Genomic DNA, 72,089 nt, shown 5'->3' with positions numbered 1-72,089 from the left:
ATAGCTCTACTACCTCCAGGAACCAGTGGCTGTTGGGCCAATTCAGCGCAACTAGTCTCACTGTCAAACTTCGACAGTTCATGGACCAGCTCTTTCGGTTCTTTTTGAGTCGGAAACGACCAAAGAGCTGTAAGAAAGTTTGGTTGTATAAATGTGCATGGTACGGATTAATGTGCCCACGTACCTCCACCATTAATGTAAGGAATTTTATAATGGAGTTAGCCATGTTCGACAACCATTTTAAGAAGATAAATGACAAATAATTTGATTATTTGTCTGAATAAAATTCTCCACCATTAAAATCTTAATACAACATCTCGTTGTAGCCGCTCACAATTTCTATTGTAAGGAAAGAGCTTTAATAAGGGAATTATGATTAATTCACTTATTGGAGTAATATTATTCTCATGGCTTATTGAAAATAATATCACAAATATTTTAGGTATAGCTTTAGGGCCGGATCTTTGAAAGAAATCAAGTGATGAGATTATTTATCAAAATATACCACAGTCAAATTATCTTTGAATACAAACAAAGCTTTATTGCTAATCTAAACATAAAACTAATCTAACACATACAAACATGAAACAGGTTGGATAGTAAAGTGAACAGAGTAGCTTGACTGGAAATGATCTATACAGAGAAAATGACCTCTACAGAGTCTGTAGACAATGCCTTGAAAACCATTGATACTTAATTCAATCTAACTCGATTTGCAATCGTGTAACTTGAGTTATATTAAAGAGACACCAGCACATTCAGCAAAGTCTGGAGATGTACTTGCGTTTCCTTGCGTTTCCTTGCATTTGGACCTCTGTTAAGATCGTGGAAAGTTTGTTGCTGGGATTATGAGGTGGGGTTTTGAAACGAGGCCTTCCACAAGGGAGACTCACAACTCCAATCACGTGTGTGTTATAGCACAGAGAAGAGAAGGGCTTCCTCTGAGATTTACTCTGAGCCTTCCTGGACTTCTACATTGCACAGAACTTGAGGGATGCTGGGGCGAGGCTGCAAGCCACAAGGGCTAGAGCACGGAGGATGCAGAGCTGCAGAGCAAGTGAAGAAGCGTGGAGCAAGAGAAGAACTCAAGGGGGTTGTCCGGGCTGGTCTTTTAACCCATTCAGTTTGTTCGAACCCCAAAGAGGCTCTAAGCCAATTAGAGGTGGCTTTTCAGGGGGCTCATGTTCAAAAGTATCCTCCCCTCAAGATAATTCATTTATGGCCTTTGTTCCTAAACATTTTAATCATGAATTTCCTAAGAAAACTATAACTGTAAATAACCTGAAAATACATCACACCATCATTCTGAAATTTAAGAGACAATCAATTACATACCAAACACTTGTACATTCTTATTAAATTGCTGTTATAATTCAGTTATAATGCATGATAAAACTTCCGACTAATTAGTTTTTTAGTTTTTTCATGGATAATACATTACACTTTATGAGAAACATGATTGTCAGGGTATATTATCAGGCTTAATCTTGAACTAGAGTTCTAGGCACTTTAATTCTAGGCAGATTATGTGCATGATAAAATTACAGTAAAGTACGTTTTGCGATTGTGTCAAAGTTCCTAAATTAAGATGAGATGTCCTGAGATACACTTGTATACACTTGAAAAGTTCATTTGTATATTTGAAGTTATGAGCATTAGTTTATCCTGCTAAAGAGAAGTTCAACAGTTCAGAGCCAGTCTGTTCAATTTCTGTGTCTTGAACAATGACGATAGTTATGTGATACAGGAAATGCCTAATTTTTAAGTTTTCATGTGTTGCTAAATTAATGAAACAAAGGGACTTCTTTTTTAGCTGCTGTTTGCAGAATAATGATCAGATGTCTTGGGATCTCCTGATAAGTTTAGTTTAAGTGTAGCAAATTGGTTTATATTGAAGGACAAAAGCTTTTCCTGGGGTTTCCAGGGAGTGTGTTCTCTGGACAAGTCTCTTTTGTTCGTTTTATTTGCCAGATGTGGTTCATCTCATTTAGCTGGGCCATGCCAGACTTAAGGGTGCCATTTTGTCAGTCTCTTAGTTTTATGGCTTTGAGGAATTCCAGTGTTAAAAGGTTGGGTTTTCCTGGATACAAATCATTTTGCATAGCAATTGTTCATTCTTCTGCACGTAATATATTACAGAGCTGACTTTCGATTCTGCCTGTAGGTTTGATTCCTTCATTTCGGATGGGTTCTTTGATTCAATAACAGGTCTAGAAACTCATAAGAGCCACCTGCCTGTATGAGTCCAACTCATTCATTTCGAACTCGGTATCTGGCTACACATCAGCATTTAGGTAATGAAATTCATTTTCTTGAAAATGTCCATCACAGTTAGCTACACAATTCATTAAGTCTAATTAAAAAATAAAAATACAACTAGAAAACTAATATGTTATTAATAATTTGTATTGGTAACATATTGAGTAAAAATGCCTACTTAATTCTCGAGACCTTCATTTGCAAATATGTTTTAAATGATTCAAAAGTAACACATTTATAAATGTTTTATTCAGACACTATTAACGTCTCAACGCATTGCAAGTCCTTGGTAATCCTCGGCAAACTTCGACAGTTCATGGGACCGGCTCATTCAGTTATTTTTGCAAGGAACAGAATGTCTTCTACAGTTGCTAATTTTCTTTAATTCCTTTATCGCATCTTTGGTGAGGAGGCATTGTACCTCTGAACATAAAATCGGCATGTCCTGCACTGAACAGTGGTGGAGTGCAAATACATAAAGGGCTTAAAAGTCTGGACCTTCAAAGACTTATGATATCAACAACAAGAATAATGTGACTTGATACATGGCCTTATACTTGGAAAATCATGAACAAAACTGTGCAAGATAAAATAAGATGCAACCTAGGCTACATTAAATACAGGTTACATTTTTTACTATGTTGGATCGCCACTTGATGTCCAATGTAAAATCTAGGACCTGAAGCAAAGCCATTTGAGAGCCACTGATATGCAGGATAGGGAGTGATTTTAGACACAGGCTGCACTAGAATAATGTTTTGTGCATCCATTGGCACAGCATTGTAAAACTTCAGTTAAATTCAATCCTTGAAATTGTATGTTTTTGATTGTGATTGTTGGATAGTGAAGCCACTGGATGGAATTAACTAAATAACTAGAGAACAATGCAAAGAAAATAGTTTACCATTTGGAGTGGCTATGAGGTTGACCATACATATTAAAGGTGATGCTATCGCACTAGTTCAAATTCTTATTCTATTGTTTGAGCATGAGGTTTTATAGGGGTGGTTGTATATACACTGGTCCACACATGCATAATAATAACACAAATGTATAGATGAGTGATTGTTGGCATAGCAAGTTTGTGTCAAGGGACATTTTTCAGTAAACAATGAAGTTTGGTAATAAATAAACATCTAACCAGTGCCAGAACACTGTGCACAGATTGGGAATGTCTTTTTATCTTACCCTTTCTTCTTTCATGATAATTTCTATAGTTTTCCAATATGGATTTGATTGAGCATGTTTAAACTCTCTCCCCCTCTCTCTGTCTCATAATCTCCACATCAAAATATTCTTCTCTTGCACAAATATGTATATTACTATAATTAGTGGTGCTTCCTAAATACAGGCAAGCACCATTGACATTTTCTTTCTATTTTTTTGGCAAACAGATTCTAAGATTGTTTAAATCCACCCTCTGACATGAGGAGTGCTATTTATGTGGTGTACAGAGTTGCTGCCTACTGAATAGTTTGTATGCAGCCATAGAAGGCAGCTGCCTATGTAGGCAGGAGGCAGTGAGACAGTTCACTAGGTTTTGGAACAGACCCGTAGAGTTGCTGTAGAGCCACGGGGAGTGCGTGTGTTTGTGTATGTATCTTTTGTCCCTGCCCACAAACTGGTGGTCTGTTTTACCTGAAGCTATCCAGCTGTTCAGTACTACTGGAATAGCAGTAGAGAGCCCCGAACACTGTAGCTTTGTCCTGATCTGGCTTTGGCCAGCAGACATGTGAAAAGAGGGAGGGATAAGAGAGGGAAGGTGCAGCCAGATGTATTAGTCCAGCCAAAGGCACATTTTACTTATGTTAACACACATCTAAAAACCACTGTCCAGGCATTTATCAAATATTTGATGACAAGTGCAAAACTGTTTAATTAAAAACTAACAAAATTGGTTACATCCCTTTTGCTCCTTAATGCAGTAACAAACATTTGCATCCAGTCATGTAAGAAAAACTACATTTTTACATTGTCTGAAAAACATAGTATAAAATACATGAGTATAAAATCAGTGGTGCTTGCCTGGGTAAAACTCGCCACCACATGCACAACGTGTTTTTTAGCATCTAGAATTAATGGACTGTTACTAACAAGAGTTACTAGGGCATTGCTAAGTGGTTGCTAGTGTGGTGCTAGGGTGTTCTAAGTAATTGTTTGCCAAAATCCTCAAATGGTCCCTAGATATGACTCGGATCCCTCCTTCAATATAAAGATACTTTCCACCATCGGGCTGCACAATCCTCGTTGGCACAGTTACGGTTCCTTTTTCCACTGTGGTGCTACAAAACCAGAATTAGAATGGACTGACTGAGCAAATGACCTCAAGTCCCTACGTCAATATAAGCAGGATTTTTAAATTGCGCGTAAGAAATCCTGAATGGAAATGCTTGATATGCGAATAAACTCTCAAAATTCACTTAATTTAATGTGCTAAGAGGAGGTGGAGTTTTGCATTAGTTAAAATGGCAACTGGTCTGCGATGAGAAGTCTCGAATCTCAGGACAAACGGTCTGGTGTGTGCACTCCTGCGACAGGCTGAGACTGACCCTTCTCTTGCGCTCTCTCTATATTTCATTGGCTGTGGCTCATTTTGGGTCTCTTGAAAGCTGAAAATAATTAGAAAATAAAATGAAACTTCACCCACATCTCCCTACCTGTGTCTTTATTATTTTCAGCTGCTTTTCTTAACTGTTTCCTTTTGCAAATAGCAAAATGGGCGTGAGCCGTTCTTTCATGCTTGTTGAAAAAGGAGCGCAAGGTATTAGGTAGCAGGAGACAAAAATAATAATAAAATAAAACCTCACCCACATCTCCCTACTCGCTGTTTTTATTATTATCATCTGTTTTTTTTTTTGTTTTTTTTGAAAATTGTGCCAATAAGCATGAAAACGGTCAAGAGCTCTTCTTTCATGTTTGTTGAAATGTATCCAGAATAAACTGCGTGAGTTTGTGAATGAATTTCGTTATCTTAATTTTAAGATGCATCTTGGGCGATCCTTTTGAAATGGGTCAATGCTAAAGGCAGCTGTAATGGCAGTTATTTTGCCAGTTACGTGTGGATTTAAAGGGAAATCAGCATACAATCGTAAATTTTAAAAAAGCGAATGCATAAACGTGCACAATAAGAACACAGATATGAGAAGCACGCACATCAGAAGCTCAGTTACTGCAATTAAATAACTCAGAATTCTGATCTAAACATCATCTTTGTGAATAATTATGAGAAACTGTGCACCGGTTTTTAGCATTTTCTTTCTTATCTTTTACTTTTTTGCACTTTATTATCATTCAGTAAAACACAGACGTAATGACTGATATATGTCCCTTGTGATCAAATTACCCAAAATGCATCTTAGTAAGAGTGTACACATGGCTTCAGTAAGAGACGAATGGTCGTGTAGTTGATAAACTACAGTCCTGTAGTGTTCACACCAGTGCGACGAAAAACAGGGCTGTGAGTCGCAGGGTACCGACTGAAAGTCATGGTAGTGTTCGCTTGGCTTAAGTTATCTCTAGGTGGGGAAAGATTTTAAAATCAAACCATACCGAACCTTGCTCAAGAAGAAATGCTACTGGAACCGTTACTCACCGTGCCCACAATGGTGGAAAAGCGCTTTAACTCTATGGGATTTTCTCACCCATTTTATCATCCACCAGGTGAAAGTCCAGTTGCTTAAAAAAGTAAAAATACACCTTTCCTCAAAAAGCTGCACAATTTGAGGTATCTCATCATTGATTGTGGTGAGGTCATTTGTCTGTGTGTGTGTGTGTGTGCGTGTGTGTGTGTGTGTGTGTGTGTGTGCATGTGTGTGCGTGTGTGTGTGTCACTATCATGTGTTCTCAAAAGGACTCATGGAGCGAGATGGAGTGAGAGGTTGCTATGGTGATGCCTTGTGGTGTCAGAGAGGGCTGAGAACAAACTGGTGTTTCAGATGGAAGAGAGTTCACAAAGACACCAACTGATGTATTAACTTCCACTGTCTGTGATAACAGAGACACTTTAGAACAGTTTGGAATAACCTTTAAAATCTCGCTTGGGAGTGATGCAGTAAAGAGGCAATGAGTCAATACAGCCATAGCGAGGCACTTTGACGGTTTGGTAGGACTCATGAGTAGTGAGACAATGCAGATTATAGTGAGGCAGAGAAGCAATACTTGCAGTCTGTTCACTGTGGCATTATTAAAGCTGTGTTATTAGCTTAGTTGTACAAAAAAAAAAAAAAGAAGATGCATGTGTTTTGATGTCAGTCTGCCTATGAGTCAGTGACAGTTTGTTGCTTTCATTTTCTGAATGGACAGTGCATATACTGAGGAACAATGCAGATAAGAATCAGCATGGTTGTGAAGCTCTAGACTACTGTAGATCCCCTGCTGAAAGACCAGATTATACCAGCATGACATTTTGTGATGGTCAAGACCAACATAGTTTTGTGACAATGAGTGCGTTTACATGCATGTTCTTACAATGATTATGTTTAATAAACCGACAATGTGTGTGGTCATGTAAATGCAATACACGGCATTCCTTTATTGGTGTAAGGTCAAAAATAGCTTAAGAATAAACCGGTCGACACGGGTAGATTTTTGCCCATTACACGATTTTGCGTGGCATGTAGACACCTTTACCAGTGTTCTCACTGGCTTATCCAATGTGCGCACGTATTGAGTGCATATCTCTTCACGGTGTGACGTCAAAAGCAGAGAATAATGTGATTATTTCAAATCTCATGTGAACACGGTTTTCTTGCTTTATCAGATTTTTTAAATAAGCTGAATTTGGGAATAATCAGCATATTGGTGTGCATGTAAACGTGCTCAATTATAATTTGTACAAGATGGCATTATTGTACAATATCGTACGACTTGCCTCATAAAAAAGGTAGACTCTTATTGCCATAAGGACCAACCAATCAACAACGAATTTCAAATCTAAACATTCATGCATAACCAGAGGGGAACTGGCTCCCCAGCTAAGCATGGTTTTCTCCATTAACTAACATCTTATGGTGTTTTTGCTACAGTCGTCTTTGGTTTGCTCACTGGAGGCCTAAAGACAAATAATTTTTGAAGCATGATTTTCAACCACGTTTTCATTTGAACTGCTCAACAGGACTTTGAGATATTAAAGACATTACAGCATCATTTTCTGTAAAGCTGAGTTAAAACGTGAGTTGTGAAAGTGCTATACAAATAAAAATGACTTGACTTGACTTCACCAGCAAAACTAGATGGTCGACCAGCATGGTGTTCCTGGTAAATTTGGTTAACTTGCTAGTTAAGCTACTTAATAAACCTGTTGGGGACACCAGGATCCAAAACACAACATACAGTGGCTCCAAAAAGTATTAGGACAGTTTTGGACATTTTAAGTCAAAGTTAAAAATGTATGAATTTCATTGCATTAGATACAAAATATCAAACCAAGTGGCATCTGCAAATAAATGATGGCAGACATTTTCTCAGAACTAAGTTCACTTTTCTTAGTCATGATTTCAATTACTTTTAACCAACTGGTCTCAATGTAATTTTTAAGTGGCTGTATGAAGTCAGTTCTCCTCACATAGTTAATCACAGGTGTAGTTCATCATCACATAAAGTATGGATATATTCCACAAAGTTTGACAACCATACATTTTCCAAACACTTTTCATCTTAATTTTGAACAAAATGTTTATTATTGGCCGGCATGGTGGCTCAGTGGGTAGCACTGTTGCCTCACAGAAAGAAGATCTCTTGTTTGAAATCTGGCTCACCCAGGGCCTTTCTGTGTGGACTTTGCATGTTCTCCCTGTGTTTGTGTGGATTTCCTCTGGGTGCTCTGGCTGCCTGTCCAGGGTGTTTCCCTGCCTTCTGCCTGAGGCAGCTGGGATAGGCTTCAGTACTATCTGCAATCCTATATAGAACAAGTGGCTTTAGAGGATGGATGGATGGATATTTATTGTTTTATAATTTAAAACATAACAAATTTCTTTTTGTGAAATGTTTTGTTTTAAAAGTGTGCCTGTGCTACAGTCTATAGTGTGTTTGGTAAGGCTGAGGTTGGATTGAGAGGGTTAGCAAGGATGAGAGTGTTTGTTGTAAGATAGGGAGAGAGGGGAACAGAGAATCTGGTCCAGGAGAAAGATTGTGTGTTGGAATGCTGAGGTTGGAGCCTGCGCTCATGTTTCCCTCTGGCTTTGAAAATCAGGGCGCCCTGAGCCCATTAAGAGACAGACTCACAGCTAAGCCAGGGCCTCTAGGCCTTGCCAAGCCCCCTCCACTCTCTTCTCTCTCTCTCTCTCTCTCTCTTTTGTCTTCCAAGCAATGCAGTTACTTCAAAATAACCTCTTATTTATGCTCTCTCCCTCACTCATCCCTTACTTCTTAGCAGCCACTCTATCATTTTAATTCTTTTGTCACATTATTGGCTTCTCTCTTCTTTCTTGTCTCTTTCCCCCTCCTGTCCTCTATCCTCCCCTCCATTCCCTCTTTACTCGTCTCATCCTTTGTCGTAACCCCCTCCACAACTTGACCCGTCATCCAACTCTAGAAAACACTGCGCTATGAATTTTATCAGGGCTGCTTCTAAGGTTATCAGACGACACTTCCCGTAAAGTTATTTCCTGTGATGCAAGGTAACAGGCATCATAGCTCAATGCCATATGGGTCTGGTTTACATGTACCCATAGTAAATGAGTCAGAGAAATATTTTCATTTGTTAAGCTATTCAGATTGCCCAACAATTTTATGATGTCCAACAAACAGAAAGAACATGAAATTGATACCTAGTTTCATCTAACAAGGACGTATCTATATGAAAGACCCTTTAAATGTGAACACGGTTGTAAAAGAAACTGTTTTTCCTCTGAATCATGTCATGTTTCCCCCCTCTATCCTTTCCCTTCTATTTCTTTTTCCACAGGCCAGTCAGCAGCTTCCTCCTCCCCCTCCCCCCCCCCCCCCCCCCATTGACTTCTCTCCACTACATGTTCTCATCGTCCGAGCATTCCCTCCACCACGCCGAAAAGCTGTCTCTCATTTTCCCACTGTGCTCTGGTCTGCACTGGGGGCTTAAGGGGGGCTAGGGAGTGGACCCCAAACGACGTGGCAGAGAGTGTGCTTGTGTGTGTGTGTGTGTGTGTGTGTACACATATTTAGACGACCAGCAAAACCACACACCCTATGGGTATCGCAAATGAATATGATGTGATTCGCTCAAATACATATCCTATAAATGCTGTCTGTCCAATATGGTCTCTGGAATGAATAAGCATTGAGTGTTGGCAATAATTTATCAACAGCTACATCAGTTTAGAGAGGAATTTCAGTGATATCAACCATGCTGTTTCAGTAACCATTGGTTGGGTTACAGAGGGATAAACTAACAGAGAGACATGGAAAATGAGACAGGGAAGCAAGGGAAGAACTGCAGTTCCATATACAAAGAAGAAAGTCAATTGATTGTGATGGAGGCTGTTTGCTTGTGTATATTTGTGTTTGTGTCAGAGACGTTGAGCACAACAGGAATATTGAGGCTGTGGGAATATTGGCCAGGAGGAAGCATTTCCCTCAAACACACACACATTTACCCACATGCGCACACACACACTCCAGCACACACACACACACACACACACACACACACACACACACTGTTGGTGCGGCTATCCTTATGAGGACTCTCCACAGACATAATGATTTTTATACTGTACAAACTATAGATTCTATCCCCTAATCCTAACCCTACCCCTAAACCTAACTCTCACAAAAACTATCTGCATTTTTACATTTTCAAAAAAACATTGTTTAGTATGTTTTTGAAACGATTTGAATTATGGGGACACTAGAAATGTCCTCATAAACCACATTTATAGCACAATACCCTTGTAATTACCAGTTTGTAACCTAAAAAAATGTCCTCGTAAACCACCCACCCACACACACACACACACACACACACACACACACACACACACACTTCCTTCACACATGTAAACTCCCTGGCCTCCTGCAGACTGTGCAGGGGGTGGTCAGTAATGCTGATTTTGGCAGTGAAAGGCTATAGGATTCTTACAACACTGAGAAATATATTATCTAAGGTTCCAGACACTGACAAAAGGGGAAAAAAAATATTGGAAAGCAAAACCACAGACAATGAGACCCTAAAGTGAATGTAAGTCTAAAAGGAACAAGACTTCGAAGGTTATGCTTCTCCATTTTACAGCAAACTGAGGAGCGGTCTCAGTTGGGGTACCAAGCAATCTCTCTTTTTTCTGTATAGCACACGGGAGAGTATCGATCTGTTCTGGGAGAGTTGCTCATTGATTCAGGAGTGGGTATTAAGGCAATTCACATAATTGTTGTTGTGGAATTGAATAAAGAGCTGGTACTTTGTTCAAATCAGAATCACTATTCATTAGATTTCAAAATGTCTTCTCTGTCACGACATGTTACATAATGCACATTCTGCCCTGTGCAATCAATTATCTTTTATACCGCACTGTGAGTACATGCTGTTTGTATTTGTATGTGTTGGTGGTTAAACAGATAAGTGTCAACCTGGGGGTATCATACTTCAAAACCAAACACAAACATCCCTCCTAAATTACAAAAGTAACCCTTGCCGTGAATGTTGTGGACACAGCTAAATTCCAACAAACCACAACTCATCCTATTCAGTGCGAGAATGTTGTTTTCAACATAACTCACAAAAGATGGAAAGATTTAATGATTGTCACTCTGGGGGACCTGGGTAGCTCAGCAAGTATTGACGTTGACTACCACCCCTGGAGTCACGAGTTCGAATCCAGGGCATGCTGAGTGACTCCAGCCAGGTCTCCTAAGCAACCAAATTGGCCCGGTTGCCAGGGAGGGTAGAGTCACATGGGGTAACCTCCTCGTGGTCGCGATTAGTGGTTCTCACTCTCAATGGGGCACGTGGTAAGTTGTGCGTGGATCACAGAAAGTAGCATGAGCCTCCGCATGCTGTGAGTCTCTGCGGTGTCATGCACAGAGAGCCACGTGATAAGATGCACAGATTGACTGTCTCAGAAGTGGAGGCAACTGAGACTCGTCCTCCGCCACCCAGATTGAGGTGATTAACTGCGCCACCATGAGGACCTACTAAGTAGTGGGAATTGGGCATTCCAAATTTGGGAGAAAAAGGGGATTTGGAATCCAGAAGGGTTTTAAAGGGAAGGGCAAAATCTAAAAGAATCCTTTGTGTGGGTGGAGTTTAGTTGTTTGGCTTTGTTTTCTGGGTTAGTTCCTAAGCTTTGACGTCCTGTCATCTATTTGTTGCAATGTGCTGCATTCTTTTAAAGTGTTTTTTCTTTCTTTCTTTTTTCTTTTCTTTTTCTGATAATAGTGAGAATTTACAATCTGTCTAACACTTGCTACATCCTGAATGTCTAGGTAACATGACCTACCATTCTCTTGCACTCACACAGTCTGGTTCAGTGTACTTTAGTGAAGATATTTAGGGCCCTTCAGCTGAGACAATATGAAAGTTTGTTTATGTTAGTGTTGCTTGCATGCATTTGTGTGTGTGTGTGTGTGTGTGTGTGTGTGTGTGTGTGTTAGGAGATGGTTCATTTCATGCCAGCTGCTCAGTCATCCTTTATAGCAAGGTCCAACTGGAAGTCAAACACAAATCTACAGTACACATGCTCAATAATACTGTATCTATATACAGTGTGTGTGGAAGCATAAAGATACTGACTGAGAAAGATGAGAACCTTGTTCAATGTCTACTTTCTCCATTTTAATGATCAATTCTTGATCAATTGATCAAAGTCAACACGAAATCGAAATTGACCCTATTTACTTTATAAATGCATGTTCCTGGTCTAATTGTCAGTGGTACAGTGCATGTTCCAAATAATAAAAAAGTCTGTGTTATCCTTTATTAAAATATAATAACTTGCTCTTTCTCTAAATTGACTACTGTTTCGCTGATGTCAGTTAAGCTGTGTGGTCTACTGGATAATGTTAACAAATAGCCAATTATCTATTATGGGATTGTTTTCGGAAACCCACATTCAGCTCTCACTCCATTCTGCCATAAAACGCCCACTTGTCAGAATCCAATTAATTCCCACCCTACATTTTGTCTCGGTTAAAGGAATAGATCACCCAAAAATGAAAATTCTCTCATCATTTACTCAACCTCATTGTCATTCCAATCCCATTTGACTTTCTTTCTTCTGTGGATTACAAAAGTAGATATTTTCTGATTCTCATGCAAAAGCAGTTGAAAGTGACTAAATTTAAAGCCTAATAAAGCTCCCAAAAGAGTCCTAAAAGTAGTCCAAGTGTAACGGGAGCCAGCTGATAGATAGCTGTGCAATGTGTATAAACCTCACTCTCCTGACCTCAAGAGGTGCACTAGCGACTGACACTAGAGGCTGTATCCTTTAGCCTCCTTGTTAGCAAACCCACCTCCCATGCCGGAGATGCCGGTTCGAGTCCTGTACAGAGCGGGTAGAACAGGAGCGTGACACATGCTGCTTGTGCATCATGTTCCAAGATTTTGCCTAGTTTGGAACTGCATGAGTGTGAGTAAATATTGACAGAAGGTTCATTTTTGGGTGTACTTTAATGTCCTGTTCCACTCTAAAACATCACATTACAGAAGTTAAAAGAGTGGAGAATGGGGGTTCACGTTGACTTCAAATTTGCATGGTATCCTCCCCTATACCTGTATATACTCACCTTAGTTGGGCTGTTGTGGTATTTTCCTCTTTGTTAGAGCTGTGTTTAAGGGTTAAGGGCAGGTGTTTGAGCAGTCAGGCATACATTTGCCCTGGGCTCCACATTTGCTTCATGCTCCACTGGCTCTTGGCTAATACTTCACATACACAGTAACTGCCAACCTCTTCAAATCTCATTTAGTTTATTTCTCATTCTTGAGAGCTATGTAATTATGTTTCATAAAATATTTTCTCTCAATGTGACTTGATTGACATTCCTTCACTGCTATTTGCTTGCAATAACATGAACACAAGCAGGCAAATTTATTTTTACAAGTCACCATCCTTGATTCTGAAGAAGCTCAGTAATCCAAGACAATAATGAAGTATTACTGATACTTTCATCACTATTCTTTTTTTTTTTTTACTCTTGATATTGTAGAGCTTAGTGAAAACAAAGCCCTTGGAAATCCATTTTAAGCGCTGGCGGAGACTGAGCCAAAGTCAACAGTCCAATCATCTCTTTTGATGCAGTTTGATTGATGTAAAATTAACACTGTCTCAATGCCTGAACGGAAACCAGATAATGTCTTGTCAGTCTTGACTCCTTTCGCTTACCCTTCAGAAATATCAGGAAAAAAATCCTGCCAGATTGTGTGATGAATGACCATTCCAGTGAATCTTCAGTTGAAACCACTAACTAAACTTCCATTTAAATGAGCACACATTTTTTTCCTCATTAAAAAGTTTTACCCCTAAAGAAACTAATAGTTCTTCATAAAATCAGGTTTAAAATCATGTTTACTCAAATAATATGACACTCCAGTCATCAATACCCTAATAAAAGCTGTTTTATTTACATGGAGCTGGGCTGCATCATGGCCATCTGAATACTACTTATTTTATCTCGGTAACTCCCCCATTATAGGACACTTTCTCCCACAGAATAAATTAGTCAACTTTAAAACTTCAATTACTGTGTTTTCTTTTCAAAACTGCAACAGCACTAAAGGTGCTAAACAGATGCCACAAACAATTTGACCATTTCTGCTGCCTTTATTCTTAGTTTTGTCCTCACAGTTAATAGTGTGAGAGGTGATATAATTCTTTACCTGTAAACAACACATTTCTTATTACTGTCAATTTCCTGTACAGCTTAACTAAGACAACCAAATAGTTGGATGGGAGAGGAAGCTTTTAACAGCTTGGAGAGACATGTCTCAAAGAGAGGGGGTGGAAAGAGAAAGACAGACAGAGAGAGAGAGTCCTCTGCCTCCTCTCACACCTCCACAAAAGCACAGGACCGACACAAGGTGGGAGAGAAGGTCGCTATGGCAACTGACGAGTGGCCTCCAAGGAGTCACACACATCCCCCAGACTTCCTCAATTAGCCATACACACATATGGTGGGGAAGGCTACAGTGCTTGCTCTGGATGGACATGTTGGTTGCTCATTAACAAAGGGTGGAAGTGATTTATTTCCATATTATTTTTTCATTTATTCTCCAATTTGATCTAAGATCATATATATATATATATATATATATATATATATATATATATATATATATATATATATACACACACACACACACACACACACACACACACCTTTAGATTTTCATTAAGACATTATTTAGTATGCTTCCTAAGTCGTTTTCCACATAGGAACTCTTGGCTGGTACCCACAATGTAGGCAAAACCTAACCTACACACACACACACACACACCTGTGTGCAATGAGTGCATCAGTAATGGGTGACCAGGACACATACTGTTGCAATGGGCATGCCATTGACATGCTGCAGCTCTGTTGATTGGCCCAGTATTGGCCCAGTGGCAGTTTACTGAGGCGGACAATTTTTGCCATATAAGCAGCACAGCTTATGAACCACAAGGTAATGCTCCTAGCTAGCAGTATCTCGACAATATGGTGTGCTCACTGACAACCCTCCAGCCTTTTCGCCATCATTTAAATGCTTCTCCATCTCTTTCAGGTTCTGTTTTTTTATAGTGTTTCAAGGCTTCTCTCATCAACCCACTATTTAGTTTTCTACTTAGTCTGCCACTCTCTCCAACAGAGAAGTTAAAATAAAACAACTCTACTGACACAGATAAACACATAGTTAAACACCCACAACATTTTCGTAGTCTGGCACATTCTCTCTCACACATGATCATACAGTAACCCCCCCCCCCCACACACACACACTCCTTTTCCTTTCGCCTGGCAGCCTGAGAGTCCACCCCCTCTCTTCCTTCAGCCTGGTCATGTGACACGAGCTCTGTGAGTAGAACAGCACCGTGTGAGCCATCCATTCATTTCCTCCTGAGAAACACACAGAGGAGGAGGGAAGAAAGATAGAAGGGGGTAACATCAGAAAGTGCGACAGAGGAAAACAAGGTAGAAAAGCAAGAGAAAGAGGGAGATGCTCTAAGGATAGTGATTCTCACTCTCTATTACTGAGGTTAACAAACAAGGTCAGTACTGTCCAGTACGCTTTTTCTTTCAGTTTAGGACTCTTGTGTGTTAGTTTGTTAGTTTGTTAGACTGTGGACCTGTAAGCTGTCATTGTGCTGCTAATTAGACCTGAAACCTGCTTTTTGACAGCTTTACTTATAAATAAAGTGAACATATACTAGATATTATCACAAATGTTAAATATAAGTTGAACATTTAGACCTGTCTGAGGAAGCATACCTGTAAGGGTAAACAGTAAAACCTCTTTTGAAAATCAGTCTCTGTCATAAACAGTGATAAGTAATAAATGAAAGAGGTAGCGCTCAAATGTAATAGTGTTATGGTTATTGCTATGGTGGCAAAAGTATTGTTTGGAGGCTCTTTTTAACTTTTGTTGATATGATTGGTGAAATATTTGCATAATTTTACAATATGTGGCTACTCACTTTATGATCTGGATAGTTTGGGCTGTATTCTCAGTACATCCCACCTAAAACCCCACTTAAAATTCATCATATTATTGAAATGCATTATTTATAAGTTTATATAATTGTTTACAGTATTGCTGTCTTGGGTTTAGTTTTTATTATATGTTTTTATTTCCTGTTTGTGTGATATTCAGGTCATATTAAGGTCTGCTCTAGCAGTCCCAGGTATATAATGCTTCTCATAGCCAATTAAAACAGTTCTCTGAACACTTGTATTAGTATAAAATACCTATATACCTAATGTATTTGATGGTTTTAATTTTCTTGTGGGTACAATAAGCTCTTACAAAATACTCTACTCCTCTCTCTCTCTCTCTCTCTCTCTCTCTCTCTCTCTCTCTCTCTCTCTCTCTCTCTCTCTGAAACAACAATACATGAGAAATGCAGTATGGCGTACACTGGGTAAAAAATTATCAGGCTCAAAAACAGTAGATTTGTCTTAAAACAGAACTAAAGTTCTACTGGGGCTGTTGCATCTGTTGGCTTGATTTGGCATGGATGATTTTGCCTCTCCCCATCTGCCAGAGGTTTTCCCTCTCAAGGTATTCCCAGCCAAGTCAATCAAACCTACAAAGCTCTGAAAAAGAATTAGAAATCATTCACAAAAACCGCAGCACTATTCAAGTTAATTACATTTTTTTTAAGCAGTTAAAAATATACAGCATCCTCTGCACCACAGAACAGAAACCGCACCTGAGAGTTCCCCCAGAGTGTCTATTGGTGTCTGGTGTCTGTCGTGTCTACACCGGATGAGGAAGTTTGGGGGTCACTGGGTCTCATGTTTTTGGAAGCATTTTATCATCAATAAAATAAGCAAACTTTCCCTTCACTTTGGCTTTTGGATGACCTGGTGAGCCAGCTAGCTCTGAGGGTGTAAATCAGGTGTGGACAGAGTTTTGCATTGCAAGTTTTACAATTGATACTGTACACAGCGTCTATGTAAATGCAATTTTGAAGACATTTATTCAGATATGGTGCACCATGTCCATTTATAAATATGCAGTCAATATGTATTCAAGACTAAATTGGTCTAGTCTTTGCTGCTGAAAAAAATGCTTAAACCAGGCTAAGATGGTTGTGCTGGTCTTAGCTGATTTAAGATGGCCATAAAAATCAGAATAAGAATATCAGAATAAATCTGTAAAAATGTTACCTTTAGTGGTACAAAAGCATGTGGCAGTACCCTCAAAGGAACACCCACTGTATCCTTTACATGTCATTTGGCATGTATTTGAACCTTATCTGTTTCTAAAGGGTACATATCAGTACCTTAAGTGTCTTCTCTGTCCCTAAAGGGTGCATATTAGTACCTTAAGGTGTAAAAAATGCACAGCGGGTGTTCCTCTGAGGGTACTGTCCCAGTTGCATGCTGTTGTACCTCTAAAGGTATCGTTTTTGCACATTTCTTTTTTTCTGACAGTGTAGGTGGTCTCCCAGCCTCACCAACTGATAAGTGCCAAAAAACCCTTTAAAACCAGGTCACCTTTTTAGGGAGACCAGGTAAGGCCAGTAAACCAGTTTAGGTTGATTTAATCTTTTTTTTTTCTTTTTTTTTTTTTTTTTTTTTTTTACAGGGTTGGAACCTAAACCAGCTTAATTGAAATTTAACGCCAATCAGGCACCACAAAGATCGTCAAAGATTAGTTTAACCTTTCATAATCAAACTGAAATTCAGTGAAATGCAGCTCCTTTTGGTATAGAAACCCAGATGCTTGCACGTAGACATGCACTTACATACGCACACACAGCTTCACACACATGTGCACACAGAGGTTAGAAATCAGAGGAACCAAATCTCCTTTGTGAGTCACCAGCCTACAAAGAATGAAATGGCAGGGTGGTTCATATACAGTACGGGAAACAGCAGCTCTCCCTAGTGACTGCCTAGGCCATTAACTAGAGCTCTGCATAGGGCTAGAACCAGGGCCCGTAGCGGATGCACTTCCTGTGAACACTTTTACTGAACTTTGACCCCTGACCCCATGGCCACTCCTGGTGGGGCCTGACCTCCAAAAGTGAAGGAAGCGAGAGAGCTTCATGTGGGATCTGTTACTGGTTAGAGATCTGTCATAGACAGGCAGCTGTGTTCAGCCCCATTGCTGCTGAGCAATAGCTAAAAGTTGTGATAGTGTACATCTTTACCTCTCTACTTATTGTCTCTTACTCTTACTCTCTCGAAGTGCCTTATTCTTGACTTTTCCCAAGACTTGCATTGCAGCTGTGAGTTTCCTAGAAAAGGAAAAACAGTTCTTACCCAGCCCTGTGTGAGCATGCACTGCTGGAGAACAAACACAGCTGCCTTGCTCATTACGAGCAGGGGCATCATAACAATCAGAGAAGAGGGGTAATATCGATCAGGTGCAAAAACTTGTGGGTTTTGCTCCAGATTATGTGAGAAAAACAAGTGTTGATGTGTCAGAATCTACATTGTGTTTAGTTGTCATTATCTGTTTTGGAAGTTTTGGAAGAGCTGAGTAATCTTTATTCATCACATTGTTTCCTGTTCTCCTTTCTCCTCTCCCCAGTTCTCTCTCTGCTATCCTCTGCTCCCCTTCTCTCTTCACTTTTAGGTTACTCTTTGTACGATGTTCAGTCTCTGGGTGGTTAGCGGTCACGCTTGTTAGCATGCTTGGTTACTGGCACTCACACTGTGCTTTAGGGGTGGAATCTTTTCTGGCACTGCTGTGGAAGAGGCTCCAGCTTTCCCACAATGCTAAGGACAGCTGGGGAGGGCTATACTGTTTGTACTGTTTGAAATTATGCTTCCTAAGTAAATAACTAAAAACTCAAGAGTGAATATCATCAAAAGGATGAAAAAGTATCAAGATACTGTATATTATGTCCACATTAATCCAGATACATTTGAAAAATGCATTTTCGTTTTCTAAATGCTCTCTGTTCACACTGCCGTTTTCAATCACTTTCCAAAAGTTGCTTGTCCACACTGAAAATAATGAAAATACTTAAATACCCTTACATGCAATTGCCCTAGTGTTCCGTTGCAGGACAGCAATTCCAAGTAAACTTCCCGTCGCCTTTGAAGGAATGCAATGTGAAGGTTGTACAAAGTAACATTTATCTTTAACAACGCTATCGAAGTGGATAGCAGGCACAAAAACGCTACTACAACATGGACTGCCATCTTTATGTTTTTGTGTTGAATGGATCATATGACTGCATCACATGATAACAAATACTTCATCGTTTTCAGATATCTCCATTTCCCCTGTTCACACTACAACGCGAAGGCGGCATTTTCAAATGTATCCAGTTAGGAGAGCGTTTTCGAAAAGCAATTTTCAGTGTGGACGGAAGGCCAAAACGTAGAGAAAAAGATGCATTTTCAAACGAAAATGTATTATTGTGGTTGTGGCCTTAATCTCCCATTCCTAGTGGTCATAGCTTTGTACACAGACAATGTCTGTCCTCTCCAATACAGTTGAGAATGTCTTTTATTCACTTCTGTACATATACTGTACCATTTTAGAGCAATCAGTGGTGTGAATACTGCAACACGAAACACCCTATAAAGTGCACAGTGAACTGTTTAGTTGAGCACAATGAACTCTAGGCTTCAGAGAAGATCGTTATTTATGATTTAGGCCAGGCCCACTCTGAGAGGCTGCCCCTTAATGGCAAACAGGAAGCAACTCAACACACAGTCACTGTGTATAAAGAAATTGTTTGTTTTGTCAGTGTATGATTGTGTATGTCTTGCACATTTGGGAATGTTAAAATGCTTTGATGGTTCATACACATTTTCCTGTGCCCCTGTTTATTTCGTTCTCATAGTCGTTCTCAAGTAACACGTTTTTCACAAACTCCTCATGGTCGACGCCGCAGCATTGTGCAATACTGCCTAATAACATGACCTTCAGCTATTGCGCAACCTGGTGTGTGCCAGACCTCTGATAATAAACAGTTTGACGGCATGTGGTTCAATAGTTCAAGTCAAATTACACACATCTGTCTCACCCTGTCCAGAGGAATACCAGAGAGAGAGCTTCAGATGTTTCTGGCCCGCTGACTTCATGGAAGACAGCACAGCAAACCAGTCCAAGCTGTGACCAGGAGGCCATTTGTCATACATTTAGCCTGATCTGAGACCAGACTTGGTTACAAGGTCTTGATATTCACCATTGTAAAAGGAGCACTAAAACTGGTATCAGACCAGCAATAATGGAGTTGTAACAAATGCTGCAGCACTCTGGATAGTCTTACAATATTCAGTGTCTGAAAAGAGCAGATGAAGAAGAAATTAAACACAGGAAGATGAGAACAGAAAAATGTATACTGCGTCTCAAGGTTTTGTTGAGTCGTTTGCATGACAGGATAAACATCTTGTGACACTTTCACTCTTCAGAGAGCACTTGTATTTGTCAGTCTGAAGTAAAAAAAAATCATCTAAAATTCATCTTCTGTGAGACAGAAAAGATGCTCGTTGGATTATGTACCGGTTTTCACAGTTTTTTGTTTTTGTTTTTGTTTTTTGTTTACTATATGTGATGGATAGCCATAGACATTTGACAGACTTTCCACTCATAGTCAAAAAGTCTTGACCTGCTGTCACCTGAATGGCAAGAGGCAAGAAGGTCCCACATGAGGTCAATAAATACTAACCTATGCTCTGCTTGCACTGACAGATTTAAATGGTAGGGTTTCACGTCCCCCTCAAATCAATAACAGATGTTTGTGTGTTTAGTCATACTTCTTTCTGAAAGCAAGTGGAAAATGCAGAAGCCTGATTTCAGAACTAAATTTGAGAAACCTGCAGGAGACGTTCTGCAGTGTTTATTTATTTTTTGAAGACTATGAGGAGCAGATGAATCCTCACACAAAGCACTGATTGTGAAGTTAAGAAAGAAGTTCAGTGGCGATATATGTCCAGATGAACTGTCCAAAACAAGGAGAGGTCAGTTTGGATGACTGGAATGTTTACATTTGTGGCCGCAGCTGTTCCTGGCATTGTTCGTATGCAAGAGCCTGGCCAATCAGTTCTTTAAAAGTGGCTACACATTCACTCAAGTTTGTTCAAATAATGTAATAGCACACCTCTCCTCAGCAATTCCTCACACCAACACACACTCCTCTTCTCTCACTTTTTCTCTCTTGGAGGTTTGACAGTGTCCTGGCTCTATCCGACAGACGTTGTCCTGCCAAGGAAAATTAGCTCTGTTGAAATGGAAAGTCTGAAGTCACTCAGAGCTTTTTGGCAAGAGACAATTACGCAAAGCAGGAGAATCCAGAAGAAGTCTGCATCTTGGGGATGGATCCAGAGCACTCTCTTTGGACCTGCTCAATTTTTCAGCACAGTTACTAAGATCAATTTTAAAAAGGAGAGGAGTAGCCCAAGACTTTGTGAGTAAAGGTTTAGATGCGTGTGTTATCTGTTCAGCGGAGGAAGGAGAAAAGGGAAGAGTGGAGTTGAGGGAGATGGTTGTACAAGAGTGGGTAAGGCTCGAGGATGGTTATCAGTAGCATGGCAGAGAGCAGGAAGCAGCTCTGACCCAAGGTCACATTCTGATGAAAATGCCCAGTTTCTCCACAAAAATGTTGAGTCATTGCAAAGGATATGCCAAGGATGACTTGCTTTGTTAGACCTTCCCTGACAGCATTATCAAATCCAGATTAGGTCTAATCTTGGACAAAGAAGAAAGCTGAGGGGAAAACCTTCATATGATTGCATTTTGGTCCAGGCCAGAAAATATTAGCTCAGTTCCAAAATTTAGTAAGCTGCCTTGATGTCTACTGCCTACATAGACAGCTGCCTGCCTAGGCAGCATCCTAACAGGAATGGAACCCCATAAGTGACAGAACTGGAATGCTCCACATTGGCTGAAATGTCATGGGGCAGGAGGCACACACACCACACTCAAGAGAAGCGCACAGGAGAATCGACTCACTATTGGTTCCAATAGTTTGACGTTAGCATGTTTCGAAACTAACAACACAATAGTCTAATAATCATAAAAATACAAACAAATATTGGGTAAAATAGTAAATTTTTAATTGAACTAGTTTTTTATTGATACTTCATATGTTTATAGTAAAACTTTATGTTGCTTTTTCTGCCATATTGGATGTTTGTTTTTCACTGAGCATTTCACTGTCGCAATATATTCTGGGATTGCCATCTTTGGGAAGGATACATACACAGACATACACAAATTCACTGTGATCTAACTGAATTTGTCCACGGTCAAAAGTTCAGCCACTGAAATCAGTCTGTGCTTACTGAAACTTGAACTACTGTCCCCAGTATCTGAAGCTGGAAGTGCTGTTGAACGTATCGGCATGTATGAGCTCTAGTTTCCGGGATAAATGTCCACATATTCGTGCATTAAGTGAGTTGTAAATGACATAACAGTCAACAGGAATGTATATTGTATTAACCCTACACCCTAACCCAACACCAATCCTAAACCTAGTGGAGTACAAATTTATTTTTAGAGGAAAAAAATGCAACCTTCACTGCAACCTCACTATTGTTTATGTGAATGTGATAGCATGAACGTGATAACGTGTCTCAGAGGGTAGCGACAGAGGGAAATTAAACACAATTTAATTAATGCAAAAATTTTGATGGGGGATGTCGTTTGTCAGTATTTCAGCAGAACTGGGCTGATTTCAGGGTACATGAACATTCAGAAGCGATTTTCCATGCGATGCTCCTTTAGATTTGAGCCAAACAAGATAGAAGGCAGTATATGGTTGCCGCCTACCTTTTGGAACAGTCTTTGTTTCGAAAGCATGCATATGATGCCTTAAAATGTTGTCTAGGTTTGCAGTTCCTAGTTTTGAAAATAATCAATTGTTTGGACACCTGGATATCCATCTTTTTTTTCATCCACTTTTCTCCCAATTTGGAATGCCCAGTTCCCACTACTTAGTAGGTCTTCATGGTGGCACAGTTACTCACCTCAATCTGGGTGGCGGAGGAAAATTCTCAGTTGCCACTGCTTCTGAGATAGTCAATCCACACATCTTATCACGTGGCTCGCTGTGCATGACACCGTGGAGACTCACAGAATATGGAGGCTCATGCTACTCTCCGTGATCCACACACAACTTACCATGCGCCCCATTGAGAGCGAGAACCCCTAATCGCAAAAATGAGGAGGTTACCCCATGTGACTCTACCCTACCTAGCAACTGGGCCAATTTGGTTGCTTAGAAGACCTGGCTGGAGTCACTCAGCACCCCCTGGATTTGAACTCACGACTCCAGAGGTGGTAGTCAGCGTCAATACTCGCTGAGCTACCCAGGCCCTGTTGGATATCCATCTTCAGTGGCATGCTGTGTCTCATTCTGAGTGAGGTTGACCTTTCCTTGGATTTGACACTATGGCCACTTATGTCAAAGAAGATGCCAAAGAAAATCTTCTTTCCCTGTAATGATGAAAAATTTACCAACTTCCACAGTTTAGATCAAGTCACCTGTACAACACGGTGTAAGGCGGGGGGCACCTTGAGTGAGAAACTGCACAAATCACGAGAATCTTAAAGAGTGACTTTTTATGTCCTTGGTTCTGTAACCGCACGCTGATAGCCTCGAAAGGGACAGGCAGCTTATGTGTGTTTGTGCTTTATGTGCACGTGTGCTCCGAGAACGCCCATGCTAATGTGGATTCGTGGCTTAATGGTCACTTGAAAATTTGCTCACTTCAACACTCCATCAAACTGCCTATCTTGGTGAGGTACTGATGTAAAAACAGTTCGTTATATATAAAGTAAATATAAATAGTGGAATTAAAAGCAGATTTGTGTCAAAATATCAAACTTGTGTAATACAGCCTGAGCTGCCGCTGTCTTGTATGTTGTTAATATTAATCAAACAACAATAACAAGAAAACGAGAAAACCACTCACTGCTCTTGGCTGGATTTTTTTAGTGAATTGTATTGTAATAATAAATTGAAGACCAGAAATATTAGTTTTAAGTCACATTTCACTACAATTAATTCTGAATTTACTTAAATACTTAAATTGTTAATTTGTTTCAATTGGCTGTAATTTTTTTATTTGTTCTCATTTTATTACTTTATTATTTTACTACTATTTGCTTGTCTTTAATAATTACTTGAGAACAGTGTTTACTAAATTAACAAATAAGTATTAGTTTTTGTTGTGGTATCTGACTACTGTAATTTTAGTATCGTGACAACACAACTTATTTACATTTTGCATGAAAGATCTTACTATAATAACATTGTGAAAAAGTAGATCTCATTCCATAGAATGGCTGTATCCGAGAACAAAACTCACAGAGTATGAGGTGCTATATGCACACATCTGTGTAACACATCTTGCCCTCCACTGTATATTCAGATGTCAAGTGGGGTACTGATGAGCTGCACCTGGGTGTGGTGTGCAGCAATGCTTTAAAGTGGGATTCCTCTGGTAAGCACACTTACAGGGTGTATCAGGAAGTGTAGTGTCCTCAGTTTGGTGCCATTAAAGTGGGTTTGGGCGCTCTCGGTCTTGAAAGGCACTGGCATTGGCATGGATATACTGTACACCGCATTTGGGAGCAAGGATTTTAAGTGGGCAAGGCCCATTGGGACCCCACCCATTTCCTCTCACATCCTGTTTGCCAGGGATTACAGTCATACATGCACACAGAGGTAAACTAACCAGGTCAACAGAAGCCAAAACAATCAGCAGTTTCCAGCCTCTCTAATTAATCTGTAAGCGCTGCACTAACAGGAAGAAATCAGGTGATTTCCAGATTTAATCCACCTCCTTCATTTATCAGTGCTGCTGAGCTACAGTATGAGTGCAGGGCTAACCCCATGGCCTCCAATGACCAGGGGTCCATTCAGACTTTTGCAACACTTCCGAATGCTCTTTATAAGAGTATGTGAGCACATAGCTTAATATGTTTTATTCCTGTAATGTATGTTGACAATGTTATACATTTTTAAGTAAAAAAAATGCTGGAATTATGACCTGGGAGATTTAACAATTTGCTCATATTTGATTACCTTCCAGTGAAGAAGGATTGTGCAATATCGACATGACCAGATACAGTATATTTCATAATAGCATTACTGAAATAGATGATTAGTATGTATTATGCTGTAAAAACATGTTTGTTTGTTTGTTTTTTCAAAATTTGCTTTACTGTATGTGGTAACATTTATATTAAAAGAATATTTCGTTTCAGGTTCAGTGCAAGTTAAACTCAGTCTGACAGCATTTGTGACATAATGCTGATTACCACTAAATTTAATTTTTCTTTAAAAAAAAACTAAAGTTGAGGTAACCGTAAGACAATTACAATGGAAGTGAATGGGGTGAATCTGTATCTTGAATCTGTAAATGTTAAATTGATAGTTCACCCAAAATAAAAATTCATTTAGTCACCCTCATGCCATCTCATATGTGTATGACTTTCTTTCTTCTGCTGAACACAAACAAAGATTTTTAGAAAAATATATTAGCTCTGTAGGTCCATACAAAATGAGTGAATGGTGGCCAGATATTTTAAGGTCCAAAAAGCAAATAAAGGCAGCATAAAATTCATCCATTTGACTCCAGTGGTTAAATCCATATCTTCAGAAGCAATATGTCAAGTGTGGGTGAGAAACAGGTCAATATTCAAGTTCTTTTGTTTTTGGTGATTCACATTCTTCATGGACAACCTAATAGGCAGAGAGGAGAATTTATAGTAAAAAAGGAATTAAATATTGATCTGTTTCTCACCCACACCTATCATATCACTTCAGAAGACATGGATTTAACCACTGGAGTTGAATGGATTACTTTTATGCTGCCTTTCTTTGTTTTTTGGACCTTCAAAGTTCTGGCCACCATTCACTTGCATTGTATTGACCTACAGAGCTGAGATATTCTTAAAAAATCTTTGTTTGTGTTCAGGAGAAGAAAGAAAGTCATACACATCTGGGATGGCATGAAGGTGAGTAAATAATGAGAGAATTTTAATTTTTGGGTGAACTATACCTTTAAAATTCTCTCAGTTCTTAAAAGAATAGCCACAAGACATAAACAATATGCATGTTAACATGATTATAGTGTTATAAAATCACTTACTAACCTTTTCTGTGTAGAGTTATATTAAACTTAATTTAAAGGAATATTCTTTTAACTAGTTCTTGACTATATCAACCCAACATATTAGATTAAACCCATTAAAATAATTTTGGGAGGTTAGATCAAGTATAAGTAGATCCTTGAGATAACAATTACAGGTTACCACTTTTTCAGTGTATTTGCTAGCAGAGTATAACTCCGCTGTACTACACATAACATGATGTCCATTTGAATTCTAGTCATTTCTGCAAATGTACATGTTTCAAGACTCTCATTTCCTGTAGTCTGCAGTTTGAAGGCTATTTATTCACATGACATTCATCACATCAACATTTCACAATTTCATTTACTTTTGCAAGGTTTCAATTCTCAAATAATCACACACACAAAAAAACTCACACAAAAACAATACTGATAAATCCTAATGATACATTCTTTGCTCGCTTCCAGAACATTGAAGGTCTATAAAGGCAGTAATCCATATGACTCCAGTGAATAAATCCATATATTCCGAAGTGATGTGATTAGTGTGGGTGAAAAACAGATACATTTTTAAGAGTTTGTTTTTAAATACAAATCTCCACTTCCATCTTTCACTTTTTTGCCGATTCCCATTTTCGTGCATATCGCCACCTTCTGGGCAGGGAGGAGAATTTATAGTAAAAAAGGACTTAAATGATTAGATAATTTTCATTTTTGGGTGAACTATCCCTCTAAGCTGCCTAATGTATTCACTCATAGGGATGTAAGCAGAACTGGATCTTATATGTAAATTTAAAAAAACATAGATAAATATAAGATTCAAGTCAAAGCATCTGTTCTGATCTTGAAAAACATGATTGTAAAATACATCTGATTGTAAAACGCTTTTCAGAATGATATATTAGTGCTCTCTCACAGATGTTTATTCTTAACCTCACACAGTCTGTCTGGTCTGTCACTGAGCACAACTCCCACTTGATATGTGACACAAATCCATGATTGAGAGCTGTTTGCTCTGTGATGTCATCACAGCTATAACAAAACACATTGAATTCCTTTGTTTCTCAGTGCAGCTGATTGTCTACAGAACAACACACTGTTAATCAACACTTGAAGTAATTGAAGTCAGTCTAACATTGTTTTTCTGTCATCCCACAGAGAAACAGCGCTATCAGAATGCTGATGTTGGATGGAATGCCATCCCTGCCAGTCAAAATCGAGCCTTCAGAGTCACAGAGGAGGGTAAGATGTCAAAGTTATACCACACTGGTGTAATCACTTGGAGCTTTTAAAACTCAAGAGGGTGGCATGTGATAAATTCTGTTTCTGTTTGTTGCACCTCACTTATTAGCAGCTTATGGTATGTGTTGACAGAAGTCTCATGATCATTCAAACTGCCCTCTTTGTGCCAAGTGGAAATTTAATGGAACTTACAAAGAAATATTTTTGTCTTTTTAAATTCTGTGCATAAATACACGTCTATGTTATGTCAGTACAAACAAGTCACACCTTGTGCAGATCGTTTACTTTAAACTGAATATTCTGTCATCTACCAATCCTCAAGACACTCAAAACCTGACTTTCTTACCATGTAATATAAACAAAGTTAATATGAAAATGTCAAAAGCTGCACTTTTCCATATAAGAAAATGCATGGGGATTTTGGCGTACTGCATTATGCTTGCCAACTGATTTAGATTAAGGTGTCCCATGCTTGAAGTCTTCAGGATATATATCAGATTTACAGGCCTGGCCAAATAAACATACAGAATACAAGTGTCTACCCCAACCCCTAATGCTCTCTCTCCTAAGCCCACACACAAAATCCTACATTTTGCACCCTGCTTTACCCATTTTAACAGTTGTCACTCTCGTGTCGTTGACGGGAGAGATCGAGTGCAGGATGAGCCCAGCTTTGAAGTGTTAAATCAACAGGCAGCGCAGATGCTAAAACGTGCTTCTTGTTTGAGTGGGCTCAACGCCAAGCCCCTTTTCTTGGAAACGTATCGCTCACCCCTATTAAAACCGTCCTCACCAGAAGCTATTCAGATTCGGAAAATTAGCCATAATGACTGGTAGCCCCCCGCACGAGGGGTTGGATGAGGGCCGTGTGGGAGAATAGGGACAGGGAGGTGGGAAAGGTAAAGCATGAGTCGGGAGAGAGAGAAACCGGGCAGAGATGAAGTTTCGAAACATGTTCCATTTCAGCTTGACAGCCTCCAAGTCAACCACAGTAAAAACAGAGGGGAAATTTTTGGCAACAAATAATGCTGCCAGCGGACCTCTTTTTGTCCATGGTTTCATTGAGCCTGAGTGAGTGCTTTTGACATGGAATGTTTTGTTGATTTAAGGATGTTAACTTATTAAAACAGCTCAGTCAGTAAATGTCTGAAAGCCTGTTTTTTACTTACATTTTGTGATGTGTTTTCCTTCAATAAAATGCTCAAAGCTACCTACAGAGTAAAGGTTATACATAGCTGTGTGCATAGTGTTCCTAAAGCTCAACTGGTAGAGAATGGCACACACAATGGCATAGTCATGGGTTTGATTCCCAGGGAAAACACATGTTGATAAAATGTATACCTTGAATGCACTTTGAGAAGCATTGTTAGCCAACTATGGCTGCAACTTCAAGGTCTGTTGTTACCAACATAGTTCAACAATTTGTTGTTTCCCAAAACCTTAGTTCCAATGAACATTCACAAACAGCATTGCGAATTTGTATGGTTGGAACTACAGTTCTTTACCTGTGGTTAGACGCATAGTTACTTGTTAATTTACTGTGTGGACATCATTTCACTTTGCTGAGGCTTCTATATCTTTAATTTTATATACTGTATATATTTTTCATTCTGTCAACACTTTGACCACGTTTACATGCATTTAAGAACACGGCTTATTCCTGCATTTTGCAGAAAGCAGTGTTCTAAAACATGATGTAAACACAAATGCAGCCATTTATGGGATTAAAGGCTGTTAAGAGAATGCGCTTTATCACACACAGTTTCTGTCAGAGAACACAGCTTTTATGTGTTTATGTTAAGGCATGAGTGGCATTTATATGTTTTTCAAGAGTGCGTATGTGCGTATGTGCTCAAGTGCGCCGGGGGAACACCTGAGTCTAATATAGAGGAAAACCCCACTATTGCAGCGCAATGTATCTGTCGCTTTCATGTCTTCAGCAGCTTTCGTGCATTAAATGGCTTTTTGGTGTACATGTAAATAAGCTTTTATAACTTAATATTCACAGAATTTATTACTCCACCCCCTGTCACGTCATGAACGACAGCTGAACAAACGTGGTTCGAACGATGGATGTGTGACATAGTTACTATGGTTTTCTTGCATCGTTGTACGGGAAATGCACCCCAGCCCGATGGTGCAAAAGTACATAAAGATATAGATTTGCTGAAATTGCGAGAATGACTTGTCTTGGAAACAATACTTAAAAATTTTTTTTTTTTTACAACAAATTATAAACAAATCAGTACATATGCAACTTTAATCCAACACAAGTGTGTTTAGATGTATTTATAGCTGTCATGGAGTTACATTATAGTCTTTTTTGTAAATAATTTTTAATGAAGAATATTTTTTTTTCTGACACAAAAATGTTGCTAAAAATATATTTTGGCTTTTTTTCCATTTGAAAATATTTGCAGGGCAAGTACAAATCTAATTTACTCTCCCCGAAAACATCATTGATATAGTTAATTGATATCATCCTGTGTGTCTTTTTTTTTCAGTCTCCTGTGATCAATAACTATACAGAGATGGGCGTGCTGGTGTTGAATCGCAGATTTCGGACACAGTCAAATGACAGACGATTCCTGTCCGACCCCTTCCAGATGCAAACAGAGCCCGTGGACTTGTCCACCAACAAAGCAAGAACTTCGCCATCACTTTCAGCATCATCATCTTTATCTTCGTCATCATCTGTATCCTCATCATCAATAAGATTTTGTCCACGGTCCCCTCCCTCCAGCAATTCTCTGTCATCTTCATCATCATCATCATCATCATCATCATTATCTTTGCCTTCATCTTCCTCTGCTTCTGTCATAACCCCCGTTCCACGTTTGAAGATGTCTCCATCCAGCTCTGGCCCAGTGGTGGCATCTCCCCCTTCCAGGAGTCTCAGGGGGCAGTCGTTTTTGCACATACCACAGCTGATGCCTCCTTGCTCCAGTCCCATCCACCTCCACCCTCGCAGAGTACCAGTGGTGGTGCAACCCGTGCCTTTGGTCTACACTGGGGTGGGATCGCTGGGCAACAGCAGACTTATGATGCCACTTCTGGAGGAGAACAGGATGCACAGGAAAGGTGAGACAGAGACCTGAATGCACTTGAAATAGGTGACTGTGGCAACATTTTGCAAAATGAAATCACATGGTTCATGAAAAAAAGTGTACATTTTAACCTAAATAATAATGTCATTAAAAGAAAATGTGAGATGAAAACAGATGATGTTTTGAAGGTTAATAATCTATCGAGTTTTAAATAAAGAAAACTGACCTCCCTAACCTAAACCTTAAACCTAAACCTAACCCATAGTGTCATAAAATCAAATGTGAGATGAAAAATGCCATTGCTGAAGCAACCACGTCATTTTGAGGTGTTTACAGGACTTTCAGGTCACATATCGACTCACATGTTCAGCGGGACTTGTACCTCTATCCTTTGCATCACATTCTCATGTGAAACGCTCTATACGTTGAGCATTTGAACAAGCTTGTAAATATAGTTGGTTATTTGATGCAAAATTTAAATTAATCATCTTACATGTCATGTGCTATAGTAAAAGTGTTTTATGTCATAAAAAAGCATTGTGTGTGAAACAAGGCGAAAAGTAAGTGTTTGTGAACTGATAATCTGCTATTTTACTCGTGATTTGTGTGAAAGGGATAAAAGTCATTGTTGTTTAGCACCTCTAGTGTATTTTTCACCAGTAAACTGCCACAATACGTACAAAGAGCCACGTAAAAATCATTTTGAAAAAATGTAGGTATAGTAATGGGATTCCATGAGACCAGGTTGCAGAATTCAGTGTTATAATTGTTAACGAAAACTACAACAAAAACTAAATAAAAAGATTTTCTATAACTGAAATAAAAATAAAAAATAAACGAAAACACATTTTTATTATACTAAACCTAACTAAAATGAAATAGAAATGAAAACAAATACATTTTAGTTTAAGTTGTTGATACACAGTATATTATTCAATTTAAAACCTTTACAACCCTCCCCCATTAAACCTGTAAATGCCCCTAGATACAGTAGTGATTATACTAAACAGCCGCGAATAATTACATATACTGTTTAACATACATATAAATGATACCAGTTAACACATTAACTTTGGCAGCCCTAAAAATACTGAAAAACTAAAAACTAAACTAAATTGAAACTAGAAAATAAAAAATAAAAAAGTAATTGAGTGAAAACTAATATATATATATATATATATATATATATATATATATATATATATATATATATATATTAAATAATAAAAACAAAACTATAATAATTATGTATTTATTGATTGTTGTAATTTACAGTATTACAGAAAGAGAGGAGGGACGCCCTTCAACTCTGCAGCAAAATTTCTCCTTTTGCAAAGTACTGCGCCCTTTTTCTTTCACCAGCTCTCTCCCTGCCTCTCTGTAGGCGGACAGGGCTGTTTAAAAGCCTGTCTTTTAGTTCCCGTGTTCCTGGCAGGGTCAGTGACAGAGCCCAGGGCCCGGCTGTGTGTTAGACAGGCTCAGCTCTTATGAGTGCCGTTCCATTGTGCTTTGCTCTTTATATTCCTCAAAACAGGCAGCAGCCCACATCCCCTCAGGAAGTAGATGCCATAGCAAAAATGCTGCTTAGCTAAACGAGGGCACCTAGGTTTATTAGTGACAGAGTGCATGGTGGAAACACAATAGAAGCTGTGCAAGAGGCTTAAAGAGACACAAAATGGGAGGACTGGTTCGAACAACGGACAAAAAAACAAAAAAAACAGCTTTTGTTATTTGCAGGCTTTTATTTGTCAAGTCATTTTTATTTGTATAGCGCCTTTCACAACACACATCATTTCAAAGCAGCTTTACAGAAAATCATACATTAACAGAAAATGAAACTGTAATATCTATAAAGTCTATGAGTCATCATTGTGTAGTTTGATTAAATATATTGTATGTTCTACATTTTATTGCACTTTGATTAGTTCCTTTTTCCTGCTTAGGAAAACCTGCCTGCCTCTGGGCAAGAGAGCTGCTTTTAATGGGCTCTGTGGCTAGGAAGGCTTTCCTTTAATACTTTATCCCTTTTTTCATCCTGTTTTCCTCTGGGGGGAAGGCATAAACACAGAGGCTGGAGATGTCCAGTGTCCAAGTGTTTTGCAGGCCCTGTATTTGTGTGTGTGTTCAGCTCTTGCTGTTATAGACTGACCAATCAGACAATGGCAGATGTCTACATCACAAGCACAGAGTGTGTGTTTGTAAATAAAGCAGGTGGACACATAATTAGAGCAGTGCAGTTTAAACTTTGATGATCCAATTTCAGTTTATTAAAAACATTCAAGATTCACACACAGAGGCCAGCTCCTTATCTTGAGGGTGCGTGCCCTTATGCTCTGCAGTCTTTCAAGAGGTCTCCATGGCAACACGACAGGACACGGAATGACACGAATACAACCTTTGCAGTAGCAAATGCATCAGAAAAATAAGTAAATAATAAGCTGACCACCAAGAATGTAGTCAAAATTACAGTATGTCATTCATTTGAATTCTTCTACTTTTAAACAAGGTAGGCGTAGGTTTGGTTTGAAAGTTGGTAGGGACATATTACAAGAAGGATAATATTCAAAATGTTGGTTTTAATGCTTGTGTTGTGTTTTTTTGTGCTAACACCTTTTGTGTTCACGGTCAAAAACAACTGTAAATAAATCTCTCATATTCCATATATTATTCCAAGATATTACATTAGATTTTTTGTCAACTTCTTTTTTAGCAAATATGACAGATTTTGTACTTCTTTTTTGAACATATTTAAAATTGTATATATATATATATATATATATATATATATATATATATATATATATATATATATTATTGATAGAAGGATTTATTGAACTGAGCTTATACCAGGATATTGGAGGCCCTCCCTGCAGAAAAAATTATTAATAATAATAATTATAGAATAAATTAATAACTACTTGCTTGATCTAATCAAAATATGTGTCATTTTAAAGCTTAGAATCTGGACTTTACAATGCATATAGCTGATCTTACCAATTTTTAAATATTGCTTTTTCATTTGCTGACAAATTAGAACTGTTTTGTTCTCATAATTTGCAAATTTGTTAACAAAACTACAACAATTATATTCAGAGTTGGTAAAAACATAGAAAAGGTGAGATAGCCATGTGTTATATGTCGCTGGAAAGGTCTCAATTAGTAAAATGCAATAAGCAAATTTGTTTCACTCAGAGGCCAAACTGCAGTGAGTATTAGTGTATGAAATTCCAACTGACACACATAAATATAATAAACAGGAGTCTTTTTGGGATGTTTTTCCTTTTTACTTCCTGAAAAACGTATAACCTAGACAATGACATATCGCAACAGCAGACTATCCTGATTCAAACGAGCTCAAACACAACATAATATGACAAGAAGATCTTGAAATATTCCTCAAAGAGTGTACATGGAAAGACGATGCACAAAAGGGCTCTTAACACACATAGTGTGTATGTGTGTATGTGTGTATGTGTGTGGGGGGGGGGGGGGGGGGGGGAGGTGTACACATGTCTGAGGACTTTGTGTGTGCAAACACACATCCACATATGTGTTCATCTAAAAGATTGGATGCTCCTAAACACTTAATATTTCTGTATTTTGTAGTCTAATCCATTCATTTCCAATAGCCAGTCACTTTAGACCAGTAACACCAAAGCTGTAACAAAGTGAAATAAAACCAATAAAAGGTTAAGAAAATTATCTAAAAAGAAGCCGTGTGTGAACAATGTCATGGAATTTTATTACAACTAGATGAAATAAACTACAGTTTACAGAAGAAGGAAAAAAAAGTTAACCAGTCAGTTTTGACCAGAACACAATATAGTATAAGGGTTAAAAAAAATAAATAAATGCAAGCACATCAGTCTGTTAATATAGGCAACATAACACTATTTCCTCATATCCATAATAAGTCACATTTCCCATTTCTCTGACCCACCACATTAAAATAGTATGTTTGTTTGTTTTTGTTTTTCTAGAGGTTTAGAACCAACCACTATGCTGCACAATATGGAGGGAAAATGCCATATGTTAAAAACTTGATGGATTATTCGATGACGATATGTGATGCGATAAGATTAATATGTTAAAATAAAATTGTAGATTTACATTGAGAAAACAATGATATCCAAGGAACATAAAAGTGACATTCTGAAAAATTTATTATACAGCATTAAACAAATGGAAATCTAAACAAAAGTTGGGCTATATTAACAAGTTACATGTGCAAAATGACATATCAAGACAAATTATGGGGAGAATTTACATTATCCCCCACTTTCTTCTTTCCAACTCCCTCAATTCCACATATTTCACCCCCTTACCTGGCACAGTCATTCAAATATAAAGGAATCTTCCTTTAGAGGGCGCTTACCCGCCGTAAAAACAGAATCCTCTGGCCGCACACTCTCTCAGGAAAACTCAGGACATATTTTTTTCTCAGATGGAAAACATTTGTACACGAAAAGTATGCTTGTTTAAATCTATTAATTTCAAGGGTTGGACCTAAAATGCAAATGGAAAGTTGCCTGTGTAATCTCCAGAAAATTATTTTTAAAAACCTTTATGCAGTAATCAAAAACGACTGTGATTGGTACATCCTGAACAGCGCTGAGAAAAGTAACAGGTGCCACATGACAACGCCAGTTCTGCACTGCTCCAGAAGAGGTGGGACATTAACATAAACATGAATTATGATAGTGGGGAACTTTAATAGTCATTAAAATGACAATAAAAACATAGGATAAAGTTCAAGTATTTTCTATGTTGTAAAATTGCCCATACGTTGGTGTGGACATTTCTGATTTTCTAAAAGTTGGTTGGGACATATCCATACCATACCTATTTTTTTAAAAAGCAATAGTTTATCAGAAGAGCAATCAAAGATGTCACTGTTTTGGGCAAAGAAATTTAAACTGCAGTGCTATTGACTGAACAATTTCCTAAAAAAGCCAACATTTCAAACATGACAGCTTTACATTGTATAGAGAGAATATTTCTTAGCAAATATGGACAATTGTACAAAACTATGAACAATCTGAATTAGGTTGGATCTGTAGTATCTTGATTGTTAGTTAACTTTGGGACACTGTGGATTTTTTTACACTTAAATTTCAATTCAACCAACCTTGTGTTTTTATGCAGTCACACATCGAATCACAGATGGACTGTCGCCACAGCGATCTTTGAGTGACAGCGAGGATGATGACCTGCCCAACGTGACCTTGGAGAGTGTGAACGAAACAGGCTCGACTGCTCTGACCATCGCCCGTGCTGTGCAAGAGTATGATTATTAATCTGAAATATCTATAAGCCTTAACAGTCTATTATCTACCTATCATTATGTTGTAAAGTGCTAATCTTCAGAGGTAAATTTAACACTGTTATGAAATGATAAGATCCAGTCAGTGCGGAATGATATGATATAGCAATATTGCTGTATGTGTGTATACAATTATGGCACATCTAAGTGTGTATTTGCTTAGCTTTTTACAGCTTTGAGAGAGCAGGTAGGTAACAGGGACCCCTCCATAATCAGTATGCCCAGCGGGAAGGAGGGGCGCTTGACTGGGTTTTGACAGCCGAGCCCCTGGGCTCTTGTGGAAATTACTGGGTTTCGGTAAGGATAGAGACAAACAGCTAGCAGTGCTGTCTAAATGTGTCTGGACAGGATGAAGGTAGCAGTGTGTTTTATAGCAAGATGCACGAGTGAGTGGTGTAAATGTAAGCGTGCATGTCTCACAGGGAGTGTATGCTTCAGACTGAATGTGTACACAGGTGCAGGGGTCGATGCAGGTTTATAGATTCCCTGACCCAGGATCAGCTAAAGTGAATGTACCTTATTTTTACCTTTATTCAATACTCTCTTTATAAACTGATCTCTAGACAGTGATGCTGCCCTGGATGTCAGCACCACTGGAAAGCTCCTCTGGTGTTCTCCAGTGGGAAACATACAAACAAAAGACAGAACATAAATGACTGTGCTGAGTTTAGTCTGATGGCAGCTGCAGTTTCTAACACAGATTCCTTCTAAAATATGTTATAGCTGATCCTCTGACCTCGGACTAAAATTCCAAGCTTCACGTAAGCACACAATGTAATGTGGAAAATAGTGACAGCATTTTAGAAAACTGAGATATCGTTTAAGGGAGGAGAGAACATCTAGGATGTTTTCTTTCTTTCTTTTCCTCTTTGGGCAATGAAGTGTGCCAAGAGCTACAGGTGATCACCCTGCACTCCCGTGGCCCAAAATAAACAGGAAGTGGCTCTGTGGGGGATGAAAATGCCTTTGCCACCCAGAAAACATTCCCTGTAAAAAGTCTCTTTTATTAAAGCATCTGAGCTTCATGTCAGCAAAGGAACGTTTGTATGTGGATAGTAATTAATTAATGGGGGGTTGTACTTGCTAGTTTTTCCCATCCCCACCTCCCTCTGCAAAAGATGTTTAAGCTGTTTAATCAAAGCTGTTCACTCAAAAAGAAAAGGGTTCATGTCTTGATAGTACATTTTAGCACTTGTACTATCAAGACAATTACAAAAATCTACACAGAAATACCAAAAATATTCACAGTTATTTTTTATTAATTTCCCAAATATGTTATTCATGCTCTTCTTAACCTGTTGATGTGCATATCGCCACCCTCCCCCCCCCCCACTGATGTCACTTTGCTTAAATTAGTTCACATATACTATATAGTCTAGTCATAAAACGAGTTAATAATGTTGACATATTAGAAAGATGTATAATTTGTCAACATTATGAACAATTTTGAACAGCACACTAAAGTAAAGTCAAACCCATGGGTGGGGTCAATGAGCATCAACAGGTTAAGCTCAGCGTCTTTATTTTGAAGAAGCAACCAACTGCCACAATTTGTTATGTTAACAATAGCTCCCTCTAATGGCCATTCAAAGTCTTACATCTTTATGGTTTTTGGGTCCATGACGTGACATGTTCTTTTTTCTTTTTTTTTTTTTTTTTCCGGTTATTTAAAAAATACAATAGAAAAACAATTCACACAAAATTTTTACTTCAGTACACCTCAACTATGATAAACATGTTTTATTTATTTATTTATTTATTTTTTAAGTATTTTTTATTTTTATTTCTTCCTGGGGTTTAAGCAATTACAATTGATTATCTCAGACAAACTTTTTTGTCAATTACCTTTTTATTTTTTATTTTGCTGATTTTTTTTTTTACATTTACAGTTGTGTTCCCAAGCCTTTCCTCCCTTTATTGACAGCTCATACAGGTTATTACAATAGCGGTAGTCTGACAATATTTGAAGATAGACATAGTCTAATCATTTTTCAGTTTTTATTTTAAGTGTTTCATCAGTTCTGTCCACCTTTCAATAGCTATCAAAACTATGATAGTGAATGCATAGTTTTTATAACTACAATATCATAGTCATACTAATAAAAACCACCTTTAAATAATGCCTGTACCTTTTAAAATCTTGTGTTGTCATTGCAGCTCCTTGTTGCCGTTTAGTATTGAAAGCCTGCAGAGGCCCAGACCCTCAGAGTCACCTGATTCAAAGAGGAGACGCATCCACAGGTGTGAGTTTGATGGCTGCAACAAGGTGTACACAAAGAGCTCCCATCTTAAAGCTCACAGACGCACACACACAGGTGAGTCAGCTTACAGTGGCAACCAAACCACAAAGTGTTCTGTCATCTTTTCCTGTCCCACAAACATTTCAGGTCTTGATATTTAACTGACATTTTTCTATATTACTTTTGTTTTTCAGGGGAAAAGCCATACAAGTGTACTTGGGATAATTGCACATGGAAGTTTGCTCGCTCTGACGAGCTGACACGCCATTACCGCAAACACACTGGCGTCAAACCGTTTAAATGCAGCGACTGCGACCGAAGCTTCTCCCGCTCGGACCATCTCGCCCTCCACCGCCGTAGGCATGCACCACAGACATGCATAGTGTGATAAAGACATTCATAACAGACAGATCGATGGACAAATTAGCAGACAGAGCGGGTCTCTATCTGTCAGTGTTAAATGCAGAAGGAGGTTTGGATTTATTCCCTGCACAACAATATTAAGATGGAAGAAAATAGGATTTCTAGCCTAGGAAATTGGACAGGGAGGAAAGAAGGGAGGTGAGGGAGAGAATAGTTGGGTAGTGATATGAGATGTATGTATTATGATTATTCATCTGCATTTATCGTTCCCTCATCAAGTTAATCTTCTGCACTTTTATGTGAGGTTTATTCCCATCAAAATAAAGGAGCGAGCCTCAGTCAATCTGACATTTCACATTGGTCCAGGCTGTAAGTGTCAGAGCTGGAATCTTGTATAAAAAGCCACGTGCCATGCGAATATTTGATCCTCAAAACCTTCTTCAGGTCTACTGAGAGATCTCGTGGAGATCCTTGTGGAATCGCAGTTTTTGATTTCACAACACTCTGTAAAATTGTTAGAATTAATTTCTTGAAATATAGTCAGTAAGCAGCATTTCGTAAATGAACGTCACTTTGAAAAGAATAAAATGTAATGTACAATTTTCAGGGTAATAATTGTATATCTGCCAACTGCTAAACCTCACAGTGTAGAACAAAGTACAATTTTGCTTAAGTAAATACAGTAGACTCACACAAAATGAGACAAATTAGGTAAACAAAACACATGGCATTATCACAAACATGTATTTATTACACAGTTCACATTGTAGCATCAAACTCTGTATGGGCTCCAAGTTCAATTATCACTTTATTCTGAAACCTGAAGGAGTAGTTTCATCATAACTGAATGTGAGGAGAAGGCCATATCAATAATGTAGTGTTATTTCCTCTCAGGAGTCAGTCATATGAGAGAGAGAGGTAGAGAAGTTCTCTCACACCCTTTTAAACTTTTCTTGCATCATTTGTGCACAAAATTAGTGTAGCAGATATCTGTATATTTTATAGACTTTACCTTGTGGTATATCAGTTTTGTTTGTTTGTATTGATTGTCATATATTTGTTCTGTACTCCGAGATTTGCACCCTTCTGTCCATAAATATGTGATGCCAAAATGTATAGTATTTTACAAGGAACCCAGTGACTAATAATCATGAGTGTAAATGATCGTCAAATGGGCATTCCTTTTATTTTCTCTTCTACAATGATGTATCTGTAAATAATGTTATGGTAAACATTTCATTTTTATATGGATTTAACTGTGAATGTATACATAAATACAGTATATGTTAGTTTAAAGCATGAATAAAAGCACCAGTTTGTATGTACAGAAAATACTTGCTTGACTTTAAAGGCCACCATCAGAGCAAATTTGTGATAATCTACTTATAGAGAATATAATTTAATCATAGTTTCTTGAAGAATGCAGAGTAATGAGCACTGATAACATAGCAACCATAATATGGGTGCTGAGATTTTGTATTTCGTTTTTAAGAAGAAAAAAAAAAAAATTGTAAAGTAACACTGAAAGAGTCAGCAAAACTGGTTTAATATATTTTCAATGTTATTCTCCATTTACTTGTGTTTGCTGCATATTCATTGCATTACATAATTCAATAACAATTTCCAACCAAGCAGCATCTGCAAAAAAATTATTCTAAACCTTTTCTGGGAATTAAGTATTAAGCCAGTTTTGAAATAACATTAAGGTAATCTTAGTGGATAGGATACTGTATAGAAAGTCAGTTACAGTTGTTCACACAGGTGTCTTAGCAGCATAACCACATGTAAAGGTCATCACATTAACCAAATTTTATCTTTATTTTGAACAGCTATATTTACTATTTAACATTTAAAATCTCACAGACTTTTTTGTTTTTGTTTTTTTGCTTATGCTATCTTTCTTTTATTCATAAATGTTGTGTGGCGTAAGAGTCCAGATCCTTTTTGTGGCCACTTAATAGTATATGGGACACTACCTGACCCATTGGTAATCACCAATGGTTTGAATGGAGCATCGCACCATGAATGGTTAAAGATGGCTTTTAAACATTGGTCACTGTGGTGGACAGCATGCATTAAAGGGCATTAGTGACCTGCTTCATCATTTTGAGTCACTTTGACCCAGAAACACAGTTTGAAAAAATAAATAAAGTTTGAAAATCTAAGTTTTCTAATGATATTTATTATGTTTCTACTTCAAACCATTGTTGAGAAAATGTTGGCTGATATAATCATTTAAATGCTGTCTTTTTTAGTGACTCAAAGTGACTCAAAATGATGGAGCAGGTCACATATACTGTATGTATAGGCCTATCCTGTACCATGAAAAGGTGCATTTACACAGAATATTATTCGTCACAAAAGACAAAGTCTATAAACAGAAATCCAAATAGATGAGAAGACACAATAAAGGCAAAATAAAGAGTAAACAACAGAAGAGGGGACTAGATTGCTCAAATAACACTGTTTCTATTGGTGATGTTGAAGATAATGTATTTCTTTAAGATCACCACAAGGTTGGAAGGTAAAGGGCATTAGGATGATCACTTCTGAATGGAATGCACCCGTATCATGTATATGTCACAGGGCAGCCAAAGATATTGGCTATACACACCAAAGAGATGAGGTGGTTTCACACACCGGCTGGGAGCCACCACAACACGATAAGGTACTGAAAGACTCACGCGAATATGGGATGCTTCACTGCCCGCTAAAATACTGGACAACTGGCATCCCGGATGGGATGAAATATGGGACAGATCGGCCAAAACGGGACAGTTGTAAACCCTAACAGCAATCAACATTGCCAACTCTCCCGTTTTTTAAGTCGTTGTCTGTGACAAATGTAATATTTTTGAATACTGCCCTCATGAAAAACATTCATTGCTAAACTCTCACACATTGTGAACCTATGCAAGTTTGCATCATTTCCATGACAACTAATGTGGATGTGCTTGAAAAAGTGACTTCTGTCTGAACAGAAAAAATCCGATCTGTCCACATATAACCTGGAGTTTGAACAGTCAGTAAGAAAAATTGGATTTGAGAAAAAATTAGATTTTTCCTGCAGAGTGAACAAAGCCTTAGCTTTAAGTTCCTCTATTGGATATGCTAGAGCAGTGGTTCTCAACTGGTTTTGCTTCAGGACCCAGATTTTACATTGGAAATCATGTAGCAACCCACCATAGTAAAAATGTAACCTGTATTTAATGTATTACGTGTTTGGGCCCTGCACACGTGGAGACAGCATTCGCGGACGGGTCATGTTCTCACTGCGAGAGCATGATCATGGCAACGTTGCGGTCATGGTTTTTCCTTCGTTAGAGGGAAAGACCACCCCATAGGCTTCCCGCCTTGGTCTTTCTACCTACGGGTTTGAGGCCGCGTCGGTTAGCACTGGGGGCGATTTGGGGACCTCAATGGGAGCCACTCCACCGGGTAACTTCCCACGGACTTCCCATTCCCCAGTATGCTCGTTTGCCCCACTGGGATGAGACCACCGGCTCGTCTCAGGGCGAGTTCGCGATCTTGTTTCGGCACTCACAATGTGGATGAGCTCTCGATTGCAGCATCGGAGAGAGGGCTGTCCAGTCTGATGCTGAGGACTCGACTGGGCTCCCACCTTCTGGTGCGGTCGCAGCTGGCAGCCATGTTTGCCTGGGCGGCTGCGTGTGTCGGGCTGGAGTGGAACCCTCCACCCCCCCTGAACCCTCGCAGCCTGACGATTGGTTCCTGGGCCCGGAGCGCCGCTCACAGCCACGCTCCGCCCCGGTCCCTTTCTTCCAGTGACTGTAGGGTTACGTTGTCTCTGGCAACTAAGGCCTGCGGTGCCACTGGACAGGCCGCCTCCACCCTGCACGCCATGGCTCTCCTGCAGGTACACAAAGCCAGGGCGCTAAAAGAGCTGCACGAGGGTAGTTCTGACCTGGGATTGATGCAGGAACTGCGCTCGGTGACTGACCTTGCTCTCCGGGCGACGAAGGTCACGGCGCGGTCTCTCGGGCAGGTGATGTCCACCCTGGTGGTCCAGGAACGCCACCTTTGGCTCAACCTGATCTACATGAGAGAGGCTGGCAAGGCATGGTTCCTTGACGCCCCCATCTCCCAGGTTGGCCTGTTTCGGCGACACCGTTGAGGGCTTTGCCCAGCAGTTCTCGGCAGTGAAGCAGCAGATGGAGGTTATTCAACATATCCTGCCCCGGCGTGGCTCAAGACTCCACACCCCGTCTGCTCATCACCAAGGGTGACCTCCTGCAGCAACAGCACCGGCTCCACCGCAGTCCACGGCCCGGCCCTGGCGTGGAGCCCACCGCAGGAAGCAGACGCCACCCATCTCATGGCCGGCCGCCAAGAACCCTAGGAAGGCTTTGAAGCGCCCCTGAGATGGGCGACCCAGGGCTGAGGAGACCACTTCTATGGAGCTGGTAGACAGACCAGGGCCGGGAGGAGAATCTTTTGTCGCCGCATGTCCAAGAGGCTGCGGTACCCAAAACTTCAACAAAAGAGTGGTTTCCTTGTTCCCTGGGTCACATGTCAGGTGCGCACGGCCATTGTCACGACCGCCATCCACTGTCCCATTTTGGCAGGTTTGGCGCTTCAGCGGTGGACCCCCTGCCCCTGTGCACCCAGCTGAGGCACAAACATGCCCACACCAGATTGGTTCTGACGGACTGCAGGGACCATATTCCTCCTCCCCCCTCCTCGGCCAACCTTATGGTGGGCGTCAGGAGCCAGGTAAGTGCTTCGAGGTCCCTGGACTCAGCACAGCCTCGGGGTTCAAGCTCCCTCGTCATGGCGCCTCAGGCTCCGCCCCGCCGCGAGGCCCCACTGTCCGACGTGATTGTCCCCTTGGTCCCCCTTGCCCGGAGTTTGGATGCATGGCTCACGCTTTCCAACCCGTCGCGATGGCTGACACTGACTGTCCGACTTGGCTACGCGACCAGGTTCAGCGGCATCCACTTCACCTTGGTGAAGGCAAGAGCACCGCTACCTTGCATGCGGAGATTGCTACCCTTCTACGGAAGGGTGTGATAGGGCCTGTCCCTCCGGCCGAGATGAAGAAGGGGTTTTACAGCTCCTACTTCATTGTACCGAAGAAAGGCGGTGGGTTGCGGCCAATCTTGGACCTGCGAGTACTGAACCAGGCCTTACACAGACTCCCGTTCAAGACGCTGATGCAAAAATGCATTTTAGCGAGCATCCAGCATCAAGATTGGTTCACGGTGGTAGACCTGAAGGACACGTACTTCCACGTCTCGGTCTTACCTCAACACAGACCCTTCCTGCAGTTTGCTTTCAAGGGCCGGGCGTACAAATACAAGGTCCTCCCCTTCGGCCTGTCCTGTCCCCTCGTGTCTTCACGAAGGTCGCAGAGGCAGCCCTTGCCCCGCTAAGGGAAGTGGGCATCCGCATCCTCAACTATCTCGACGACTGGCTAATCCTAGCTCACTCTCAGGATGTGTTGTGTGCACACAGGTTCCTGGTGCTCACGCACCTCAGTCGACTGGGGCTTCAGGTCAACTGGGAAAAGAGCAAGCTCTCCCCAGTTCAGAGCATCTCTTTTCTCAGCTTGGAGTTGGACTCAGTCTCGATGATGGCGCGCCTCACGAACAAGCGTGCACAGTCGGTGCTGAACTGTCTGAAGGCATTCGGACAGAAGACAGCGGTTCCACTTTTTCAGAGGCTCCTGGGGCATATGGCATCCTCAGCGGTGGCCACACTGCTCGGGTTGATGCATATGAGACTGCTACAGCACTGGCTTCAGACTCGAGTCCCGAGATGGGCATGGCGCCGCGGGACACATCGCGTGGTCGTCACGCCGATCTGTCGTTGCCTCTCCAGCCCTTGGACCGACCTTGCATTTCTACGGGCAGGGGTTCCCCTATAGCAGGTCTCCAGGCCCATCGTGGTTACGACGGACACCTCCAAGATGGACTGGGGCGCCATATGCAACAGGTACACAGCCGCCGGCTCCTGGACTGGCCTGCGGCTGCGTTGGCACATCAACTGCCTTGAGTTGTTGGCAGTACTGCTCGCCCTGTGGAGGTTCCATCCATTGATCCAGGGCAAGCACGTGTTGGTCCGGATGGACAACACAGGGCCAGTAGCATACATCAACCGTCAAGGCGGTCTACGCTCTCGTTGCATGTCATAACTCGCCCATCTCAAGTCGCTGTGAGCCACTCACATCCCGGACGACCTCAACACCACAGCGGATGTGCTGCCACGACAGGTTACACTCGGGAGACTGGAGACTCCACCCCCAGGTGGTCCAGCTGATTTGGAGTCGATTCGGTCGAGCACAGGAAGACCTGTTTGCTTCCCAGGAATCCTCCCACTGCCCGCTTTGATACGCCCTGACCGAGGCACCCCTCAGTATAGACACACTGGCACACAGCTGGCCCCCTAAATTATGCAAATACACATTTCCCCCAGTGAGCAAAGTCAGGGAGGACGAGGAGCAGGTCATCCTAGTAGCACCCTACTGGCCCACCCAGATGTGGTTCTTGGACCTCACGCTCCTTGCGACAGCCAAGGTGAATTCCCCTGAGGAAGGACCTTCTTTTTCAGGGACGGGGCACCATCTGGTACCCGCGACCAGACCTCTGGAATCTCCACGTCTGGCCCTTGGACGGGACAAGGAAGACCTAAGTGGCCTACCACCCGCGGTGGTAGACACGATCACTCAGGCTAGGGCCCCCTTTACGAGGCACCTGTATGCCTTGAAGTGGTGTCTGTTCGCTAAGTGGTGTTCTTCCCGATGCAAAGACCCCGAGAGATGCGCAGACGGATCGGTGCTTTCCTTCCTGCAGGAGAGGCTGGAGGGGCGGCTGTCCCCCTCCACCTCGAAGGTGTATGTAGCCACCATTTCAGCACATCACGATGCAGTGGATGGTAAGTGTTTGGGGAAGCATGATTTGATCATCAGGTTCCTGAGAGGTGCTAGGAGGTTGAATCCCTCCAGACCGCACCTCATCCCCTCATGGGACCTCTCTGTAGTCCTTCGGGGTCTACGGGGAGCTCCCTTTTAGCCCCTGGAGTCAGTTGAGCTTAAGGCACTCTCTTTGAAGACTGCCCTCCTGACTGCGCTCACTTCCATCAAGAGGGTAGGGGACCTGCAGGCATTATCTGTCAGCGAATCATGCCTGGAGTTCGGTCCGGGTCACTCTCACGTGATCCTGAGACCCTGACCAGGCTATGTGCCAAAGGTTCCCACGACCCCTTTTAGGGATCAGGTGGTGAACCTGCAAGCGCTGCCCCAGGAGGAGGCAGACCCAGTTTTGGCGTTGCTGTGTCCGGTGCGTGCTTTACGCATCTATTTGGATCGCATGCAGAGCTTTAGAAGCTCCGAGCAGCTCTTTGTCTGATTTGGTGGACAGCGGACAGGAAGCGCTGTCTCCAAACAGAGGATCGCCCACTGGGTCGTTGACGCAATCATGATGGCATATCACGCTCAGGACGTGCTGCCCCCCGTGGTGTTACGAGCCCACTCTACTAGGAGTGTAGCGGCCTCCTGGGCCCTGGCCAGTGGCGCCTCTTTGGCAGACATCTGTAGAGCAGCGGGTTGGGCAACACCCAACACCTTTGCAAGGTTCTACAATCTCTGGGTTGAACCGGTTTCGTCCTGTGTATTGTAAGATATGAGCAGGTACGTTTCAGGACAGCTGGCCAGGTGTACCGCTTGCGCATAGCGCCTTTCCCCTCCCTTGAGGTGAAGATGTGCGCTTTTGACTCCCAGTCGTGTTCACAAGGTGTGATCCCTGGATGAATTTCCTCCTTAGCCCTGTGGCAGACAAGTTTGCGGAGAAACTCGCTGCCAGCCCAGTATGTGTGCTAATTAGGCCCTGTACTGAGGTAGGTGGTCCACATGTGCTGGTTCCCTGTAGGTGACCCCATGTGATATCTTCTGCTAAATTGTTTCCCTGTCGGTAAACTGCATCTTCATTGGGCAGAAGCCCCTCTGCCCCCGGTCACCATGTTTGTAGAAACTCCTCCCCCCTCGGGTAGGACCTACCATGGGACTTATCCACATAACATACTTCCAACTAGACTCGGTAAGACCATATGACATATTTCCACTCAAAATACCCCTCTTTCCCTGGGTGGGGTGTGGTCTCTGCGGTGTCTTCCCCTTGGGAGTGACACCCCCCCCCCGATGTAGACATTTATGGCCCCCAGTCGTTTAACAAATTCCACTCTTTTTGGGGAGAAAAAACAGGAAAAGAGGCCATGGCTGGGCTAGCCAGTCCCTATTTTTTGGGCAGTCGACTTGTTCCCGAAAGACCATTCGACGCTCATAAGAGTGTTGGGGGAGGTTACGTGATGGTATTCGCTCCTTAGGAGTATGACTGCCCCCTGCTGTAAAATATACTTGAATATATGTCAATAATGCTAAGAGGAAGAGAGACATGTTGCAGAATGATTATGAATTAGTTGGAACACGGCGCATGATCCGCCTCTTGCGGAGCCGAATTTGGCTCGTTTCTGTTCGGACAGAGGACATGTATAACTGCAGTGTGCTGTGGAATGGTCAGAGCCAGTGCTGCGTGGCAGCGAGCTTGCGTTAAAATGTCTGAGTTGGTTTGAAAATAATTTGTCATTAGATTATCAGTCGATTGAAGGGAGTTCTGTGTTGCATGATGCCCCTGTGTTCAGAATTAAATAAATCACGCTCCGAAGGGCACTTTGGAGGGAGAAACAATCGTGATATTCATGTTAGAAGATGAGGAACAATCGCTGAATAAAACACGCCCCCTAAACAAGCTGCAGCATAGTAATGAGGCTGACAGGCATCTCCTGTGTGGCAGAACCTGATTAAAAAGGCTGGGGGTTGAAATGGTGGTTGGATTGAATAGTTCGTCTTTGTTGCTTTCGCTTTCAAATAAAATTGAATTCTAATGGCATGAAGCCGGAACGGTGCCCATTCGCGTAGAAGCTGGGACTGCTTTCCAGGTGGAAAGTTTAGATAAGAGAACATATGAGCAGTCGTAGAGAGCTGTTTCACATTTTTTTAGCCAGTTTGCGGCAGCAACTTCGCGCTATAAACTGCTTCATCGAATGGAGCATAGAAAGACAGACAGGATAAATATATATATATATATATATATATATATATATATATATATATATATATATATATATACAGGTGCATCTCAATAAATTAGAATGCCGTGGAAAAGTTCATTTATTTCAGTAATTCAACTCAAATTGTGAAACTCGTGTATTAAATAAATTCAATGCACACAGACTGAAGTAGTTTAAGTCTTTGGTTCTTTTTATTGTGATGATTTTGGCTCACATTTAACAAAAACCCACCAATTCACTATCTCAAAAAATTAGAATACATCATAAGACCAATAAAAAAAACATTTTTAGTGAATTGTTGGCCTTCTGGAAAGTATGTTCATTGACTGTATATGTACTCAATACTTGGTAGGGGCTCCTTTTGCTTTAATTACTGCCTCAATTCGGCGTGGCATGTAGGTGATCAGTTTGTGGCACTGCTGTGGTGGTGTGGAAGCCCAGGTTTCTTTGACAGTGGCCTTCAGCTCATCTGCATTTTTTGGTCTCTTGTTTCTCATTTTCCTCTTGACAATACCCCATAGATTCTCTATGGGGTTCAGGTCTGGTGAGTTTACTGGCCAGTCAAGCACACCAACACCATGGTCATTTAACCAACTTTTGGTGCTTTTGGCAGTGTGGGCAGGTGCCAAATCCTGCTGGAAAATGAAATCAGCATCTTTAAAAAGCTGGTCAGCAGAAGGAAGCATGAAGTGCTCCAAAATTTCTTGGTAAACGGGTGCAGTGACTTTGCTTTTCAAAAAACACAATGGACCAACACCAGCAGATGACATTGCACCCCAAATCATCACAGACTGTGGAAACTTAACAGTGGACTTCAAGCAACTTGGGCTATGAGCTTCTCCACCCTTCCTCCAGACTCTAGGACCTTGGTTTCCAAATGAAATACAAAACTTGCTCTCATCTGAAAAGAGGACTTTGGAACACTGGGCAACAGTCCAGTTCTTCTTCTCCTTAGCCCAGGTAAGATGCCTCTGACGTTGTCTGTGGTTCAGGAGTGGCTTAACAAGAGGAATACAACAACTGTAGCCAAATTCCTTGACATGTCTGTGTGTGGTGGCTCTTGATGCCTTGACCCCAGCCTCAGTCCATTCCTTGTGAAGTTCACCCAAATTCTTGAATCGATTTTGCTGGACAATCATAAGGCTGCGATTCTCTCGGTTGGTTGTGCATCTTTTTCTTCCACACTTTTTCCTTCCACTCAACTTTCTGTTAACATGCTTGGATACAGCACTCTGTGAACAGCCAGCTTCTTTGGCAATGAATGTTTGTGGCTTACCCTCCTTGTGAAGGGTGTCAATGATTGTCTTCTGGACAACTGTCAGATCAGCAGTCTTCCCCATGATTGTGTAGCCTAGTGAACCAAACTGAGAGACCATTTTGAAGGCTCAGGAAACCTTTGCAGGTGTTTTGAGTTGATTAGCTGATTGGCATGTCAAAATATTCTAATTTTTTGAGATTTTTGGGTTTTTGTTAAATGTGAGCCAAAATCATCACAATTAAAGAACCAAAGACTTAAACTACTTCAGTCTGTGTGCATTGAATTTATTTAATACACGAGTTTCACAATTTGAGTTGAATTACTGAAATAAATGAACTTTTCCACGACATTCTAATTTATTGAGATGCACCTGTATATATATATATATATATATATATATATATATATATATATATATATATAAAACACTTAACGTGGTAGCCATCAATACTGTTAAAAACAAAGAGCTGCTGTGGCAGCTTCTGTTGAATAACGAGACTGTTTGGATGGAAGAGCTGTTCTGGTGGAGCAGAATGCTTTGCTGGGAAGTTGCATCCGATGATCCGTCTGCCTGGGTCTGTTCATGGGGAAATGGGTGAGGCTGAATGCCGGAAAGACTCTCATGTCAGGAGAGTTGTCACAGGAAGCAGGTAAGCAGCGGCTTATATACTCCTGCTCATGGGCTGTGATTTGTCCGATTAAAATTAATATGCTCCTCTCAAACCTCTGTTAATTAACTCCATATCATGATCGCGAGCTGGTTCCGTTGAAAGTACAGATGAGATGCCTTTAGCTGATTGTGAGATTATTATTAAATCTGCCTTGGCAGTCCAAAATAGGCTATCACTTGGGCGGCCACCGAAATATCTTCAATGGGAGAACCATGGCATTGTTCTTTCCCTGCTGTCCGTGACCCAGTCTGAATAGACCTTCGACCCACTTTTGGGTCACGACCCACAGGCTGAGAAACACTGTGCTAGAGTATTTCTTAATATTGGCAAAATTAGCTTTCAGCAGATACATGCATTTAAAATTTACAGTCTCTCTTTTCCAGGTAAAATGACCCAAGGATAATTCATGATGTAACAAAGCAGCTGAGAAATTTTGTCCAATATAATGCTTTCTAGAACGAGAACGTTGTCAACCTCTGCATACCTGGAAAAGCCCACGCTCAAAACTGTTCTTGCGGATTGTGTGGACCCAGTTTAAAGACCAGCTGTGGGTCAAACACTTCCGAATGTCAAGGGCTTTGTTCAAAGAATTGTCAGCCAAGGTCTAACCTTTCATTGGGCCAGTACATCTAGCTATCACACACTCATAACACGTGCGCAAATGATCAAAACACAATATTGTTTTGTGAATAAACTGTTTCCATCACCTTAATGCACATTTTAGCTAATGTGAAACTCTAGAAAATCCACCTCCTCCTAGTGCATTACATTTTAAGTGAATTTTGAGTTTTTATTAGCATGACAAGCATTACATTCAGGATTTTTTATGCACAATTTCAAAATACACATAAAAATAGTTGGATGGAAACCCAGCTATTGTCTTCAAAGGGAATAAGTCATAGAGATGATCACTTCTGACTGAAACTCATAAGACTCAAAAACAAAAAGACAGTGATTCGCTGTGTTTGTTGGTGGGCTGGTTATGTTGCAATGTCGTCAGTTTCATCAGGTATGCATTTCCTTCAGTTCCTCCAACACCAAGTGTTGTGAAAAAAATGAGAGGACAGGGAAACCGTGCTGTTGGTTGTGCTGGAATGGCCCAAATGCTCTTGGTTCCCAGAGCTGTTAGAGCTGGATTTCCCCTAAAACCTTTGCCAGGTTTTATAACTTTTATAACCAGGTTTATGTTTCCTGTCTCTCTTACCAGATACTTACTGTGAAGCAGAGTTGATTTCATAATGTTCAAAGAAACATTGTGTTCTGCCTGTTGGTCTTATGATCTTGACTCTTCTCAGAGCAAAGAGCAGTGTTTAATGTTCTATTACCCTGTTGGCTAGTGACTTCATTTTGTAAGTCTATGACCGTTATTAATTCATTTCCCCACTGCGGTGTGGATGGGAATTTCTGTACAGTGTTCCACTATTTAGTAAGGCTAGTGTCATTATCGGGCCAGTGCAAGCCTGAGATATCAACTGGTCAGTTGGGGTCAATAGAGTCGGATTTTGAGCCACGAGTCTTTGTATTGTGCACGCAATTTCTTTTTAATTTTCCCAAATCTGTACCATTGTGTGCTGGATACACAACTTGGCAAGTTCGGCGACAATATACTTAATCACGTCTTCATTTTGGAGGATGCCGCTGACCTGGCATTGCACATTTTCATCAGCCCAATTATTCAGAAGAGCACTGATTTCATCTGTTGGCCAGTACTGACGATTCTCCATTCTCCGTTGATCTGTTGAGGTAAACTGGTATCTAGATATGAAAAATTGTGAAATGAGTATGTGCTGAAACCTCTGACCTGACTCAACGAAACTCCACTGACTTCACCTCAATCACCAGTTGGCCTTCTTTGGCCCAAGGGTAATCAGCTGGCCAGGGCGCTTGGCCATTGTCCCCAAAGGAAGCCCCGACGAGGCACGATGAAGCCCCTGAAGTGACAGTGGGAATGCAACTGGCCCTGGCATGCACTAGCACACCCTCATTTGGCCCGATAGTGGAAACTAGGCTATTGTTATATTTTCTAACCATGTATGGTTATTGAGTTTCTCTCTTTTACTTTCTATTATTTAATATGAAGGTAAGACAATAGCCTCGTTCACACATGCAACCAGGAAAATTACAAGAAAATCGTTGGGTTGACTTTACTGGTAAATTAACCAAATGTGCTGTTCACACATACCATCAATAACGAAATTTATAGGTAATGATACAACTTCGCATTAAGGAAAATTGCCAGAGCAAAATTTACCAGTATTTTCAAAAGTCGTGTTCACGCCTGACCTCTAAACTGGAAATTTTAGGTAATTTCTGGAAAAGGCTGTATGTGTGAACGCAAATTATGTCAGTGTCTTTCAACTACCCTAATGGCTATTAGGTGCTGCTTGTGCGTGTGAATCAGTAGCAACATCCAATGATCAGCTACTGATGCAGCGTTGAAGTGACCGACTTGAAAAGGGAACGTACTGGTTACGACTGTAACCCTGGTTCCCTGAAAGGAAGGGGCCGAGAGATGTGCTCTCTTTCCTTCAGTCGCAAAATTCTGATGAAACAGTGCTGTGCTCCTGTTTATATGCTTGCGATGATGCACGCATCAGGGGCAAAGTGTCAAGCGCAATCTGTCAATAGATTGGTGTTATTCTAAAGGGCTTCAGAGATCGCCACTCCTAGGAGTTTACGAAAAGGGTCAGCTACTGACAAGTACTCCTCACTGCAGACTGTAGCGCGATGACGTAGAGGATCTAATACCATGCATATTGGATTATAGTGACATAGTGGATGTTTTAATGTGCATGTGTATTCACATTTTAATGTTTTGTTTTATTACTGTAGCATACGTACCGGTCATTAATACAGTATATATTAATATAACACACACACACATTTATATATTAGTGCTGCACAATTAATTAAAATAAAATATCGGTATGACATTGTGTGAATATTTAACCGCAAGGGGCTACGATGATTTAATTAAATTAATAGATAAATCAAGCTGTTCACTTCCAAGTCTATGCATGCTGCTCTGTCCTGTCTGTATTGTGTATAAGCAATATTACAGTGTATTCAGAGTGGTTCTGTGCTCCACAACTCCATCTCGTGCTCAGAGTAACAGATGTGCTCCATTCGGTTCCGTGTGCTGAGCATGTCATTTTTAAAGTGCTCCAGATTCACTTTAATTTCACTTTTGCATACTTCCAAGTACAACCCCAATTCCAAAAAAGTTGGGACAGGATGAAAAATGCTAATAAAAACAAAAAGTAATGATTTGTAAATTATTTTCACCCTTTGCTAAATTGAAAACACTACAACTACAAATTATAAGATGTTTTACCTTGTGAACTTTTTTTATGTACAGTAATTTCAAATAAGATGATTGCAACATGCTCCAAAAAAGTTGAGACGGGCAATTTAAAACTAATAACAATTTGAAGAATTAAAATAACAAGGCAATGTGAAACAGGAGATGTTAAACAGGTGAGGCAATTGTGTCATAGAATATAAGGAGCCTCTGAAAACAGCCTAGTCCTTCAAGAGCAAGGATCATTCGAGACTTGTCAATTTGCCAACAGATGTTTTAGCAAATAATCCAGCACTTTGAGAACAATGTACCCCAAAGACAAATTGGAAGGATTTGGGGCATTTCACCATCCACAGTGCACAATATAGTTAAAAGATTCAAGGAATTTGGTCAAATCTCGATGCATATTGGGCACGACAAAAACCACTCCTGAATGCGTGTTATCTCTGATCACTCAAACATCACTGTCTTAAAAAAACATCATCTTCATCTGTAATGGATAACATTAACATGGGCTTGGGGTTACTTTAGTAAATCTTTGTTAGTCAACACCATTCGCCGCTGCATCCACAGATGCAAGTTAAGACTTTACTATGCAAAGCAGAAGCCCTAATCAACACTGTCCAGAAGTGCTGCCGACTTCTCTGGGCTCGGTCTCATCTTAGATGGAAAGTAGAACAGTGGAACCGTGTTTTTTGGTCTGATGAGTCCACATTTAAAATAGTTTTTGAAAAACACAGCCGTCGTGTTCTCCTGGCCAAAGAGGAGAAGGACCATCCAAGCTGTTATCAACGTTAGGTCCAAAAGCCAGTGTCTGTATGGGCCAGGGGTGTGTCAGTGCCCATGGCATGGGTGACTCGCACATCTGTGAGGGCACCACTAATGCAGACAGATATGTACAAATAGCATATACTCCCATCCAGCACAGTCTTTTCTAGAGATGTTCCGGAATATTCAGCAGGACAAATTCAAACCACATACTGGCTGAATAAGCAGAGAGTGCGAGTGCTAGATTGTCCTGCCTGCAGTTCTGAACATCTCCAATTGAGAATGTGTGGTGCATTATGAAGCACACAATATGGCAATGAAGACCCCGTACAATTGTGTAGCAAAAGACATACATAATGGATGAATGGGGGAAAATTCCACTTTTTAAACTTAACAAACTTGTGTCTTCAGTGCCTAAATGCTTAGTAAGTGTTATTAGAAGAAATGGTGATGTTTCACAGTGGCAAACACTTGACTGTCCCAACTTTTTTGGAGTGTGTTGCAATCATCTGTTTTTCCAAAAAAAAAAATGAAATTCACAATGTGAAACATCATATAATGTTTAGTTGTAGTGCTTTCAATATTGCAAAGGGTGAATATAATTTACAAATCACTCCTTTTTGTTTTTATTAGCATTTTTCATACGGTCCCAACTTTTTCGGAATTGGGGTTGTATGTTTGACCATTACATGTTAATATACAAATACAAATGACATTAATGTACAGCGGAGGAGATGTTAAAATGAGGAGCACATTATAGTGAGGAGTATATTGCTTAATTCATATATTTGTTTTCTGTGGGTGAAGAGGAAAAACAAGGACAAGTAATTTATGAACTCCATGGTTATGACCATTTTTAAAAGCTAAGCTACATTAAACAAATGTCTCAGTGTAATACTTTAATACTAAGTAATAATATACACAGTGTAACGCATAAAGACCAAAACATCCACTACATCACCAAAATCCACTACGCAGAGGATTAGATCGACTACGTCATCGCGCTACAGTCTGTAGCGAGGTACTCTCTTGCCCTCACGAAGCGTCTCGTTCCTCTTCTTTCAGGGAATCAGGGTTACAGTCATAACCAGAACGTTTGCTATACGAATACAAGTCCTTTGTGCGGATAAATGGGGTTTGTGTCATAATTTATGACCTTTACTGTAATCAACACTGTAATTGACGTTGGCACCACCAGATGGAGCTGTGGACCAATTATAAGTGTCATTTACAACCAAGATAAGGCTGGTCATTTGAATGAGTGAAAATTCTGCCCCTCTCCCCTAATTAATACTGATATCAGAAATTGCTGTATTGTATTTCATTAGCTTTTTCTCTGATGTACAATCTAATTCTTTAATTCCATATTAATTACACTTAGAACTACACATACCTTGGCATTAACTTCAGCAACACAAGAAACTTCATCAAGGTCGGGAATAACCTTAGAGACAAGGCACAAAGAGCTTTTTATGCTATTACAGTTTTTCCCAATTGGTTACACAGGTTTGCTGAATCTTTGACCCATTGTCCCAAAACTCTAAACAAAAAACCACAAACACAAAATGCAAAACTCTACAAATTTCTAGCAAAAGCAAACACTGCATTCAAAACTGTTTTATCTCTTAACAAATATTTTTTTTTTTACATCAAAATGACACACACGTCATATGAATAGATCTGTCTACCAACCAACAACACATTGATGTGCTCAACGCAAAACACTACTATGAATATCCCATCAGTAGGTTTATGCCTTTTGCATTGTCAGTGTTACACTTGATTGTTACAGTAATGTATACCTATTCAAATATACATAAATAAACACACACAAATGCAATACAGTAACAAAAACATTGTCATTTATTTCCAAAATGCTGTATTTCTTAACACTTGTGTTTTGTATGTAACAATGTCCATACCCAACAGGAGAAAACCAGGAAAAACATTCAGTAAGATAAAGGGTAATCGGTACAAAAATAAAAAATGAAAGTGGCTCATTCTTTCAAAACTCTAAACACAAAAGACAAAAACACATGCAAAATGTAAGAAAAAAGAAATTAGGCTGCATCCTGCCTCCTATTTTAGTCTGGCCACAGCACCTCATCTACATCACAAGCGATGTTCTCCCTGGCTAAACAGCGGGGAAAGAATCTTCTGGAGTGACAGATCCAGCTGCCGAAAGCTACCACATCAACTTCACCACTTACATCCTCCATTGCCTGGAGAAGAGGCATGCGTGCGAAGGGATGGTGGTCATACACCTTCCATCGTCATGCCGAAAAAACCAGCCTCATCAAGGTAAATATAAACGTGCTGAATTGCAGCAGCATTCAGCACCAAGGCTCTCTGACACAGACAACAAGACAATATGTGAAATAGACCTAGAGCAGTTAATATGGTGAGGCTCAATACACTGGATTATAGTACTGTAATGTGTCTATACAGTATATTACATACTTGCACATATTCATAGTGCTGTTTTTTAACCCTCACTGAGTTTCGCTCAAATGGCACCCTGTAGACCTATTTCATCCGGATTCGGTTGCGCTGTAATACACGGTCCAATGTAAACAAGCCCAACTGGTGAATGTTATTGAATATTGTGTTGTCTGCAATTATGTGGTTCTGTATTTCTCATAGTCTAATGGTATTGTTTGCCACCACTATGTTCACAATAGCGGTCTCCTGTTCTGGTGTGAACCAGAACAGGGCCATCTCTCAGTTCTGCAGAAGATCCACAAATATGATATGACTGGTTACAGTAAACTAAAATAATCTCTTTGAATATGAAATGACATTACTGTAACATTGGCCAACAATCACTGAGTAACATAGGCCTACTGATAAGTCGGACTGCAGTATACTACAGTATACATACATAAAGAGCATAGTGTAGATGGTAGGTAACTTACCGGTTCTCATTTCTGAATATATGGATGACAGATGCAACTGTGTTGCGGCTCAGGTTGGGCTGAACTCTCTGCCCAGCCTCCCTCATACCCAATCCATGGTTGAGCACATGGTCAACCAATGTGGCCCTGTTCTCATCAGAAACAACTGTCCTTCCTCATCCTACTCTTCCTCCTCTTACTCTCACTCCTGCACTTCTAGCTCTTGATTCACCATTGACTTCCATTTTCCTCCAAAACAGGAGAGCTCATTTGTGGCTATCTGCAGAAATTGTGCTTGCAATTTTGCAGACTTGGTTTAGGGATTTGGTACATGAGTTTCAGGTTTTGGTGATTGCGTTTCAAGTTCCAATTTTAGTGTGTAAACAATTGGGAAATACTGAAAGAGATATATCAAAATTGACATCCTAATCAGAATCTGGCTAAAATAATCAGTTATAGAACCTATAGCACTCTAAAAATGTGAGGTCTGGGGTCTACTCACAAACCAAGAGTTCACTAATTAGGACAAACACCCAACAGAGACTCTGCAAGCTGAATTCTTCAAAAAAAATATACTAAAAGTACAGTGTAAAAACCCTGAATAATGCAAGCGGAACAGATTTGGGATTATACCACCAATAAAAAAATTCAATTCCCACCAAAAAAAAATGGGAATAAATGGATTCTGCTCATACCGCTTTACTGAACTGAACTTAATCAACCAAGTCAGTTCATGACACTCAGCTTGACCTAATGGTTTCATTTATATAACTGACATCTGCCTATGACAAAACAATTTCAGCTAAATTTAAAAAATGCTAATCATTTCCTTTGGGTGTTGTCTATGTAAAGTGATCATAAAAAACAGTGCCTCTCATTACTATTGTGTGTTCTTATTCATGTTTTGGGTGAGGGTAAATCACCTTACGGGAAAGTAATTAAAGTAATTCTTTTCTGTGGCCTTCAGTTGTGACAGCTTATATGATTATGGCAATGTTATGCAACTCAAACAGAGTTCAATTTCCATATTGACACAAAATTCCTTTTGGGGATGTCATGAAAGTAAAAAGTTGTTCATAAATAAATTAAAAGCATAAAAAAAGGTTAGGTTAGGTAGGGTTAAAGTGACTGATTACAACAGAAGTCTATGGTAACTGGCTGCCCATTTTGATAGCTAGGTGATAGACAGCTGTGTGTGTGTGTGTGTGTGTGTGTGTGTGTGTGTGTGTGTGTGTGTGTGTGTGTGTGTGTGGGCGGGTGTGGGTGGGTGGTTTAAGAGGGCATTTTATTTAGGTTACAAACTGGTAATTACAAGGGTATTATGATGTAAATGTGGTTTATGAGGACATCTTTAGTGTCCCCATAATTAAAATAGCTTATAAAAACATACTAAACTATATTTTTTTGAAAATGTAAAAATGCAGAAAGTTTTTTTGTGAGGGTTAGGTTTAGGGTTAGGGTTAGGGGATAGAATCTATACTTCATACAGTATAAAAATCATTATATCTATGGAGAGTCCTCATAATGATAGCTGCACCAATATGTGTGTGTGTGTACAGGTTTTACTATCCTTGTGGGGAACAAATGTCCCCACAAAGATAGTAAAACCTGAGATCACCTACGTGGTGAGGACCAGCCAGCGGTCATCACAAGGGAAATGGCATATTAAATGATGTTTTTTTGAAAATGTAAAAATGCAAAAAGGTTTCTGTGAGGGTTAGGTTTAGGGGTATGGTTAGGGTTAGGGGATAGAATCTATAGTTTGTACAGTATAAAAATCATTATGTCTATGGAGGGTCCTCATAAGGATAGCTAAACCAACATGTTTGTGTGTGTATGTGTGTGTGTGTGTGTGTGTGTGTGTGTGTGTGTGAGTGAGTGAATGTGTTTTGCTATGGAATTTAAGTGACCTTTCTATGTGGAGCTAAGACCGGTTTTATTGAATTTTTTGAATGAATAAAGTACTAGCGAAGGTGGCTGGGTGACTTTCCTGCTCGGTAACAGTTACTGTGTTTTGTTAATGCACTGTTTGTTCCACATTTTATTTATTTATTCGTATTTAAAAGCCCTACATATGCATGTGTATTATAAATATTAATGTGTAAAAATTTGTAAAAGCTATGCCTAGTTCATAGCTGCAGCTTCATAATGCATGTTTTGCATTAAGCAAAAAGCGCCAGTTTGTCACCTCCACAACTGTCAGGAGGAGAGATGGACACACTGAGTGTATTTGTGTTAGTTGGAAATAGATCCTGCATGTCTCAATCAGTCATCTCTCTCTGATCTGAGAGGATGAGAAACACCTTATGAAAATATTGTTTATCTGGCAGTAAAAACAGCAGTAAGGCTTGTTGTTCCCCTTTCCTCTGCCTCATAATCCAAACAAAAGAATCTCTGTCATAACACAACTGCTGAGTTCTCTGCAAAACAGAGAAAGACAGCAAGATATGTGTGTGTGTGTGTGTGTGTGTGTGTGTGTGTGTGTGTGTGTGTGTGTGTGTGTGTGTGTGTGTGTGTGTGCATAAAAGAAAGAGAAAAGAGAGAGAGAGAGAGAGAGAGAGAGAGAGAGAGAGAGAGAGAGAGAGAGAATGGGGAGAAAGTATGTTCGTATTTTAGTTGGCACAGGATTTGCCCTCTTGTCTTTCTCACTTTTTCTTGCTTCATCTTTTCAGAAAAAAAAAAAATACTCATAATTTTGTCTGTTGATGAAAAAGAAGTAATTCCACCCTTGACATTGCCTGTGCCTTTTACAGATTGTGCACTGCTGATCAAAAGGCGCCTTTGCATAAATAAGTCACATTAAAAAACAAAAAAAACATTCACTAAACTTTTTAGTGAAGTTTAGTGAAGCACTTGCAGGTTTGAGCAAGAATCAAATGTCCATCCAAATCTCTGGTGCAATGCTGCAGGTTTCACAACAAACTCCAGGGTATTAGGAGAGTGCCAAGTCAACAAAACGTAATTGCAATCCTCACACTACAGGTTGCCAGACTTCACCATGTCTCTGTCGTGTTTTAGTCACAATTATACTGGTGCCATTATAGCAAAATTACGCCCAGAGGTTCAAAGGTTAAGCTGATAATTGGAAAGGTGTGCTTTTTATAACCACCCTATGAGTCACTCTTTGATACATACAATGATACTGCATGATCAAACTTGAAGGTTTTGAAAGTTGGGTTTTATCTAGAGAGAGAGAGAGAGAGAGAGAGAGAGAGAGAGAGAGAGAGAGAGAGAGAGAGAGAGAGAGAGAGAGAGAAATAGACTGAGAAAGAGAAAGTAAATGTTTGGCATGTTGTCTTTGTATGGTGCCTCAAAGAATGTTTTTGAAGTCAAAGTTATATTATTTTTTTGCTGCCCTATCAAAGGCCTTTAGATCCCTATTATAGATAATATACTATTAAGTCTGATGCGCACTTACAGTCTAAACACTTAATTTTTAAGTGAGCCTATATAGACCTAATAGGGTAGACCGAATACAGGTGTAATGGAAATGTACAATTTATATTATTATCCTCTCTCTGTGTGGGAAATTTGAAAAACATAGTCCACATTGATGAGAAAATATTAGAGAACATCAGTTTTGGGGCGTACATTTTTTTGTTTTCTTACTCCTCTTTCATTGTGAACAAATAATTTTTCTAAACATGAATGGAAACTTTACTTGTCATTCTTGATTTGTCAATTAAATTAACATATTTTGCGACATGCTAGGATGGAAGGTCACTGAGAAAATCATGCAAACATGCAAGATGGTCACCAGGGGACATGCTACACTGTGTTACAACTGTACAGTACCTGCTGCATAAGAAACACGGTTGCCAATGCTCCTTCTAGAGTTTTGGTATGTTTTATTTAGTCCGAAAGCTTAGATAAATAATTAAAGGTGCACTCAGTACGCTTTGTTTTTGTGTCAACTTGGACTTACACTGACACCGGCTTGGATGCAGCATCATTTAAAATCAATAATTTTCAGTTTCATGCCATTGTAGAAATTAAGTATTCACAGTCAGCCATGATTACTTTAATCAGTGAGTGAAAGTGTCAAATAACAGGATGGTTACTGAGATTAAGTGAGTAGTATTTAGCTGTTCATGTGATTCTAACATGGCAGCCCCCATGTGCGGACCCTCTCCATGTAGAATAAAACAGCTTTTATAAGGTTACTGATATGACTGGATTCTTCATTTTAATGTGAGTGGTCATGATTTCCTACTTATATTGCAAAATTACAATTCTTAAATGAATTAAATAATTGATAGAAATTAATTGATAAAATTCATAATTGATTGAATTAATTGATAGAAATCTATATCATAATAATAATCATATATATATATATATATATATATATATATATATATATATATATATATATATAATATACATAGTAAGGACGGACGGACGGACGGACAGAAGTAGGTGAAATAAATATAGCAGAAAAGATTAAGTACTTTCTACATTGAATACATTAGTTTAAGCAAGAATATGAAAATATTAAGTAAATTATACAATTAAACGTAAAAATGAGGCTCTAGTTTAGTAAATATTATTTATAAAAAATAGTTATCTTTACAATATGTTTCGTCATGTATCAATCCTAAAGAAGAAAACCTTGACATATGTTTTTTCATATATTTGCTAATTTGAGTAAATTTCTCTGGTAAATATAGCAGGTAAAAACTTTTCGAAGCTGGTGTTCCCAGCATGCATGGGGCTTGAATAATTAATGAGCTTGCATGGTTTCACCATTTGCAGTTATTTACACAGTTTTTAGTGTTAATTTTGCTGTTACATTTGGTAACTTCTTTTTTGTGCAGTCTGAAGTTCATTTTCTGCTCAAAATTACCAATTCATCTTCAAAAAAAATTATCTGTTGATTGTCACAGTCATCGTGATTTGTGCACCAAGTGTTAAGGATTGCGTGCTCTGTATCTTGTGTCTATCACCAGTAATGCAAGGTAATGTTATCTCATAGATTACATAGTATGCATTAAACATACCTGTGGGAGGCTTCCATATGTCGTGTAGTACAAGATCAAATGTGTCTTAAGCAAAATTAAAAACGTGACATGTTCTAATAAAGCAGTATGTTCATTTACATTTTTACTAAGTTTATGTAAGTCCCATGTATATAATATTTGTAAGTAAAATTTACTTATTTACCTTAATAATATGTATTGTAGTTAAATAGATTTTACTTAATTTAATACCATTAATATTTACTTAGAAAAATTGCTAAATAAAAATCAAGTAAATCTTACTATTCATTTTTTTCATTGTAGATTGATTGACAGATGTGCATGCCTCAAATAAGGTTAGGAAAACCAAGAGAGTATTTCCAGCTGATGTGTTAGAATTGATACATGCAATTAAATTTTTTTGAAAACAGTCACAGAGTATAAAATGTATCAGTATATTTCTAAGTTAGGGTTTATGCCTTCTTTAGCACATTACAAATGAGTGTTAGAGCTGTCCCAGGGTAGTGTTACAACAGTACCTGGCATGGGGACAGTTGTAACAAATACGCTCCTTGTCTTCCCACACTAATTGTAAAAATAGGAACAATGTATGCAGGTTTGTAGACAGATAAAGGCATATCATGTGAAAAAAAATGGCATGTTTATTCTGGTCAGTATTTGTGCAGTAGAGCAACTGTACTCGGTCAACCCTACTGTCAGTCTTTGGAAGACAGAAGAGATGACACGCAATTACACAATACACAATTTTTTTTAGCAGCAGTGTCACATTTTATTTGGCCATGCGAAATCTCTGTCTCTGTCTCTCAATGAACCAACCCTATAACTGACTCCGGAAAAAAAAATATTACATTTTTTATGAAGTCACGTATAACCCGTGACAGAATTCTCTTAAAGATTGTGACATATTGTTCCAAAGACTCTGTCTTCTGGGTAACCGCTATGCAGCTAAACAAATGCAGTCTCATCCTATAAATGTTTACTTCACATTTACTCCCATTACAGGCAGCTTTGAGACTGCATTTAAAATACAGCTAATTGACCTTGGGGTATGGGAGTTCTGGTACATATTTGGCAATATACTGGGACAGGTAAAATGTTAGTGACAAGGTGAGGAAATGAGAAGGGCGCGTCTGGACGTGGAGGGTGATTGAAGGCAGGTTTTCTTTTCATCCCTCTCTCTCACTGTCCTCTATTTCTATTCTCTTTACTCACTCATTGTCCTTAATGAGTCATGAATGCTCTTACAGAAATGAGGAAAGCAATGTGATGTAGCCAAGGACAAAAGTTATCTGTCTATGGAGAGATGTCCCATATACCTGCCTTCTTTCCTGTGTGCGTGTGTGTGTGTGTGTGTGTGTGTGTGTGTGTGTGTGGGCGGGTTTAGGTGGTTTACGAGGACTTTTTTTTAGGTTACAAACTGGTAATTACAAGGGTATTATGCTATAAATGCGGTTTATGAGGACATTTCTAGTGTCCCCATAATTCAAATCGCTTAAAAAACATACTAAACGGAGAAGTCACATGATGCCATGCAGGGAGCAGATGTGTGAGCAACGAGCTCTGTGCACTTTGCTAAATTTTTAATTATTTTCATGTGACAACCTGGTGAAATTCGATACAGTCAGTTACACATTTGCTCTTTGAGGTAAAATATGGCAAAGAAGTCAAAATCCTCGGGCTCTGGAGACATTAAAAGACACTTACGTGCTCAGGATGAAAGCCCCGTCAGGCCTACAGACCGGGGACTCGATTTGGTTGGTGCGACGAGAGAGGAGATCCAGCGTCAACTGTCCAACATGTCGGTGATGCTGAAGAGGATTCTTGCAGACTTGGAGGATCTCGCTGTTATATGTCGATCGATTACGGCGATGGAAACAAAACTCTCTGAGTTAGTCACAAGAGTGACAGATGTTGAGAGACAAATCGATTGTCTTGAGTCATCGGAGAGGGAATTACCCGCTAATCCACCCATGACCAAAGTTGATTTGGAATGTGTTCTTGGAAAAATTTAAGATCTTGAGAATAGAAATCGCAGGAATAACGTCCGAATTGTTGGAATTCCTGAGCATGAGGAGGGCAGAGACATGGTGAAATTCTTGGATGAACTCTTCCTAAGTCTGCTTGACATAATGGGCCGCGGGCTGGAAATCGAGCAGGCTCACAGAGTTCTGGCGGGTAGATCTACTGAGGGAAAAAGGCCCCAATCGATTTTGGTCAAATTTCTGAGATCATCCGATAAAGAACTTGTGTTGTGCCAGGCGAGGAATAGGAGAGGGCTTTCTTGGAAGAATCACAGTATTTTCTTGTTCCCGAACTTTGTGAATTCGACAAGAGACAAACGCGAGCGATTCAAGGAGTGTAAGAAACTCTTGCATCAATGAAATATCGTTTTTGCACTGATGTCTCTGGCCAGACTGAGAATAGAGACGAAGGACGGTCGCAAAGTATTCACGTGTCCAAAACAAGCACTGTCTTTTATACAATCTATGAGTGAGTAAACCATTGGGGTTTTTCTCATAAGTGGATCGACTCGCTGTTCATTGACTCTACTGTTGGAGGAAGTTGGGCATCATTTTTGTTTCTTTTTGCATTGACTCCGCCTGGTGGCTGGAGTCTGTTTGGTGGAATAACACTTTTCCTTAAAGAATCTTTTGCATTGACTGAAGATCGCTTCTGCACTGAAGTTCCTGGCCAGATTGAGATTAGACACTATGGATGACCGCAAAATGTTTACATGCCCACACAAAGGATGTCTTTTTTACAGTTGGCGGTCTGAGTAAGTCATGGTGTATTCTTTTCATGTGCCCTCTGAGTGAACTTGACTCTCGATCACCCGAGGAACCAGGATTCCTGTTTTGCTGTTGTTTATGATGGTTCCGCGTAGCGGCTGGAGTTTGCTTTGTGGAGTAACACTGCTTTGGGACAGTTTTGTGGATGAACCTGCATGTTCTTTGTTCTTATGCCTCCTGTTGGCTGGGGTTTGATTTGTGGAGTTTTTCTGCGGGACATTGGAATGATTATGTCATCTGCTGCATTCATAAGCAACCGGTTCACCGTTCAGCTATTTGACTGTTCGAGGACACTGAACAGTTTATAGCAGCTGGACTTTTGTTCTGTGGAAGAACACATCTTTGAGTCAGTTCTGTGAATGAATCTATACGTTATGTGTGTTTATGATGCCTATTGGCAGAGGCTTGTTTTACAAAGTATTTTCTGTTATGTAATTTTGCCTTACAAATTTGTGAGGCAAAATTGAGCAATCCAATGGTGAAGTTGTCACGGGGGCTCTTGCAGGCGTGCATGGACCTTTTGAGTTTGGAGGGATTGACGTTGGTTGGCGATCTCGTGCGTGGGGTTAATGCGCACATTTTCTTTTTTTTTTTTTTGGTTCGGGGGGGAGTTGTGGTCTGTTTAATCTTGTTTTTGACACACTTTTTTTTTTTCTATTATATCAAGATGTCAGTCATTAATATGAATGGATTATCCCTCTCCACATGGAATGTGAATGGATTGGGGCACCCCATAAAAAGAAGAAATGTTGTTACTTTTCTTAAGCGTAAGAAATAATATATATGTTTTTTTTTAGTGCTGACTCAAGTAAGAGCAAGGGAGTTATAATATTGATAAATAAACATCTACAATTCAAATATCTCAAACAGATTAAGGATAAATTAGGAGTCGTCATTATTGTTTTAGTTGAAATTCAGGGACAAAGGCTGATTTTGGCTAAGATTTATGCACCTAATGCTGATAACCAGGGCTTTTTTATAGATCTCGAAGGGATGTTGCAAGCCGTTGGCACCCCTTCCTAATCTGGAAAAGTTTACTGTTACTGTTATAACATGAAGTTATTTGCAAACTTATGACAGTCCAGTCAAACTTAAGTTTACCACAAAATGTTGTATGATTTTTTGGTGATATATCTATAACAATGTGCATCTGTCACTGAACCCAAGTAATACTTAGTTCACTCCAAAATTAAAATTCTGTCATCATATATTCACCCTTATGTTGTTCCAAACCTCAGGGCTGGACTGGTACATCATTTCTGGCCAGGAGTCTCACACTCATCCAGGCCACCCAATAAACTCATAACAAATTTTAAAACCACTGCTGATGTTGGGGATAATGACTTAACAATACACTTTACGCTAAGGTTGTATACATTAATGCGTGAACAAATTAGGGTTAAAGACATAATATATATATTTTTATGTATTTGTTCATCTTAGTTAATGTTAATTTATGCATATTGTTTATTGTTAGTTCATGTTAGTTCTTAATGATGTAAATTATCAATTTGTAATATTAAACTGTATTAGTATGTGTAGAGATTAACATAAACCAAGATTACAAATGCTGTAAAAGTATTGTTCATTTTTCATGTTAATTCATTGTGTAATGTTAATGGTAGTGTTGGGTTCGAGTCAGCCTTAATCGAGTCCGAGTCAAGTCCGAGTCTTTAAACAATGGAGTCCGAGTCGAGTCCGAGTCCAAAAGGGGCCGAGTCAGACTCAAGATCGGGTCCATAACAGGCCGAGTCCGATTCCAAGCCGAGTACGAATGAATCTGTTCATGAATCTGTATTAAAATTGTAACCGTAAACTCAACATCAATGTTTTAAGCTTATTTTAAACTTCACAACTAAGAAAAACAGTTTGTCAATATAAATGTAACAAAAACACCTCTGTTGCCTTTCATATATATATATATTATGATTAGTTTCCTGCTGAACAAACTTCAAAGTGGTTTTAGAATGAAAGTATATGCTTTAGGTGTATGAAGACAAAACTGTCCTTCAACGCAATTCTTATTGCATTCTGTTGACATTTCAATTATTTGTTGCTTTTTCCCCTCCACTCAAACATACACCAAAGAAAGTGAAAGCTGTTTTAGTTACAACCAAGGTTATTATGTTTCGAATTTTTATTTAGTTTTTATTTCTACTTCATTTTCAATTTGTCAATTCAATTTAATTTAGTTTTATTTAAAATTATCCCTATCTAAAAAATAATAGTCTATACTGAGATTTTTTCTGAGTCTTTTTTTCTCTATCTGCCAACTGATTTGAGAAAATACATACTGTATAAATGAGTCAACACAGAAGTAATTAGCACTCACTGAGAAATTGCATCTCATGATTTGACTGCAAATGCTACATCCAAAAACACTGGAAAAGCCCACTGATAATATTAGGGCCATGTCGTCACGGACATGATTTTCTAGTTAATTTGCAGGAAACCGCACAATGCAGGACAGTTCTGTGTGCTGCTCATGTACCTAAATCCCTGATGCGTCCATGTGCGTCTCACAGCTGCTGCCACAGAAAATAAAAAATAAAATAATAATTGATATTTGCTTGAGCAGCAAATCAGTTGGTCTGCAATCAGTCTGAAATCGTTAAATACCAACCAAAGAAAATTTCATTGAGAAATTTCATCTTTAACTGCAAAAACATGGAGAATAATAATTTTGAGTCATACATTTTACAGAATTGTCCTTCAAAAGTGTCAGAGATGTAGGCTAAAAAAAGATGTGCATAAGTTACCCAGTGGTTAACAATAAAAAACAAAATAAAAATAACATTTTAAAATAAAAACGTCATAACCAACTAATTCATCTCGTTACATGAAGTTTATCTTCATACACAAACTCTGTCATCGAATAATACATTTATTTTAAAGTCTATAATTATATTATAAACAAAACGTTTCACTGCCCAAAATATCCTAATATTTTATTGTGCATGGTTGAATGTTGTGAATGGTGGACAAATGCTGTAAAAGAATGTATTTTAAGCAGCTTTGTAAAATGCTTTGAAAATAGTCAATCAATAATAAATAGGTGCTGTTTATCTGTTTAGAGTTGCTGTCTGCTTTAGCAATAACGCTTTTTTCCCTTGACTATTTAAAAGTTACACAGTTAATTCAACAAGCTATTATGGACCAGTTCAAGCTGACAACACTGCGTGGACCACAAGAGACTACAGAAGCCTACATGTGTAGATACATTACGCCTAAAAAGACTTAATATTCAATATTAATACTATTTTATGTATTTTTGTTTCAATATGCTGTTTTTAGTGAACTGTGAGAGACATGATGTGGGTGACTTGACTCAATGAAGTTCTTCAGTTTTTTAACCACGATGAAACCACAATGCGAGCACCGTCTTGGCTGCACAAACGCCACATGCAATTTTACCAGTTGTCAGGTCCCCTGTCGTATGAAACTGCCTTGTTTAGTTTCTATTACATTGGAAACATACCAGTCTTTATGTTTTCGTCATGCCAGCCACCTCGGTAGTCAATGTTATAAAGTAGTCTCTGTAGCAACGTTCAAGCGTATTGGTTGACTGATGAGTGTGTCTGTGCATGTGCGTGTGTGTGTGCATGTGTGTGTGTGTGTGTGTGTGTGTGTGTGCGTGTGTTTGCTTAAACACAGTGAAACAACTCTGGCTACGTCTATGACTTCAGGGGCTAATAAAGTTGCATGCAGACAGAGATGTGTTCATTAATTTCTGTTTTGTTATTTTGTTGTAATTTTTTTTTTTTCATTGCATCACAAATGTCATGGGCTCAGCTGGACACTGAAAAAAATCCCAAGGGCTCGAGTCCAAGTCAAGTCAGAGTAAAAATGCATCTGACTCTGTGACAAGTCCAAGTCCATTAGAATTGGACTTGTGACTCAGACTCGAGTCTGAGTCCAAACTTGAGTACCCCAACACTAGTTAATGGATACACAACCATATTTCAACTTGTTACCAATACATTTAATGAAAAGCAATCAAACAATGCCTCCATGGATAGATTACCAAAGATATAAATATTATCATCCACTTTCTGAACTTTTGTTCACTGAATAGTAAATACCTGTCCTCTTTGTTCTCTTTCTCTAATTCACCTTGTCTTCATTGGTGATTAAAATTTCAGTACAAAAGGAAGAATTTATTTATTTTTTGTAAATACCACTCCATGTTGCGAAAATTTGCTATCATTATAGAGCCTAACTGAGCTTTTACATTGATCAAACATAATACTTTTGTGACTAAGGTTGTTTTTTTGTTTTGTTTTGTTTTTTTAGAATATTTTACAAAAAAAATAAACATGAATTGATTTTATGTATTTACTATGCTTAATTTGATTCTGTATGATGTGAGAGCATTTATCTGATTTTCATTTCAAATAAAATACTACAGTTTCTTTTCTTTCTTTTTCTTTCTACCGAAAATGATGGTTCTGAGAGAACACGCGCCCGCAGCCTATTGTTGCTATAGTAACGAATGCAACTTCCACGCGCAACTGATTGACAGGTAAAACGCACTCTCTCGTTTCAGTTAATTTTGTTGTTATTTTCCGTTATTTCAGCAGACAGCATGCTTCATGCATTCGGATCAACAGCATTAAGTTAAAGAGGGTAAATTTATCATTCAGCTGAACTGTGCACAAGCGTTTAGACACTTACATTAGCTGCGCTCTGTCCATGTACTGAATGTACTGTCCATGTACCAAGCCGGGCAGTGGGCAAAATCAGTCGCTAGGCCACCGGGATTTCCCCCGCTGTTCCCGATAGCCAGTCCGGGCCTGCCAAACCTGTATGACTTTCTTTTCTTTTGTGGAACACAAAAAGAGAAATTCTTTCCCATGTAATATCAGTAGGCTTGGGATCGATGTCATTTTCACTTATCGATAATCAGAAGATTTTCCTGATGATTATTGATATATATCGGGATTTTTTCAGGTCTAAATAGCGCTGCTCGTTGCAGATTAGTCTTTGTCTTTTCAAAAATATTTCTCAACACAACTTTGGTAAAGTGTGAGCGGCAGGGTTAAAGTGTGTTGCGCACTGGACGCGTCTGGTGGACGTCATGGCGTGTTCTAAAATTCAAAACAATTATTTTCTATGAAAGTACGCACACACCACGGGCTCGCAGACTCCCGAGGCTGTTAATAATTCTGCAGCGCCACGGAGCTCAAGTCACATAGCTTTCCATTAAATTCGACTGAAATCATTATCAAAGGACCTAAATGCAATGGGTCCATTACTGGATGATATATTGTGTATAAGTATCTTTCTTAGAGCCTATACGATGCATTTTCAGTTACAAGTATATCTTTTTATAGTTTGAAAGCTTAAATGAAAGACCTATTCAATGTTACATACAGGGAAATTGCATAATAAACATTGCCATTTCTAATCGTTTAGATTGCGCAGTTGTACCAGTTTCATACACCAACCTGCAAACTCATCAACGTCACTTTGTTAATTCTTGAAGAACAAAAGCCTTTGTAACTTTGGACTGCCATCAGCTCTCATATCTGTGCCTCTTCCATGCCATGACCAGTTTCAGTAAATGTTATGTCGCCCCCTTATGGTCTCCAAAAGCTATTACATCAGACTACATTGAATGGAATGCAACTGGCAGTGAACTGAAAGCACGCAAATTAGGCTTCTAATTTAAATGTCGGCTGATGTTCATATATCAGTGCCACAATAATGTATCGATAAAATAACGTGCTGATCAGTAATCGATATATTGATGTTTTATGACATCCCTAAATATCAGCGAATGGGGATTAAGTCTCCTGTGCTCCAAAATGCAGACAGATAGATAGACATATCGACAGACAGACAGATTTTTTTTTGTGTGTCTGTATGGCTTCAGAAGGGTCATATAGACTACTTTTTTGGTGCTTTAATGATACTTTTTTGACATTTGGAGTTTCCATTCACTTCCATTGTGTTATAAAACTGTAGCCAGTACATTCTTCAGCATTTCTCCTTTTGTGTTCCTCTGTAGAAAAAAAGTCATACTGGTTTGGAATGACATGATTGTGAGTAAATGATGACATAATTTTAATTTACATATTCCTTAAAAAATCCCAACCATGTTACATCCTCTAAACTTTACACTGTAGGCAAAACACATGCATAAAAATGTGTGCTATTGGTCTCAACAAGGTATAAATGCCTGCAAGAGGATAGGTTTAGATATGTCAGTAATGCCTGTTCAGCTGTCACAGACCATAAGAACATCGAGGCGGTCTGAGAATCATAACATTAAGCCTGATCTAACCAGTGATCCTCATGGAAGTGATTGAGAAACATCTGTAGTCTTTCAAATGTGGAATGAGCAGAGAAGCTTCATCCCACTCAGGTCAGTAAGTCAGTGAATGTGTGTGCGTGTGTGTGTGAGGGTGGGAGGTAGAGGGTCATGGATCAGTAGCAGAATTCTGTTTGGAGTTTTTATGCTATTGTGTCTAAGGTCTCCGATGTATCATTAGAAAGGAAGTTCTGTAGGCTGCGTTCCATCAACAATGTAGAGAATGTGCTATTTGTCTGTGCTATTTTTAATTGTCACTTTGAGACTTTTGAAGCATCTCACTTTAGGACACAGGGTTTTTCGGACGCTGTGTCAGGTTGAGTATTTGAAATTTAGAAAATCTTGAAATCCCTAGATTCTGTTGTGCTTTGTCCAGCTGTCTAAAACGAATCCTGTGTGACCTGCTCTCATTCTGTGGCTGTCCAGCTTGTGAGGTTTGTTGAGGCATGCTGACTGACCCCTGCTGACGCAGCTCGTAAAACATTAATTTACTTATACTTCAAGCTCGAATAGAATCATGTAAGCTCAACTGGTAGAGCATGGTGATAGCAACACCAAGATCATGGGTTCAATTCCCAAGAAATACACAGGCTGATAAAATGTATACCTTGAATGTAAGTCACTTTGGATAAAAGCATCTGCCTAATGCATAAATGTAAATGTTGATGTAAAATTAACAAACAGTTCAGAAGATATGATTAATTGTGTTAATTTTGTAAATGCTTTTTGAAATATAATTAATGGCACATTTAACACTTTTTTCCATTACCTAAACTTTACTAATGTTTTTTCCCACTTCCTGTGGCTAAAACTGGCATATATAAATGCTCGTGATAAACGCTCGATTCAACTGCACAGAAACTGATTGTGTGGACTGGAGCAGTGCACGCTTATTCATTGCATGTGACGCATGTCCTTGGGTATACTGTAATAAATGAGGGAGCGATTTACTGTACAGAGAATGGAGACCGCAAGCATTGAGCCAGGTGTGGGAGAGATACGGGCAAGCTGCCATACTGTATCTCTTCGCATTGCCAGAAAACATTCACTCACTTTCATCTGAACCAGTGTCAAAAGCGAAACCGCAGGAAAGAGACCCATCATGTGCGTGATAGAGACTGAACGGCAGCCAGAGAAAATAATAATTTGAGATTTTAAACTTTAGCAAATTAAACTTAAAGGGATAGTTCACCCAAAAGTTAAAATTCTTATCTTATTTACCCACCCTCATGCCATCCCAGATGTGTATTAATTTCTTTCTTCTGCTGAACACAAAAGATTTTTCGAACAATATATCAGCTCTGTAGGTCCATACAATTCAAGTTAATGGTGGCCAGAACTTTGAAGGTCCAAAAAGCACATAAAGGCAGCAAAAAAGTAATCCATAAAACTCCAATGGTTAAATATCCGTCTTCTGAAGCAATCTAACTGGATTTGGGTGAGAAAATACCTAAATATAACTCTTTTCACTGTAAATCTTGCCATTGCAGTCTATAGGCACAATCATAATTTCAATCTCGACTACACTTCTTAGGGCTTCACTCATGTGCAGAGCGCTAGATGGTGCTAGGAAGTGTAATCAAGTTTGAAATCATGATCGCCAAGGAGACTGCAGATATCAAGATTTATAGTGAAAAACTGTTTTTTATTTTTTTGGTATGTTCTCATCCAGAACTAATTAGATCACTTCTGAAGATACAGCTTATGACTTATGAATTACTTTTATGCTGCCTTTATGAGCTTTTTTGAGCTTCAAAGTTTTGGCCATCATTCATCTTGCTGTCCCAAAAGTATTTGTCTAAGTTGACAAATTTTGCCCTATAACTATTGTTCCTAAATTTACACGATGTCAATATATAACCCCACTTGGGGCCTTTTACACCACATGTGGTGGTCTTTTACC

The 72,089-nt window shown here is 39.6% G+C and overlaps 1 protein-coding gene across 1 annotated transcript; it reads left to right on the top strand.

Moving 5' to 3' along the window:
- The first annotated feature begins 15,246 nt into the window (after nt 1-15,246).
- Nucleotides 15,247-39,461, top strand: LOC127444074 (Krueppel-like factor 12). Its single transcript, XM_051703242.1, has 6 exons — nt 15,247-15,413; nt 27,073-27,156; nt 29,661-30,237; nt 35,349-35,487; nt 37,684-37,841; nt 37,961-39,461. Exons 2-6 carry the CDS (start codon nt 27,091-27,093, stop codon nt 38,152-38,154), a joined length of 1,134 nt encoding a protein of 377 aa, XP_051559202.1. The 5' UTR covers nt 15,247-15,413; nt 27,073-27,090; the 3' UTR covers nt 38,155-39,461.
- The last annotated feature ends 32,628 nt before the right edge of the window (nt 39,462-72,089 follow it).

The sequence above is a fragment of the Myxocyprinus asiaticus genome, chromosome 7, assembly GCF_019703515.2.
Source record: "Myxocyprinus asiaticus isolate MX2 ecotype Aquarium Trade chromosome 7, UBuf_Myxa_2, whole genome shotgun sequence".
Taxonomy (NCBI): Eukaryota; Metazoa; Chordata; class Actinopteri; order Cypriniformes; family Catostomidae; genus Myxocyprinus; species Myxocyprinus asiaticus.
The sequence above is the reverse complement of the archived record's forward strand: the minus strand, read 5'-3'. Positions and strand labels throughout refer to the sequence as shown.

Bases quoted from the DNA above. Each gene is read 5' to 3' on its own strand.
- LOC127444074 (XM_051703242.1), top strand. From the start codon at position 27,091: ATGCTGATGTTGGATGGAATGCCATCCCTGCCAGTCAAAATCGAGCCT. The intron at 35,488-37,683 runs GTATGATTATTA...TTGTCATTGCAG, and splicing joins ATCGCCCGTGCTGTGCAAGA to CTCCTTGTTGCCGTTTAGTA. The intron at 37,842-37,960 runs GTGAGTCAGCTT...TTTGTTTTTCAG, and splicing joins TCACAGACGCACACACACAG to GGGAAAAGCCATACAAGTGT.